The sequence below is a fragment of the Xyrauchen texanus genome, chromosome 24 (genome assembly GCF_025860055.1).
Source record: "Xyrauchen texanus isolate HMW12.3.18 chromosome 24, RBS_HiC_50CHRs, whole genome shotgun sequence".
Classification (NCBI taxonomy): domain Eukaryota; kingdom Metazoa; phylum Chordata; class Actinopteri; order Cypriniformes; family Catostomidae; genus Xyrauchen; species Xyrauchen texanus.
In genome coordinates, this window is record NC_068299.1 from 13,744,743 (window position 1) to 13,816,831 (window position 72,089).

A 72,089-nucleotide genomic window follows, 5' to 3' on the forward strand; every position below is an offset into this window, starting at 1 on the left:
AATGATGGAAAGCTTAGGTGGAAAGCACTCATGTCCCCCTCTAGGAAATGCTGAATTAATTGAAATGTGTTCATTCTGCATTAGGGATCACTGATTTTGGACCAAAAATGAATGGCCATTATTCCATGGTGTGCTTAATAACATTGAGTGCTTGGCAAGGAAGGAGGAGGCATTGCTTCTGCTTAAAGGTGGTGGTAACAGCGGTGATGTGGGAAATGGTCAAAAAAACCTTGCTATGTTATTCTGTTTCAACTCAACCAGGTTACTGGTTCAAAATGTAATTATTGATACTACTGAAAGAAACACTTAAATGATTATCAAAGCTAAAATATGAAATGCCATGGATTAATATTTACTAAGTTATTCATTATTTTGTATAGAGGGTCAAAATGACAATTTTTCTATGATTTTGGAGCAAAACTACAGGTCGACAATAATAACCCTAAAGAGGTGGCATCGCCATAATGTTTGTCTATTACTAAAATCATGAAATGCCTAGTATTAAAGATATCATTCTATTACATTAAGAGCTGAAGCCCATTGCCGCTCTTGAGCGTCTCCGCTTTGGACAGCATGCCAAATACACTCACCGAGCACTTTATTTGGAACACCTGTACACCTGCTTATTCACTCGATTATCTAATCAGCCAATCATGTGGCAGCAGTGCAATGCATAAACTCATGCAGATATGGGTCTATAGCTTCAGTAAATGTTCACATCAACCATCAAAATGGGGAAAAATTTGATCTCAGTGATTTCGACCACGGCTCAAATGTTGGTGCAGAAGCGCTGGTTTGAGTAATTCTGTAACTGCTGATCTCCTGGGATTTTCATGCACAACAGTCTCTAGAGTTTTCTCAGAATGGTGCCAAAAACTAAAAAACATCCAGTGAGCGACAATTCTGTGGATGGAAACGCCTTGTTGATAAGAGAGGTCATCGAAGAATGGCCAAACTAGTCGAGCTGACAGAAAGGCTACAATAACTCAGATAACCCCTCTGTACAATTGTAGTGAGCAGAGTAGCATCTCAAAATGAACAAAATGTCAAACCTTGAGGCAGATCAGGTACAACCGTAAAATACCACGTCGGGTTCCACTTATGTCAGCCAAGAACAGAAAGCTGAGGCTGCAGTGGGCACAGGATCAAAAATATTAGACATTTGAAGACTGGAAAAACATAGCTTGGTCTGATGAATCACAATTTCTGCTTAGGTGCGCAGATGGTAGGCCCACTACAGCCTCAGCTTTCTGTTCTTGGCTGACAGAAGTGGAACCGGACATGGTCTTTTACTGTTGTAGCCCATCTGCCTCAAGGTTCGACATCTTGTACATTTTGAGATGTTATTCTGCTCACTACAACTGTACAGAGTGGTTTGTGTGTCGCACATGCATCAGTTCTCGCGTGCCTCACATGCCAACGTGATTACATCACATGGGCATACCACTGCTGACCAGAGGCGATTGTTGATAGTTAAAAGGTACATACATATTTATCTTTTTCGCAGAAGACATTCATATAACTGCTGGAGTCATATGGATGACGTTTATATTGACTGTCTGTGATTTTTGGAGCTTCAAATGTCTGATCACCATCCACTTACGCTTAAAGTACATTGTAAGGACCTATTGAGCTAAGATATTTTTCTGTTTTTCTTCAAATGTGTTCTGCTGAAGAAAGAGAGTTATACACACGTGCGATATCATGAGGGTGAGTAAATGATGAGAGAATTTTCTTTTTTTTTTCAAGTTTTGTAAAGAAATCCATACATCGGATCAATTTATATTTATCTACAAACTAATTTTAAGCATTTAAGCAGATCCCTTTCGACCGAAAGATTTTTAAGATCATGAGAAACAAAGTAAATACAGTCAATTGTCTCCCAACTTTTAACTGGTAATGTACAGTATATAACAAACTCATAAGGTCAATTTTCATCTTTTTGTGGGTACTGTGGCAGAAGCACAAGTCAAAACAGTTGTTCTCCACAAATCAATGGAATGATTGCGCGTGTAACCAGAGCAGGAAAGCTGTTCTCCCAGCAGAGGGGAGAGGACTGTGAATTCAAGCAAAATCATAAGCAGGCCCACATGGAATCTACACCCACAGAACTCTGCAGAAAGCTCTCTGCAGATTCGGAACGCCCTTCATTCCTAAGGTTGTACACATCCCCTGCTCCTTGCTTGTACCTTTTATAAAACTCAGCAAATTTGCCCCCAAAATCAGTGCTGACAATTCGCTAAAAAGTCTGCAGATTCCATGTGTGTCAAGCTATAAACTTAAGATAAGATAACATCTGGCCAGTCACATACAGTATATCCAGTATCTGTATCAATTCATTCTGTTATTTGTCTCATGAACGTCCACTAGATGACAGTACAGCACTGTGAAACATGGTCAGGCTGTAGGGCCACTGCCAGATTTATTACAGAGAAGACACTTTAGTGCTTCTTATGAGTAGCTTAAGGATGCCATCAATAAGAAAAACATGTACCGCTGTAGACTCTTCATCTCTATCTCTCTCTCTCTCTTCCTCATTGCCCTTCCTGACTGATCACTTTAACTGTTACATACAGGCTCATTCCTCAGTCTTGCAGGAATAGAGACAGGAAGGAAATGTGCTAAGTTTATAGCATCTGCACTGCCGATCAAAAATAGAAAATAACTGCAAAGTGATACAAAACCCATTTCTTCCTGCTGTTCTGCCTTTGTCTGATAATTCAGACATTCCCTCTAATATTACAAGCATTGTGCTGTATTACACCACTCTGTCTGATAATGCATCTTTCAGGCAGACTTAGCATTTTATCTGAAAAATATGAAATCATAAAATCGGTAACAGTGGACAAATCTTCCTGGCAGTAAAGATTTTACATTCTTTTTTCTAAATACGTGTGTGTTCATGGTTGAATATGTATGTGTATGTGTGTACAGTAAGGGGAAGGGTCCTATTTAGCAACATATGTTGTGAGTTTAAATGTTTGGCAGTAGTAGAGTGTAACAACCGATGGCCCTGATTTTCTGCTTGTGAAAACAGAAAATAAATCAGACACGGAAAGGGAGAGAGAAAGATGGAGACTGATAGACAGTCAGTGGTGTGAAACCATTTTTTCAGGGCGATAACACAATAAAACACACGCAGCATTGTGTTGACAGGGAACTACTCAAAAGCTCATAAATGTGTCACTGGTATTGGCATGAATTGGGACAGTGCAGCTAGCGCTGATAGGTATATTGTAGTGCATTTGTGTGGATGTGCGTTGACCAATTTTGTAAGAAAAACAACACAACACCAGCTAGAACATACCAGACCTTGAGTGTTCCAAAGACATGGCAGGGTTTTTTGCAGGTTTAGTGTGTTTAATTATATGTAAGTGTTTGTGTGTCTCTATATGTTTATGTACACTTTTGCAGGTGCACTGGCCCAAATCCAGGCCATTAGACTAGCATGTCCTTTTACAGGCACTTTAATGCTAATTCTATTGGCCTGGAGCCCCATTCTAACCTGTTATGTGCGAGACATCATGCTTATACTGGTCTAGGACCAGTTCCATTTGCTGAAATGTGAATATTTACCATAACATCAGAGACAGTTAAAATAGTGTCAGACCAGCAGACATTGCATTACAGCCAAATTCAAATTCAGAGTCTTTCTGTTCTTTATTAGACCACATATTTACTCGACAACATGCCAAGTTGCCGAGTCTTGTTCTTGTTCTTGTCATAAACAAATAATCAAAATTCTCTGGCATGTCTCGGAGTGATGATTTCATGGAAAAAATTAGGTGTTTCTTTCCATCTGCACGATCCGATTTACATTCCTCAGGCAGAAGAGAGTTTTTTTTTCTTTAAATCCCTCAAGGTCTGGTTAAAGGGATAGTTCACCCAAAATGAAAATTCTCTCATGATTTACTCACCCTCGGCTTCCCACATGTGTATGAGTTTCTTTCTTCTGCAGAACACAAATTGTGATTTTTAGAAGAATATTTCAGCTCTGTAGGTCCATACAAGGAATGAGTGCCAAAATTTAGAAGCTCCAAAATCCACATAAAGGCATCATGAAAGTAATCCATACAACTCCAGTGGTTAAATCCATGTGTTCATACACGATATTATAGGTGTGGGTGAGAAACATGTCAATATTCCATTCATTTGTTTTGTCATACATTCTCCTCCCTGCCCAGTAGGGGGCGATATGCACAAAGAATGATAATCACCAAAATCAGAAGGAGGTAGTGAAAGTAAAGGAAAAAGGACTTAAATATTGATCTGTTTCTCACTGTTACCTACAGTATCATATTGCTTCAGAAGATTTGGATTTAATCACCATAGGTGTCTGGAGTACTTTTATGTATTTTGGAGCATCAACATTTTGGCACCTATTCACTTGCATTGTATGGAACTACAGAGCTGAAATATTCTTCTAAAAATCTTCATTTGTGTTCTGCAGAAGAAAGTCAATCATATCTGGGATGACATGAGGGTTAGTAAATGATGAGAGAATTTTCATTTTTGGATGATCTAACCCTTTACGGGGTGACATGTTCTCTGCATTTACTGTCAGTTGTGCATGTGAACAGTATTATCTGTTAAAACAAGTCTATACTCAGTCTCCTTTTCGGTCTCAGTCTCAGTTTTTTTGGTCATAAACAGGCCAACATTTTTTTTGTGCAGGTTTTGTGCGATTTTGTTGGTAAAATCTGCGGTATTTTGTGGATTTATACATTAAATGGATGTTCAATGGAGATGAGACTACTTCACAATTTTTTTTTGTATTGAACACACCAGGCATTTTCCTTGTTTCTCTTTGTCTCTTTTATTTCTCACCATTTGAGATACAATACAACTGCAGTCATTTGATTGCAAGGAGGTCAATAGCTATCTTTTAGATTAAAGCACTTGAAGCAGCAGACGGGGGGGGAAAGTCTGTTTCATGCTTGTAAGAGCCTTCCCAAAACTTTTGGTGGTGGTGTAGTGGGCTAAAGCACATAACTGTTATTCAGAAGGATGTTGGTTCGATCCCCACAGCCACCACCATTGTGTCCTTGAGCAAGGCTCTTAACTCCAGGTTGCTCTGGGGGAATTATCCCTGTAATAAGTGCACTGTAAGTTGCTTTGGATAAAAGTGTCTGCCAAATGCATAAATGTAATCATCTGCCATAAAATAATGTTTTTTTTTTTTTCAATTAAAAATGTTACTTGCATAATAATAATAATATGATTAATAAATAATAATAATAATAAAAACAATTTTTTTTTTTTTTTAATGAAATATTTTAATGGCCTTTAGTGTAGAAATATACTTTTTGGTTCCAAATAGTGTAGTTATGACATCTACCAGCTGGTCTGACTGGACCACTGCTAACCAGCCAAATCCTGACCACTTGTTTGATTGTGCACATTCATTTGTTCTCTATAATCCTTTTTTTCAAATTCATTCACTGATTAATTGAAATGCTATACCATGAACAATACATCCATCATCTCCCCCATAGTGTGCCTTTTAGTGTTCATTTCTGTACCCTGCAGAGGGAGCCACATGCTTGGATTTAAACAGAAAAGAAGAGTAAGTGTGTGTGTGTGTGTGTACAGTAAATGTGTTCTCAAAGATCAAATAGACTCCAGTTGCTCCCTCCAGCTTCTACAGTAATCATGACGTCACTGCCTGTCATGCTGCTCGCACAGGTCTGGTCATCAGATGTTCTGGCTCGCTTTGAGAGCTGCGAAGGGCAAAGATCAGAGCTGCAGGTGGGAGGTCAGCCTGCTGCCCGACACTGTGCCCACCCTCTGTTCCGTAAACTGGAAACATCTGCAGGAGTCAATGGAGAAGTGTTACAGGCAGAGTACAAAAGAACACAGCATAAATCTTCAAAGATAAGCAAGATGAGAGGAGAGGTAACTCTCCTCTCCATGCCTCCCTACTCGTTTTGTAAGTGGTTAGTGACCTCATTTACTCAAGCTGCAGTCTGGATCTGTTTTTAAAAGAAAGGTGGTTGCCTTCAACTGCGGTATCTGTGATTTAGGATACACAGTTGTCAATAAGAGTGATTTGAAGGATTAAAAGTGGTGATTACAGGTGAAAAATGACTTTGATAGCTAGCAATATATATATTCAGGTCTTGACAACCTGTGTCAGTAAATTAACCTTGGTGTGAGTTAAGTTCTAGACTAAAACATCAATCAGATTCTCAAGATAATCAAGGTTAGGTGCAGCTTAAATTATGCAAGCCTTTAACTGGTGTATATTTTATGTTTCTATGATGTTATTTCAGTAACATGACTGTTATGTCTATTTAGAATGTTTTCTCCACAGCTTCGCGTGTGTAAAAAGAGTCAGTGAATTAAGGGTTTGTGGACGGATTCTCTGCTTTTGACGTCAAAATGTAAATGGGCATAACACCTGCACACATTGGATAAACTGAAAAGAAAGTCAATAAAGGTGTTAACATGCAGCAGAAATTAAATTTGTTATGACCTTACCCTTACAAAGGAAAGTTGTTTAAGATGTTTACGTGACCACACACACGTCCGCTTATTAAGCATAATTGTGTAAGATCATGCATCTATACATGCTCAATGTGATACTCTCTGTGCCACTTAAATGCCATTTGGCATTTCATTTGATATTTTGTAATCTACTGCAATGACATTCTTACATCATTATATGTAGCCTAAGTGTCCAAATACTTTTTGAGGCAACTGTATAGGTAGAATAAAGGTAGAAATACCAAAAAATACAAATGCACATTTACTATTAGTTAAATGGATAGTTAATGAAAATTCTCAAAATTTACTCACCCTAATGCCATCCAAGATGTGTATGATTTTCTTTCTTCTGCAGAGAACAAATGAAGGTTTACAAGAGTATATCATCTCTGTAGGTATGTACAAAGCAAGTGAATGGTGGGCCAGAACTTCTAAAAATCACAAAGGGAGCATAAAAGTAATCCATAAGACTCCAGTGGATAAATCCATGTCTTCTGAAGTGATATAATAGGTGTGGTTGAGAAACAGATCAATATATGTCCTTTTTTACTATACATGTAATGGCTTAAATTAATTGTGTGTGTCATGTTTGAATATATTTATTTCATACTGCATGTGTTTTTAAATTTTGTATATGCTCTCATGTTTGATTATTTCATGCTGCACTTGCAATACTGTATTCTTCGTACTGTAGCTGGAGTGAAGTATGTGCAAAATGTTGTGTGTATGATTAGACCAAAGACTAATTTTTAGCCATGGCTGAACATTAAATTAAACTCCAACTAAAATTTTAATCTCCACTTTCACATCCAAATTCTTCTACTTTTATTTTTTGGTGATTTATTAATTGGCTCTATCACTCCACTCTCTCCTCTCCACCAATAGCTGGTGAGTGGTGAGTGTCCTGGCACACTATGGCTGCCGTTGCATCTTCCAGGTGGATGCTGCACACTGGTGGTTGTTGAGGAGAGTCCCCTTATCACTGTGTAAATTGCTTTGAGTGTAGTGTCAGAAAAGTGCTATTTAAATGTAGCATTCATTCATTCACTTGCATTCTTTGTGCATATCACCACCTACTGGTCGGGCCTGGTCAAAGGTGGACATATATAGTAAATTGACTTGAGACGTATAGGTTAATTTTATGCTGCCTTTTTGGAGATTCAAAGTTCTGATCACCATTCACTTGCATTGTGAGGACCTACAAAGCTGAGATATTCTTCTAAAAATCTTTGTTTGTGTTCTGCAGAAGAAACAAAGTCGTATACATACAGGACGGCATGAGTGTGAGTAAATGATGAAAGAACTTTCATTTTTGGGTGAACTATGCCTTTAAACTTTTAAAGCGAGCACCCCTCCCTACACTCTTGTCTGACTCCTGTGATGTATGGAGTTCTGGATCCTCTGTGCAGTGTTCTGGGGCCAGAGACACTAAACAGGCTGCTGTGGTTTAGTAAAGTCAGGCCCCCTGACAGACTGAAACTGATGGCGAATAATAATAAATACTGTTTCAGTGATGCTCAGTGTGACAGAGAGGATGAAGCTGCAGTATTATTGATAAATAAGCAGTGAGTGCAGCTCAGTTTGAAACAGTGAGACCTGCAGCTAACAGCTGTGTCCTGCTCCATAAGGGGCAAAAGAACCTGTTTATCCTGTGGCTTCAGTGTACACACACAGAGAGAGAGAGAGAGATAGACAGAGAGAGACACATGGATAATGCATTGACCAAGTGCTTGTTGCTGCTGATGTGTTGGATCAAAGGCTTAGTTCAGTCAGGCAGCAAAAATCCACATTTTGTGGCGTATCTGATAGTTTAATAGTTTGAAGTCTGAACAGTCTGAACAGCAAAAAAGCTAATAATATCTGATTTTGCTACGTTAATGCTAGTCATTCATACTGGAACAGCATTTTCCTCTACTAAAAATTGAGACTTTCGAACAGACTGTCCATATCTGTATACTTAGAAAGCGATGACGTCATATTGGATTTCAAGTAGTTTTATTTTCATCAAATGGGGTGTTCAATGGGTATGTAAGTTAAAACAAAGTGCGCAATATTGCCTGTAGCTGTGTGGGAATTCGCAAATTTTTGCTCACTCTTTTCTCATAGAGCGAACTACTGTATGTAGTGAAAGAATTTGTGAATGAATCAACAGTTAAGAACTGCATGAATGCATAAAAATGCCACTCTCGCTTAAATGTTCTTGCATGCTCAGAGAAAAGGCAAAACATCCAGTTTTCAATCCTTTTCTTTCCCTAATGACAGCGCTGTCTGAACAAATGGAGCAATTTCATCACTTTCCAAATGGCATTCAATAATTTACATGCACCTTTAAAAGTTTGATTTCAGTCAGACTTAAATAATAATCTGCATATTTACAACATCATTAAAACGCTTTAGTCGACAGAAATCGTACTAAAAGCACAAATTTTGGCGATTTTGGATGAAATCGGCACAAAATCGGCACAGCACGAAATCGGACTAACAGACCTAGATAATGTGATTGTAGCTCAGCTTCATCCAGCTTGTATACATCAATTGAGCCACAAATGGCCTCTGCGTTTGCTCATGGGTACTCTGAAAGACAGGTGACTAGTGACTTGTATTTAATCCGCCATATTTGTCGTCCTTGCCTCAAATATTCGTGTCATATTTGAACAGACTAACAAAGACTGTAGCTTGACAAAGCAAAAACGTGCTGTAGCATGAACTGTGCATGGAAACAAACTGAGAGTGAATAGTCAGTCCTAAAGATCAGATTTGAAAAACAAATTGGATTTATGTGCAGTGTGAACGAGTCCAAAGATTGCCCCCTCTTTCCAAACACACATTCTCCCATCCTGCTGTTCTCAGAACCTCTAAGTCCCATCATAAGTGTCTCTGATGGCATCTGGTTTGTTGTTGTGTTCCCAGAGGGCTCTCTGTGTTTTCTGCTTTTTGTTTCCTTGAGATGATTAATTCCAGTGATCAGGGAATGTGACATGGTCTCTCCTCTGTTCTCCTTTAAACATTAGCCTTGCACATTGCTTCAGTGCATCAGGATGGTAAGGAGACCTTACAGCAGGAAGATGAAGATTAAGGCATATGTGCGTTTCTGTACAAACGACACATCAATATAATATATTATAAGTGTAAGTGTGTGTTTCAGGATAAATGCATGCACATACAGTATATCAGTGGCTCCAAAAATACAAAAATGTCTGCTCCATGTGGGCTACAATGAGCCTGTGGGCACCGTGTTACACACCACTGATTTAGATACTTAAGCTACACTTAAAGACATACAAATGTTCATGCATTTTTCATGCAAAACATTTCACAAAAAGAAGTCTGTTAGATTTCAAATGTTAAAACAATAGATATATTGATTAAAAATCAAGACAAAAATGTATTTGGACATCATACTGTACATCCACAAATAAATTGTAGTAGAAAAGATTTTGCATCATTTGTTTGCACATGCCATTTAGTTTGATATTTTGTCTTCATGCAATGCAATAACATTCAGAGATTTTTAAATATGAGTGTGATTTTCTAAATATTCATAAGTGTCCAAATACTTTTTTTTGTCCACAATACAGTATGTATTTATGTAAAGAGAGAAATAAAGTGAAGGGATGTAAAGTGAAAACCCCAACAGTATATCCACTTTCCCCCCATGTTTCAAAACAATAAAAATATCTAAAAGTGAAGAGCAAACATGAAGTAAAAATGCACATGCATTTTGGCATAAAATTACTTATACCCTGCATTCCAAATGGCCTAAATGATGCCTTAGGAGGACACTTGGAAGGGAGAACAGTCATTACTGATATGCTATAAGGTAATTCCAAATGACTTTAAAAGTGCATTCCAAATTACCGTTATTTTTAAGCCCCACTGTTTTTAGCACTCTGATACTCTCACAGTGGATGGAAAGGTTTTCGAATGGAATAGGGTTTAGGGATGATCAGTTCTGAATGGAATGGGCCCATATTGTTATATATGCTGCCTATCTGCTGTACTTGGAGTAATTTAAGTGTTTTGAACAGAATCAGAGACAGTAAATTGAAGAGGAGACAGAGACCACTTGTAGAAACTCCAGGCAGACCATTGCCTGGAGTGGCAGTGGCGTAGTGGGCTAAAACACTAAACTGTTAAGCAGAAGGTTGTCGGTTCAATCCCCACAGCCACCACCATTGTGTCCTTAAGGCACTTAACTCCAGGTTGCTCCAGGGGGATTGTCCCTGTAATAAGGGCTCTGTAAGTCGCTTTGGATAAAATTGTCTGCCAAATGCATAAATGTAAATGTAGAAAGATGTATAGGAGAAATTGCAATGCTCAATATAGTGGCTGTAGGTAAGATCTGCCTTTTGGCTAAAAGAACCAATAGCCTATTTAACTGGCATTCCTGTGACACGTTTGATGTCTCTGAAATCATTGCTCTTGAGCGCATCTCTATGCATCTGTGTAAATGAGTGTGTGTTTATGATACAATGTATGGGTGGGTCCACGTGCCTCTGTAAGATGTGGACTACTCCTCCTCAAGCTGATCTGGGCTTTAGTGCTTCTATCACTCAGCAAGAAGGCCACTTTAACCTTATTTTTATTAATGACCAACCAACACAGAGCTGCAATAAGCACATGAGGAACGGCAGAACGGGGTAATTTGTCGTGAACATGGCCAAGGGTCGAGGAGTTTAGACTGGAGAATCTTCTGGGTGCTCCGGAGAGAGATGGTGGACAAGAAGGATGACAGGAGGCCAAACCAAACATGCTCGACTGACTCTCTTTTGCTCTGCTCATGGTGGATCTGGCATACGGCCAGGAAACATTAAGAGAGATGATGACAGACAGAGATAAATAACCAGCACATTAATCATAGAAAGAGAGAGAGAGAGAGAGAAAGAGTCCAAAGAAGTCAGTAGATAAACAGTGGGAAGTTAGAAAAGGTGTGAATGAAGAAGATGTGAGAGATTCTTCTGTAGAATGATGGAGATCTGGTCCATTGAAGACAACAGAAGCAACAACAGCAACAAGTTTTGAACAGCACAATACTAAACAGTTTGCACAACACTAAGAATTTGAGGTAGTACAGTGCAACTCAACAGAGAAACACATGGCCACCCACAGTTGAACAATTGCTGGTATTTGGGAATGTTTCCTTAAACCTGCTACCAATTTTGCTTCTAATCTGCCGCTATGACCACCTCTGATTTCTCTGATGGTGTTATTCACGATTTCAGTGGAATGCGGATTCTGTCTGGCAGTATGTAGGCGCTCGCAGTATGATAAGCCACACACATTAAGCTGTTCTTAGATATTAGTTCTTTTCAGAGACTCTGTGGTTTTCAGAGGAGTCTGTTGGTCTATGAGCCTATTTCATGCAGTTATTTTGAGATACTGAACTGCAATGTTGTTTCATTACTGGTTCCAACTGTTTTTCACAAAAGGGGAAATCCAGACCCTGATGACTATAAATCGGCAAATCCTCAAACTTCCCTGGACAATATTATAAGTTTGCCATTCTTGGTTGGTTGGGCCTTAGAATGAAACATGAACCCGTCCGACCATGTGACCGGACCATACCCAGCTGAATGGTACTGTCAGATATTTAAGTCCGAACCCAACCAAAATTGCTCAATCTTCGTATAATTACTTCTCCAAGAAAGTATTGTTGCAATATGCTTTATTTTTTGGAAGCATTACAGGCAACATTCATAACAGTATAGTAAACCTACACAGCTTTAAAAAGCTAGAGCAGAATAAAAAGTACAACTTTGGCCTACCATTTATCAAGCAGGACACTGTGAATAATGTGAAACAATGCACTGTATCAGCCACCTCTTTGCAGCCTGAACTTGTTCAGAATCTTTGTGACACCTGCACTAAAAACAAGTGAGATGCAACGCAACGAATGAAACAGAACACAGGTGTCCTGACATGTGTTTTTGAATCATGAAGTTCTTTTTAATTTGTCTCGGTGTAAAAAAAAATGGGATGCGAGATGCTGAAGAAACAGCAAGTCCCTATAAAGCAACAGTCAAAGATGCCTGTACAGTATGTGTCTAAAGAGGAATACAATGGAAAAACAGAGCAGATGCATGCAAGTAAAAACAGTGAAAAATATACATACACTTAAGAGAATAATACCATACTATGGTCTTTCCTGTCAGTGTGACAGAATGTTTTTTTGTTTGTTTTGTCTTAATTGTACATTGTGAAGTACCATTAAGCTTAAGGGTTCCAACACACTAAAGTTTACATTGCGTCAAATAATATTGCGAATTCATTGATATGAATTTCAAAGGCAAGGTCCATTGTAATGACCGCAAGCGTTTTCGAAAGTGATCATCCTTCATATGATCAAAAGTTGGGAACATTTTGCTACAACCTACTCTGATGAAGTCATACATTGACCAATGAGAATTAGAGAGGGGTGTGTCCAATTGTGCTTTCAGAAATCCAATTTGCTGTACGTCATGACGATAAATACCAAGACACGATTGGAACCAATAAGGTTTGATATTATTGTCGTAGCTATATTTAAGTGCTTTACTTTGATTTCGTTTTTTTTTTTTTACTGTTTTATGTGAGCACAAAGTGATTGCATTGCTTCAGAAGAGTTGGAATATATTGCGTAATCATATTGACTACTTTTTCAGTGGTTTTATGGTGTTTTTTCCCTTTTTTAAGCTTGACAGACAGCAATCACAATTCACTTATGGCGAATAAACTGTCAACACTTTTGTGTTCCACAGAAGAAATGGTTGCACTTTATTTTAGGCAAGGCAAGGCAAGTTTATTTATATAGCACATTTCATACACAATGGTAATTCAAAGTGCTTTACATAGAAGAGATTAAAATAATAATTTAAAAAATAAGAATAATTGAAACAGTTTAGAATATAAAATAAAATAAAATACAGTACAAACAGTCGGACACACAGTGGCACAGTGCTCATTCAGTAAATGCACAGCTAAACAGATTTGAATGTGACTACTGTAGGAGCACATCTGATCTCTTCTGGAAGCTGGTTCCAGCTGCGGCTGGCATTACTTTATTATACTTACAGTGTACTTACCCACGAAAGTACTGAGTAATATTAGTTAACTACATTTACTTAATATGGGTTAAGTTTAGGGTTAGGTTTAGGGTTAGGGTTAGTAACCTATCATAATTATATAGTAAGTTAATGTAGAACAGTACTGTAAAAAATGAAAAGAAAAGAAATGAAGGAACTTTTCATTTTTGGGTGAATTATTTCTTTAAAATGAACATTTTGCATTCTTATCTGTCAAATGCTCTATCAGGGCTTGGACCTGTGCATAGGTGCTCTAAAACATCCTTGGCACTTTGTGCTAGAACATTCAAATTAATCCCAGTTTGTTCTAAAATGTCCCTTTCCCTGTGAAGTGCACTTGGGATTCTTCTCAGGCCTGCTTTCATGAGTTGTGCTTTAAATCTTTGCAATAAGCAGCACTCCATTAGGCTTTTCATCACCGTTTGTAATTATCACATGTCAGGCCTCATTCCCAAAGCAACTGCGGTCATGTCCAGGATCATGCCTGGGATTTGATGTGTCTCTGTTTTGTGTCCTGTTGAGAGATGTGTGCATTGCCATTCTTAGGATGCGTAGCGTTCGTTACAGCCAGAGTGAATGCCTGCTGAAGCATGTCATCTGCTACTTTGACCCAAAATGTCACAGTCACTATAGTAGTCAGCCTGGGAAGTTATGTGGTAGGAGCCGTGTTTTGTTACAGTACCCCAAAGGGATGATGGGAGTAGGTTGTCAAATGTCAAACTGAAAGGCGAAAAAACTGCAGTCCATTGATGTGATGGAAAAATACTGTAGGTTGTAATAGTGTTTAGAGTTTTATAGTTTTATAGTCTGATTAATTTATCTCTTTTACCACTAATAATGTTATTACACTGGATTAGCCGTGCATGAATACAGTATTTAGTAATTATACATAGTTGTTAGAAAGGTCTTCATTCACAGAATGCGACATCCACAATGGGCAATTAGGCAAAGAAATGTATGATGCAGCAGTTTCCTTCTGGATCAAAGCTCATGTTTAATTTTTTTTCGGGCAACATGAAGTGGTGCAGTTCCAAAAATGTACTGTGATAAACCCTTATTAGCATTTAAAAATAAAATTTTCACTCTTAAACAATTGAAAATCGCTTTGTTCCCGTTTTCGGTGATATTCTGCAAAAAATTCCCATCTTGAATAATGGGATACAATGTGGTCCTAACTTGGGGCCATGCTTTCAGATCAAATAATCAGCAGAAGCCACTTACAAATCATCAAATGATGCTTGTCAGATTATTGTTATTAGATCATGTCAAAATGTGCAAAGCCAAAGGGGTTTGGTGTCATAGCTGGGGGCTTTTATCTGCAGTCCAATCTTATTTGTAGCACTCAATATCTGAATACAGAGCCCAAAAATATTCTTTTCATTCTCATGGTCTGCTTGAGCCATTCTCACACTGAGATTTAAAGCCTAAATTATGCTTGTGTTGGAGGCTAATATGTTTTTACTCTCAGACAAGCATTAGGACAAAACCCACCTCTCCTGCCTTCTACATTTCTATCTGCAACAATGTTTAGGATTTGTAAATCATGACAGAATGATGCCCCAGAGGTCACATTAACTGCTCAGGTCTAACTTAAAAAGCACTTGATCGTCCAATATTAAGAGTTTCCTGTAAAATGTTTGCAAAACGTCTATTTTTTCCCTTTCAGACATTCTTAGCTTAGAGGTCTGCTTCTATAGCAGTTCTTTACACGTCTTTGCACTTATATGTCCACAATTCTGAATTATAATCATCCCAGTTGAGTGGGATCCCAGCATCCAAGTGGTTTGGATGCTAATGAGTGTTCATGTAGAACATAATCAAGCTGAGAGGTCTCTGCTGTTGTGATGCCTTGGTTGTCTCTCATAAGTTCATAAAAACTATAATTATTCATGATTTGCTCCATTTTATTAGATACAAGTTCTACAAATACAGTCATTGGTGACTTCCACTAGGTTTTATCTCTTTGATGCATTATTAAATAACAGAGGACAACAACATTTTTATTTTTATTTTAACTTCAAAGCAAGATTATAATGATTCCAAATCATTTTTAAACTAAGGGAGAATCAGAACTCTGATTTTCAGGGTGACCTGTCAAGGTAACAAATCTGCAATTAACATTAGTGTCATGCATGGCACCCCAATATATCAGTAAGCTGAAGTCAAACAGGTGACCTTTTTCAGGAGCTGCATTTAAAATAATGTTGTTTAATGTCAGTCGCCCCCCTAAGGGAGAGTTTGAACCTTACATTGTTCTTGTGTCAAGAGACTCTTGGATTTATCAGTCTGGTTTGCATGTAGATAAATACACACTCACACACTAGGAAACTGTCCAAAACGTACTGCTAGTGCAATCTGTGATTTGTCTACGAAACAAGTTATCAGCTTAACTTTGGCAACGCTGAATTTTCATACTTCAGGAAATCTACACATTTCCCATGAAGAGATTTACACCTCAGGAATCATTTCCATGTGTGAATAATGTGATCGAATAATGCTGAAAAATGCTGAAATGTTTTCCTTATAGTGCTAAAGACCAAAATATTTCCCCAAACCCAGAGAAAAACTCTTTTTGTTTTGAAGATTGTGTCAAAACATAGAGCTCCACCTCAGGGGAAAGACTTTACCATGCCTCTGTACACACAGAACCCATGGCCAGGTCACTGCTTCAGAAGACCAAGCAATCAATCAAATGTCCTGCTAAAATAAAGAATAATAAATAAATTGAAAAGATGTTTTCATTCATGGCTCACTCAGCTTCTGTGCCAGCAGATCTGTATTTGTTCTCTAGAAAGCGTTTTTGCTCAAGTTTTGAAAGCACTTGTAAAATCAATCTGAGGAATGCTTCAGGCTGGGCTGAAAACACAAAGGTCACAGAGTCAATCTTAGGTTGGGGTGAACCTAAAAGATGGAAACAACCTGAATCACAAGCCTTCTGTTATCATTGTGCCCTTGAGCTAGGCATGTAATCCTACATTACCAATCGGTCATTGCTGTTATGTGTTGGGGAACTTAGCCTAGAAGAGAAAAGACCATGGACATTAAGAATGAATGGTATCCGGTAAAAGAGCAGTTTATTTGCACACGTCTGCGCTGGTACACATCTCTTTTGAATTAAATTCAGTTTTCTGCCTGTAATGTTACTGTAATTGTGCCATGCAGATGGCACAGCTTTTGCGAATAAAACAGGATCTATACTGAGCCCAATTTACATAGAAAGGAGGCGTGTTTGTGTGGAATAAAGTACAATGACTTGACTTAAATACTCAAGATGCAGCGCTTTTTCAGTGATGATTGCACCAACTAGATTGTGTCACAGTCCTGTCAATCTGAAATTCTGGGTTTTTGTTTGGCAGGATCGTGACATCATTGTTCTGTGTCTTGTGTTCTGTCTTCTATCTGTATGAGAGCATTGCTTCGGTTGTAGTTTCCCTGTTTCCCACTTCGGTTGGTCTTGTTTCATGTCGGGAGCATGGTGTCTGGATCCTGACTTCCCTGTCTAGTTCGGTTTCAGTCTGTGTTGGTATCCAGACATTATTGGTGTGGTTCCATTGCGCTTATGTCATCTTTGCGGCATGCACTCACGTCAGTCGTTTATGTCTGTATCTCCTCACCATGGACGCGCTACGTGTTGTGCTGTGTCCCCGGGTCAGGAGCTGTCTTCACATTGTGCTGAGGTTAAATCACTTTGGTCTGAGGTGTCGGGATTGTGTGTGACCGAACTCTCGCACAGGTGTGCTGTCACATTTTGTCGCCTGTTGCGTGCATTGTGCGTGGCATTTGCCTTGCGATGTACGCTCGGGCTTTGTCTAGTGTGGTTGTTGCTCATCTTGTCTGTCGGTTCTCACAAGACGCAAACACCCGAATGGCATGAGTGCACATCACCAAGACAATAAGGCAATATACACTCATGCCATTCAGGTGTTTGTGTGTCGTGAGAACACGTGGCTTTATTTTGTTTCTGTGTCGCCAGTCTTGCGTCATACCCCTCCTCCTGGTTTGCCCATTATTAGTTCATTTGTTATACCTGCCCTGCCCATTAACCTGTTTGATTTCCTTCCCTATTTTAGTCTCCTTTTGTGTGCTGTCCAGTGCCAGTTCGTCTTGTGCTTGTTTCGCGTTCATGTCAGTGTTTTTTGTGTCCCTCTTCCTATTCGGTTCTGGTGGATCCTGCACAAAGTTCATCTGCCCAGCCTGTCACCTAGTTTGTTGACCTGGACTGTGTTTTTTTCCCCTATGGGGTAGTTTTGTTTTGTTTATTTTGTATAAATAAATCCTTTTGATTTTTAACTCTGCATTAGGGTCCTGCCTCTGATTGTGGAAAGTGAATAAGATGCATTTTATTTGCACTGAAATATCACGCACACAAATGGTGCAACTGTTTAGTGAATTCGCCCCAAAGCATTCTCCAGAAGTCAGCAATAGCAAATAGCAAAATAGGTTGCAAAAATTTAAGGGGTCATCTATCTCAGACTACAGAAACCATAGTAACATAAGCATATTCAAAATCAATAGACAATTTCTAAGACCACGTCTACACTAATACATTTATTGCATGAAAAAGCACTGATTTTGCAAGGTTTATGTCTCTATCTAAGCCGGGATGACCACAATCAACACTAAACAGTTTTCAAAATTCAGTTTTAAGTTTCATAACAGTGTTTTCAGTGGAAGAAAATGTGATTCCAGTGTGTATGAGAGGCATACATGTTGCGAAATTAATGCGTTTTGAAAAGAAAATTTATTAGTGTGTAGATGTGGCCTAGGATTCTGATTTAAAAAATTGTTCTTCTATTTATAAATATATTTGGGATGGTTCTCCTCATCTGGACTTCTCTGATCTCCTCAAGGCAGCAGTTGAATCTCCTTTGACTTGGTCTCAAAAATCCCCTCCCTTTACATGTATGGTGTTTCTCAGGACACCTTTAATTTGATAGCCATGCAGTGTTCATTTATCCATTATAGTAGATTTTTGCTCGGAATAGATTTAAAATATCACACAAATGATTGTATTTGGTTGGTCTGCCAGGTGAAAGAAATCCATGGAGATGAAGGGGACTTTTTCAGATAACTGTAAGTGTAACTGTAGTTTGATTCCATTGCGGAGAACATCTCTTATGGAACAGACAAGTTACACTTTATCATCTGGATTATATTTTATCATTGATAGAGTTCAGTTAAACTCTATGATGGAAACTCTCTTTACTGTGAATAATAACCAGTGTTCATATCTCCCTTCCATTCCCCTCTCATGGAAAACAAAAGCGCAGGATAAGAAACGAGAGGGGAGTTCTGTTTAAGTTGGATGGAATGTCTAGCAAAATCAGTGGGAAATGATTCTGGCTGCAGGTCTGCACTCAGAGCTGAAGTGAGCAAACCTACACAACCGGAGAAATGTGTTACCTGATGCCAAACCACTAGATAAGATACAATGGCTTTACCATGAATTCCTAAACACCTTTGGGGTTCCTTGAGTGATATTTTGTCTGCTTGAAGAAGGAAAACACAAGACGAAATGAAAAACAAAATATGGAGACAAAATAGCTTCATGTGATTATAATCAATTATATGTCATTATAATCACTCTGTTTAGCAGCTTGACATTATGTCGCTGATGTGGCACCATTTCTAAACATGTCATTAAAGCTATTAACTTCGGTAATTTCCCCAATTTTCTTTATTTAAAAACAAACAGTCTCCAGGTTCCACAGCCAAATGCCCAGAGACCTCCTGTTTCACAGCGAGCTAGATCAGATGAATATTGGGATGTCTTAGGGGCTCTTTGGCTGATCAGAACATTCACCTAATGATCCTGAAAAAGCTTTAATGGCAAACACAGGTGGGAAAAGCATTAGGGGCCCATCGGGACTACTACCATTCTCACAAAGCTCTTTTCCACCAACATGGTTTGGGTACGGGTTCGTGATCCGGTTCAAATTTTTGAACTGTTCTGCGCATTTCCACTGCAAAAAAGGCAATTCTGGGACCGAAAATGTGGTCCGGCCCCAAAAGTTTGCTGGTCTCTACACAGGAACCGATTACGTCAGGGGATGGAGGGCGGATAATGTTTTGTCACCATGGTAAAGTTGAAGCTACCATCTGCAGCAAGGAGTAATTCTTCCCTCTATAACAACAAAATGATCAGACATCAAAACCGTTCAGGTAACATGGACGAAACGTGTGCTCTACATGCGATATGTTATTTACAAAGATCCAATATAAACTAGAGTTCGCAAAGGAAATAAATACTCTGAAGATACAGCACGAAATGATGCACGCCACATTCAATTGGACAATTGACCAAATCATAACCAAATTGAAAAACACTTAAGGGAGTACAGGGACCATAAGAAGAACATAAGCAAATGCGACAGTAGACGGAGCAACCATGTTTTGGACTCGGACAATGACCAGTCTGCTAACTAACTGGGGCATTCAACTCAGCCAGTAATGCTCGCAATAAACAGTGAATCGCCGGTGTTCTCTGTTGTTGATTTCAGTAAGTTGTTATATTTGCCAACTTTGTTAGCTTTTCTTACACTGTTGTCATCTTATTTTGTGTAATGTTTTGTTCTGTAAGGGGATTTTGACAAACTACTCATTAAGTTTGGAAGATCACAGCTATCTGTTAAGTAAAATGGTGGGATTCTCAATCAATAATATTATATGCTATGGAAAAAATCCAAATACAACCATTCGATACACAAATGTTAATAATTATTCCACTGTAACAGTTTATAGAACTTAGCAAGTTAAGCCATAGTTCATACAATATAATGTAATTACATTACCTGTCGTCTTTAGCGTAGATGTTGTCTCTGACCATCTTGTTGAGAAATGCAATAATGATGGATTGCATTAAACCGTATGTTTAAATATGTCCTCAAAACAAGTGTGAAAGCTGTATACAAACACACTGTGACATGCCATGTTTGATTATGTTTGAGGTAGTCACGTGAAACTACCACGTAGACAGTAACCTGTTACGTCACCATTCAGCTCAGCAGAAAAGCGCGGCCGGTTTACGATAGGCTCCAGATTGCCCCAGCCGTGAACCAGCGGAGCACAGGCTCGGCACGAGAACCATCGCAATATCGGTGAAAAAGAGCTAACAGAGACAGCAAACGCTAAGAGAAAATATTAAATCATGACAGCTATGATGTAGAGGAAGCGAGATGCAGTTAGAGGAGTGTGCAATTTTTGTATGTGAGTCTGCGTGAAGTCAAGCAGTTGAATTGTACTGTAACAGCTCCTATAATGGGTAATTAGAATGCAAGTGAACTCTGAAAGCAGAGCGACTTAATGCTCTAATTCCAAAATTGTTCTGCTAATGAACCCCTCAAAAACAACCATCAGACTATTTTTCCATTATATGAACCTTGTGCTGTAGCTAAAATCTTAACTATGTAATTTGTACAGTAATAATTATTAGACTAAGTAGGTCCCCCAAAGCATTTCCTTTTTTAAAAAAAAAAACCACCCAGAATTAAGAATGATTAAAGGTTCTATATGTAATATTTTTACTGTACTAAATCATAAAATGACCATAATGTCATTAGAGAATTATTAAACATGCAACACTTTTCAAGATGAGATACTGGCTTCTCCGATAACAATGCTACAGCCAGTATATTCTACTTTGAAGTTTCCATTCAGGGCTGGAATTGTTGTTTATGTTTTGGTCAGTGTGATCACGCCCACTGCCCACTCACCAATAGTATTTCGACACCGCCAGGTTGCCAGATTTGAACAAGTTTGCAGGCAAACAACACTGCGTGCTGCAGCCATGAAAGCCAGCAAATGAACTGGATCAGAGATAACAGATTCCACATGACCTAAAAAGCCTTGCCATCTGTCTAAAAACCACCATGACCAGAGGCGTAGTAAAATAAGGATAAATATTGGAGATGCTTTTGGAATATGGTGAGAGCTTAAAGCCCAAAAATCCTTTAAAACGGATGCTGAGTTGGCTAATTTGTGTGAAAACATTCTGGCAACACGCATGAACTTCGAGTCTGGGGCGGGACAGACAACTCTCCAATATGTTGAATTTGGACTGCAGTGACCATTTCAAATGCTTGTTGTCATTCTTACATATAGCACATTTAACAGGAAGATAATTTATAATTGAAAGTATTAGTTTAACACCTACCATTAGACAACTCAGAAATAATAATTTACTGTATTAAAAAAAAAAATATTCCCCATGGATAAAATACACAACTGCTTTAACTGTGCATGCATCAACTAAACAGTTTACCTGAAGTTACAAACCTTTTTTTGCATAGTTACACTTTAAAAGATAAGAAGATAAGTACGTTGCTATTCATGAGATGTGATCAGCATCTCGCCAAAAAAGCAAAATTAGCCATTTTCACACTGTCATCATGAATGCATAGAAAATAAGTTTGAAGCATATATTTAATAAATCAAAAGAGATCTGTAATTTTAATATAGTGCTTTAATTCATTTTTATTGTGTACCTCTGAGATTTATTTTCTCCTGATCTTCGGTAAATGCAAATTAAATGCAGTGTGTAATGTCACATTGCTAGCAGCAAACACATTTAACAATCTCTGAAGCAGGAATTTGACATAATATCACAACCATTACCAAGTGCCCAGTCACAGAAGATATTAGACCTACACTAAACTATTTGTGACAAATCTCCATTTAAATCCATCTAGTCTCAATCACATTGTCAGTGGTGATTCCCCGCTGAAAATGCATAAAAAAAGTGTAGCTGTTGAAATTGTGGCGAGTTGGAAAATGCATTGATGCTGCCACCATAACGGCTTTTCACACAATGCTTCACCCTGGATTAACTTCTTTGAAAAACCATGTTCCAGAGGGTTTGCCATGCTTATAGATAACCAATCACTACTCATTCATGCACTTTGTATAATCATAAATAAAATGCACTTTGTTTCAGGGTCTGGTCTGATGAAGACAAACAATTAAAAATGTTTTAAATTGGAGAGATGAAATTACAATAGTAATTTTTGACTTGAGGCAACCAGAGTGGATTTACTTTACATTTATATTACGTTTCCACAGATGGACTTATTCAGATGTATAAACAGTCATGACACAATATAACCCAGTTTTATGCTAATCCAGGGTTAAAATGACCCTCTGGTTAACATTTTTTAAGTGGGAAAAGCCCAACAGAAATACACATTGCTAATGCATACAGCAAGTGTATAAGTATGGCAAAAAACAGCTCTCTCCTCAGGTAAAGAAGAGTACACTTTGCTCAAGTTTAATAACATGTTTGTCTTTCAAGATTAAGTCAACCCCCAAGTCCAGGTATCAGGAAGAGTGTTATGCTTCACATAAAGAGTAACTATTTGCATCACTTGCATTTAACAATTTTTAAAAAACCATGGACATTGTGATAAGGTCTTTTTTTCTGTCTTTCCTTCCTTCCTACAGGTTGTGATGCCTACCAACACTTCACTGGTGTCCCACAGTTTATTGGCTACCTCTTCATATGTGGCCTTCCCTAACATTTGCTACTCCTGGCAGTTAACAAAGTACTTCCCCTGAACACCCTCCAAATCTGGGGAGCAGGCCAGGTGGATGGATGTCTCTACTCCCTCCTTGGGGGACTTGAAGAAAGTTCGGGAAGCTAGGGTAAACAGCGGCTTCACCAGCAGCGGAATGTGGGCATGTCTTCCCAGGTAAGTCCTAACGATCCCTGAGGTAAGAGCGTTTGCTGTTACTCCTGTATCCTCTAGTTTGTGGGAGAGCTCCAGTGTGAAAAGAAGATTGGCTAATTTGCTCCGTGCATAAGCAAAAGCTTTGTCATATCTCTGCTCACTGCTCAAGTCATCAAAGTTAATGTCACCATACTTGTAGAGGCTGGTGGACACTACAATGATGCAGCTAGGGGAGAGCGCTCGAGGAGGTCCTACAGGAGGTTAGTGAGCAAGAAGTGGCCCAGATGATTGACAGCGAATTGCATCTCAAATCCGTCTTCTGTTTTTGTGAAAGGATACTGGTAGATGCCAGCATTGTTGATCAGGACATCAATCCTTGGCACTTCCTGTTTGAGATACAACAGATTTGACAAATTGTAAATGTTTGGGTATGTTTTCGCATTCAAATGCAGCAATATTTAAAGGAATATTCCAGGTGCAATACAAGTGAAGTTAAATTGACAGCATTTGTGGCATTATGTTGATTATTTATATATAAAAACAATTTTAAACTTTTTTTTAAAACAGAGAACAAAAAAAAAACAATATCTAGTTTCCAGTGATTCACTTACAATGGAAGTGAATGAGGCCAATCCATAAATGTCAAAATACTCACTGTTTCAAAGGAATAGCCATAAGATTGTCAACAATGAGTGTTATCATTATTTTAGTGTGATAAAATCACTTACTAACATTTCTGTGTAACGTTTTATCCAATTTCACACAGTTTTATCCATCTTTGTTTCCATGACAACATAATGCTATGTAAATGTTGTAATCCAGCAAAAATGACAATGAAATCAACTTAGCCCAAATAATGTTTTAACAGAAAAATATCAATATCAAAAATGCCAATGAAATCAACTTAGCCCAAATAAAGTTTTAACAGAAAAATATCAATGTACAGTACTGTGCAAAAGTTTTAGGCACTTGTAAAAACAAATTGCATAGTGAGGATGTCTTCAAAAAATATTCACAGAAATAGTTTACATTTATCAATTAACATCATACAAAGTCCAGTAAACATAAAAAAGCTAAATCAATAAACAGTGTGACCACCTTTGCCTTTAAAACAGCCCCAATTATCCTAGGTATAAGGTTTGGTTATCCTTGGTTGTTGGCAGATAGGATGTTCCAAGATTCTTGGAAAATTCAACACAGTTCTTCTATCTATTTCGGCTGTCTCAATTGCTTCTGTCTCTTTATGTAATCTCAGACTGACTCAATATTCAGTGGGGGGCTCTGTGGGGGCCATGACATTTGTTGTTGGACGCCCTGTTCTTCTATTCTATTCTATATGCAAAAGTAATGTTTGGGAGCCTAACATTTATATTTCCTATTGACACACTAAAGCTCAAGATATAAATAACCATCTTAAGACAAATGCTTTTGTGAAACATCTTATGTGCCTAAGACTTTTGCACAGTACTGTAAGTACTTTTATAAAATTATAAGCTTTACATTTTTGCCATTAAACCCTCAAAAAATGGACTGCACTAATTTAAAGGCAAAGTGCACAAGTACAGTAGAATCACTAAACGTAATAGCAAAAATGAAAGACTGTTTTCAAATACAGCGAAACAGTACCCACCTTTCTGGCCTTCTGGGTTCCGGAAGTATTTTCACATTCATTTTTCCATACTCTTTTCATAAATTACTACATAAAAGAGAGTCGACTACGTTTTGCTTCCAAAACACTCCCCCGTCTTCCATTGGTAGACCAATCAATTAGCCCAGCCCCAAACTCATGGCATTGGTTGAGCTGATGTTGCTTTGCTGGTCTGGATTTTCAAACAAAGTTTAAACTTTTCAGGGAATTAACTTACAAATGGTATACTTCTCGTAGTCTCTGCATAACATCGAAAAAGTGCATAGATAACGTTTACATATCATCATCTCTTTTTTTTTCTTATTCTTCTTTCATTTAAACACATTACTTTAAAGAGTATGGGAAATGGAGTGTAGATGTAACTTTAGAAACATCAATTATGCACAATGACATTTTTAATTTGCACACATATTCTGACATGGGTCATTAATTAGAGGAACAACATTACACTAATTAAGTTAACGCCAGTGGATTGTTTAGCTGCCAAAATAAATATACAGTATTAAATAATAATAATTTGATACACAATTCTGTTTCAGGCTGATGATCAGTTCTGATCATTTTATGATGATGATGTTGTAGTAGTAGTAGCAAAAAACAAACAAGCAGGATTAACTGGTGTTGAAGTTGTGCACTTACTGTAAACCAATGTGTTTGAAATAGAGATGTACAGAGTTAGGTCTTCAGTCCTAACCTTGATGTTTTCTTGTTGTTGTTGTTTTTGCAATCAAAAATAAATCTACTCATATCTCATCACATACTGTTTATTCACAAGAATAATCATAGCGCCTTTAAAGCTCTTATCTCTGCAGGACAATCATTTCCGCTCCAATTTGAGGAGCTGTCAAGTTCACATCCACTTCTCAAACTTCTCGAGCGTGCATTCATTGATAGCAGCGCGTAACACTCGCCTACCTTTTGTCGGTATTGTTCACCCACACTTTTAAACAATTAGGTAATTTGATAGTATTAGTGGCCTGTATTTAGCAGGGAAAATAAGGCACTGACCTGGTGCAGCCCCCTCCCAAAATAAATATGATCGCACCTTCTCTTCGCAAAAGCTACGGATACATTTAAGCGATGCCAGGTGCAAAAGTTTGATCTCTCCTGGCTCCTAGCTGTTGGATCTTCTGGGCTGCTCTCTTTGCCCGCTCTCAGTCCCTACATGCTATGATCACCCGGCCCTGACGCCAGAGCAACTCCACTGTCGTGGCTTTTCCAACGCCACAGTTTGCCCCCGTCACGATAATGGTTTTGCCCCACAGCATGTCGACGGGTTCATCAAAATGTTTATATCTGCTTCACTTCTGAACTGTCTGGGGCCATCAACAATGTCCATTTTGCAAGCAGGTTTGTAGATGTAAATAATCATGTGTGTGAATTCACTGGAATGTTATTGAACTGCATTACCCATAAGTCACCAGTTTAAAACATGTGCATTTGTCTTGTATTGTTAACTAGACCGAGAAGGGCTTTGTTGCTAAACATGATGTACTGAAATTAATCATGCAATCTTTAGACGTGAACGATAAACCATATACTAAATAAGATTAAAAAAAGAATGTATCAAAGTAACAAAATGGGGAACACTTCATGCAAAACTTAGAATAGGGTCTAATACATAATACATGGTTTCTTCACACCCTTATCTTCCAGCAATTATTCAGGGCACAGTTTATTAATTATTACTGTGGTAAAGTCTGCCAGGAAACATTGGTATCCAATATACATCAGTGAACTAGATGGAACAAAACAAATTTGCAAAATATACATAATAAAATCTGACACTATAAATAAACACCACTGACACGTGCAATGTATATTCCCTGAGATAAAATTCAATAGATATTCTGATTAAATATGATAAACATTAGTGAACAAGGTGCAAAGGCAGATAGACTTGTCTTATTGAACTTTCAAATTTTTTAAAAGAAAGAAGAAAGAAGTGTTGTTTGTTTTGTTTTCTGATGGATTAGGTCTGTACATAACATACAAGGTAACACTTCCTGTGTGCATTTTTTAACACAGTGGGCTCTTTGAGTTTATAATTCGTCTGACTGAAAGTCATCCAGCAACCATCTGAAGAGATGAAAAATAAATTATCTCTTGAACTTGTTGTGCCCTTTATTCATTACTTTCACTTTTGCATCAATCCCAACTCATTATTAATGTAAGTAAACTTCTATATTTGAGGTATTGTTTAGATTAAACATAATTAAGACACTGTATGGATGTTGAGGTATCTAAACAGATGGGACTCGGACATTTGCATTTGATACTTATAAAATGATTTCCTTATTTTTCTGCATTATTTGTTCAATGCGTTTCCCCTTATTGTACGTCTGTTCATTCCCATAAGGCACATGAGTGGCGATGGTACCCTTCTCCTGGGCTCCTTCAATATGATACATCTTATCATCGAAGAAGATGTGAGGCCTAATCTTCGGTTGAAGTGGCCCCTTAGGAGCCCCAGCCAGAAAGAAGGCTTTGTCTACCTCCAGTCCCCAGCTTCGAAGGGTCTTCAGGACACAGGCAGCACTTCGAGCTGTTCCCAGGTATGTGCGAATAGGCCAGTTGATATGCTGGTTCTTTGCAACTTGTGCTGGAGATTACCAAGTACTTCCAGAAAGCATATCAGAGGGCCCTAGGGGTGAATGGTGCAACTGTTTAATAAGCAACATAAAAAGTATGCAAACAGTATGTAATAAGATTAAAGGATGTAAACATCATATGCTCTGAAAAGGATACGATGGAGAAACATCAGCATTATTAGTGAACCTTAGTAGCTGTTTTTAGTCAGACTTAGTCTACCTGAGCAAGAGGCTTGTTCTCAAACTCTTGGTCATGCCTGAAAAAGGTGACCAATCCATGTTCCTTTACAATTATTTCGGACTTGTCGGAAAACAGAACAGCATATCTGTCGAAGGCTACACGCCTTTGGATGTCACTGAGCTCATTCTCACTGTCACAGCTGCTTTTCCTGTGGAAATGGTTATAATCAGTTATAATCAGTTAAGCTTCACATTCACAAAGCTCTGAATTTAAATGTTGCTTTTCTGCATAAAATATACAGTTAGATCTGAATGCATTCAAGTTTTTTTTTTTTTTAAATACCTTCTTCGATAGCTTCTTGTACCTTCTTCAAATCTTTGGACAGGTAAAGGTTGATCATGCAGGCCTTTAAATAACCAACTGCACTTTCCCCACCAGTCATGCGATATCTCTCAATTGTTAGATCTACAGAGAGATCATTTATTTCACACAATATAACATATAAGTATGCATTAAATGTGTTCTTGTATCTCAAAAAATGTATATACTAAATACAATTGACAAAGTCGCTGGATACTTATTGTAGACTGGTCTTTTTAGACAAGTCCTAGTCCATGATTCCCTCCAGGAATCAAATGCCCTGGCGAAGTTCACTCTAGTTTTCGATCGATCACTATCACGTTTCTGCTTAGCCAGATGGGATTCAGTAGATACTTGTTTTTTTCATATAGTCAGGGCTCGACAATAAGGAGTGCCTGATGGCTCGGGGCCAGTGTGAGAAAGATTCGGGCCAATTCCTAGAACTGTCACTTGCCCGATCGGACCAGTGCTGCATTTATAACATTAGTGCAAGCAAACAACAAGCGAGAGAGCACAAAAATTACACAAAGTGAACAAAGTCTTCTAACCGAGGAGCGAACGCGAGTATATTTATCTTGCAAAGATGTGCAAATGCATAATATACTGGACGCACCAAGGCACAGTCGCTTGGATGCACAAGATCATGCAGACACCGAGCATACTCTTCAAGTGCTGGCCTCGCTCTTTTCCAAATAGCAGCAGCTATTACCAATGTGTAGAAAATAGCAGGAAAAAATCCCACTCAATGAATTTTGTAGTGGGATTCAACATGTTTTCCAACATTTTAAGTATCCTTGCACATTCCGTGTTCACAGCGCGTGAAATCCCCACATTTTTAGTTTTTGCATGTTGGTGAAAATTAATAATCCACACATTGGAACACAAGAAATCAACAGTTTCTTTCTATAGGACTGAAAATCCATGTCACTCCGTGCATGTCTCATCATCATCTATCTCCATGCAGCGTAGACTGTTTAACATGCATATGCTCTCGTAAAGGGGCAGAGCGCTAGTTTTATTCCCACTGTGTAAAAAAATTCGCCTTTAGAGATGAAGCGCCGAATGAGACATAATACATTTAGTTAAACCCCAGGTATACACGTGTCTGGAAATCACGAGCTGCTCAATATCCAAATTGTAAATATACATTTATACTGAAAACACATCATCTGCACAACAGAACTCTTGGCATAAAAACACATGTGTAAATGGCAGGATGGCTGAGGTTAATATTATGCATTTATGAATTTATATCTGTAAAGCACATATATGGGATTACGTAAGGCATAAATCATATCTTGCAAATTATGAATGTGACTCAATTTTGGGGGACATTGTATTTAAAAAAAACATTTTCCCCTTTTTCTCTCCAATTTGGAATGCCCAATTCCCAATGCACTCTAAATCCTCGTGGAAGCATAGTGACTCGCCTCAATCTGGGTGGCCGAGGACGAATCTCAGTTGCCTCATCATCTGAGACCGTCAATCTGCGCATCTTATCACGTGGTTTTTGTAGCACATTACGTGGTGACATAGCTCATGTGGAGGCTTCACGCTATTCTCCGCGGCTTCCACGCACAACTCGCCACACGCCCCACCGAGAGCGAACCACATTATGGTGACCACAAGGAGGTTACCCCATGTGACTCTCCCCTCCCTAGCAACCAGGCCAATTTGGTTACTTAGAAGACCTGGCTGGAGTCAGCATGCCCTGGTTTGAGTGTATGGACCAACATTATGGTTGTGATCTCTGATTTGTAAGAAACAAACAATTAGATGGACTTCCTTAATCTTAAATGCATAATAACGGTCTGCGTTTGAGTCGTGCCCGGCAGTGGAATGTGTGTGTACAATAAAATCAAGGAAAAGGTCTGCCCTTGAACATAAATAATAGCACCTTTATTTTCTAGCATATTGCTGGCAGATTTCTCATTATATTTGCATCAGTGTAGTTTTAATGAAATGAGTGCCATTTCTAAAGAAACATCTAAAGATGCATCTCATCTATTGACCCAGTTCTACTAATGCACAAACTGTCTTCCTTCTTTCACCACTGTCTCTAACATTCATCCATGCTTGTACCTCTCTGAGCAAATTTAAAACTTTATATTCCAGCACTTCTAATATTATTGCCGCTGTAACCGTGGCAACCCTTTGCCACACTAGTCCCGACTACGCCACCGGGGTTATATACCCACGGAAATAACAGCAACCCAAGTTCAACAAACAGTAATTGGTAAAAGAACGAAGACGTGACCTTCAAGTTCAATAATTTTTATTGGCAATGGGTTATAAATCTCTGAATAAATAATCACTTTTAGTTGTGTTTATTATAATAGTAGCAATAAAACTAGGTCAACATAGGCATTAGGTTGATTATTAAATGTCACAATCCACCAGTCTTACAATAGAAGTAACCAAGCCTGTGTGAAAATAGAGAAGAGTCGTTGGCCACGGACCCTCCGCCCTAGGGGCACACACACCACACGTGTACGATTCTCAAGATGATAAAATCACTTCTAAAAGCAAATCCAGTGCATAATACAAACCACTCTACACTCCCAGATCAATATGCATGCAGTGCAGGAAATCTCACACCAGCTGCAGTGAAGGAAAGGCCCAAACGACCCCAGAGGAAGTACTCCCACACAGGCTGGCTCTAAGACACAAAGGAATATGAATTAACACTCCACTTTACATGTCATATTCAAACACAGCGGTTGGTCTAAACCAAACTCAAATAATACAATCAGTACACAAAAATAATAAACCACAGATTAAATAAAACCATATATATATATATATATATATATATATATATATATATATATATATATATATATATATATATATATATATAACCAAAACTTTAAGGTTATTATAATGAAAATAAATCATAAACAAAACAGCAGGGCCTAGATGTCAGAAGACCACGTGCATAGGACTCCACAAAGGAGGATCTGCCAAATAAACACAAAACAAACCATAAATATCTAAAATACAGATCCAAATAGACCTCTGCCACAAATTCCATGCAACGTCATTACACCTTCACTTACAGAATTGTTAGATAATTCAATGATTATACATGAAATGTTTAACACCAAACCAAACCTAACAATCTAACACACACATACCTCTATCGTAATCCAAGAGCAAAACATAGACTGGTTGAATGATTCGTGGCTATGGATTAAACACGGCATCCAGCGCTCGGCACTAGCCCCATTAAACCACCCACGCGCTCACACTCTTGCATCAAGGACTTCCGCCCTGCGTTTAACATAAAATCAATAAATAAAAACACACCAACGTCTTTGTATTAGAACAACAATGCCACACTCACAGCTCGCTATGGTGCTTCGGGGTCACAACACCGGAAGGAGACGGAAAAAGTCAAAGCGTCAGGAAGTTATCCCATCTACTCGCTGTCGTGCTATTTATAGCGTGAAATAACTACACGCCCCACCCCATACAGAATCCTTACTCACCCGGTCACAATCCATCCCCACATTCTGTGTCGACGCCCCGTCGGCAATGTATATAAAACATTTAAAAAAAAAATAAAACACAAAACCAAATGAAAACTCACTCAATACTTAAATGACCTAAATCTAGGGTCTAGCAACACTTGTCCCCCCCTCACTATGGCCAAAGAAGGGAGTCGCAGCCCCATTAGCACTAGTCCCCACAGCCCTAGGCAAGCGATGGAGGTTGGAATGTGTCCCTGCGGTTTCTCTTGCAGACCTGTGTGGGAAATTTACTCCACTGCTCGATGCCTCTTGCCAGTCATCAGAATGTAATGGACCCGTTATAGGCTCTGCACAGCCAGGAGAAGACACAGCTGGATCTGGCATGGAATTTACTCCACTGCCTGATGCCTCTTGCGAGCCATCAGAATGTAATGGACCCGTTATAGGCTTTGCACGGCCAGGGAACGACACAGCTGGAACGGGCAGGGTAGCGAGTGGAGTCTCTTCTGGCAGTGGAACACAAATCCATTGTCCATCCTCCATTTCTTCTTCACTTCCCATATTCTCAGGCTGCAAAGACACAGGACCCGTACATGAGGGATAAAGAGTCAAAACGTCAGACACCGGTTTCAACATAGTACGATGTACCCTTTTTACCAGTGTACGTCTATCTGAAGGGGCTATGGAATAAACGACTCCTCCTTCCATGGGTGCTTGAATTATTGTGTAATTTGTCGGACTCCAGACATCTTGTATTTTATTTCTACCTCGATTACTGAAGTCTCTTCGATAAACCAACTGACCTTCTTTCAAATGGCAACTGTAACCCTTCCGATCATGCCTCTCCTTCCTCCGCTGTGCTGCCGCTCGAATTCTCTCCTGTGCACCATCAAAAGCCACTTGCAACCGCTCCCGATGTTCCTCCATCCAGTCCATTACGGTCCCTGCCGTCGGCTGTGGAACTTTTCCAAGGAGAAAATCAACTGGCAAATTAGGTTCCTGGCCAAACATTACAAAATGTGGGCACTCGCCTGTGGTCTGATGCATGGTGGTATTGTAAGAGAAGCTGGGGACTGGAGGTAGACAAAGCCTTCTTTCTGGCTGGGGCTCCAGTCGACTTTAGCAGACTTGGGAAGTGTACAAAGAAGGCTATGCAGTGTTCGGTTAAACCTTTCACATTGCCTTGAGGATGGTAAGGTGTTGTGCGGGTCTTCTGTATCCCATACAGGTCATAAAGTTGATGTATCAATGCCCCTTCAAAACTCCAACCCTGGTCGGAGTGAATGCGAGCTGGAACCCCAAACCGGCAAAACCATTCCTTCACCAGAACATTTGCTACCGTGGAAGCCCTTTGGTCATATGTTGGAACTGCCTGCGTAAATTTGGAGAACATTATAAATGTTCCGTGTCCCTGATGTAACTGCTGTAACACTTCCTCCTGTAGAGTTTCTGGCAATACTAGTTGCAGCACCTCTTCTCCGCCATCAGGACGAAAAGTCCTACGGTACAGTACCTCCTCTTTCTCCACCAACCGTTCCCATTGTCGCATCAACTCCAATACAGACTTACTCAATGCTTGTCGTTCCCAGTGATCTGGCCTTTGTTTGTTTTGCCAAAATTGAAAAAAGGTACCAGCAGGATCATCTTGTTGAAGTTTAGCAATATCATTCATGGCATAAGCTGGTAAGACAGATATCTCTGACTGGCAAGCAATGACTGGTGTCTGACCTACTACCTGCTCCAACCGTACTGGAATCGAAGTTCCTGGAAGAACCTGGTCCACCAGAGATCCCACATCAGGGGAGTGTTGTCTTGACAAGGAATCTGCATTCCGATTGGCCCGTCCTGGACGATACCGGATGGTGTAGTCAAACGCTTCCAACTCTGCTGCCCACCGTAACTCTGTAGCTCCAAGTTTTGCGGTGTTTAAATGACTCAGGGGGTTGTTATCGGTCCAAACTATGCACTTATGGCCCAGCAAATATTCTCGAAATTTCCCCACCATTGCCCATTTCAGAGCAAGAAACTCGAGCTTCATGGAACTACAGTTTGGCATCCTCTTCTCAGTTCGACTCAATGTTCTACTTGCCTATGCAAGAGGCCTCACTTTCCCTTCCTGCTCCTGTGACAACACTTCTCCCAGTCCATTCTGGCAAGCATCCACTTCCAGGATAAAAGGCAATGAAAAATTAGCATAGGCCAACACAGGAGTAGTAGTCAGACGTACCTTCAGTTCTTGAAAACTCTTCTCACAAGCCTCAGTCCAAGCACCGTTCACGGGTCCCCGTGCACCCTTTTTGTTCTTACTTCCACCTAGTTCTCCTACCAGATGATACAAGGGAGCCGCCGTCACTGAGAAATCTTTGACAAATCGTCTGTAATAACTCGAGAACCCCAAAAAGGATCTTAGCGCTGCTACATCTGTTGGTCGGGGCCAATTGGCTACAACGGCAATCTTCTCAGGGTCGGTCGAAACTCCCTTATTAGATATCACATGTCCCAGATATTTGACCTCAGTCTGGAAGAAACAACACTTCTCCAACTTTACCTTAAGACCCTCTTGGTGCAGCCGGCTCAAAACCTTATCCAGACGTTCCAAATGTTGATCTATAGAACTGGAAAATACGATCACATCATCAAGGTAAAGCAACAGAGTTTGAAAGTGCTGGGACCCAAACATGCGCTCCATGAGTCGCTGAAATGTACTTGGTGCGTTACATAACCCAAAGGGCATACGATTAAATTCGAAGAGCCCAAAAGGGGTACAGAAAGCGGTCTTTTATCCCTCTCTTCAACAGGCACTTGATTGTAGCCGCTTGCCAGATCTAAGGTTGAAAACCAGCGGGCACCTGAAAGAGCATCAAGGGACTCCTCGATGCGAGGGAGGGGAAAAGCATCTCTCCGAGTCCTGCGGTTAAGCTGGCGATGCTCCACACATAACCGCAGGGTACCATCTTTTTTCTTCACTAGGACTATTGGCGACGCATAGGGGCTGCAACTCTCCCTTATCACCTGACTTTCCAAAAGTTGATTTATATGTGCCTTCACAAAATCATCAATGTCTTTTACCACAAGGATCCCCTTCTTTGGTATACATTTTCCAAAAACCTCAACATTCACTTCTGCATAACCAACATAGGGTATATCAAGCCCATTGGCGGCTTTGAGTTGTAACCAATTACAAGAATGAAGCTGTTCATTAAAATGTTGGGAAAAAAAATGTTCTGTTACTGTGGACACCATTGATCCAGTATCCAAATGGCATGGTACCCTGACCCCCCCCCCCCATTAATACCATAACTGACGGGCATGGTCCTACTAATTTTGGTAAATTGAGGCAACTTACCTCATTGGGATTACTTGAGTCAAAGTTATCCCCTCCTGAACCGTGACTCAACGACTCGGAGGGAGTTAGTTTTCTGACGGCTGCTGCTGGGATCCTACCCCCTGTCTGAAATGAGACTGTGATCGAGGTTGAACACGTTCATTGTCGCAATGGCTAGCAAAATGACCAGGCTGTTGACAACGCCTACACACGACTTGATTACGATGCATAGGGGGCCATTTGGGAGAATGGTGTAACCGGGAAAGCTGTTCCCCAAGCTGGTTTAACTGTGCTTGTTGTTGTTTTAACAGTTCTTTTATTTCAACAATTTCAGCCGAATAATTACTGGTACTAGAGGTATATGATGTAGTAGATACCTGCGTAGCACACAATGAAGGCACCGAATAACTCCGTGCCTGCCCCTCTAAAGACATACCTTCCCGCTCCCAACGAATAGCCTCTTTACGAATATCTAAAAGTGTATGGCTTGGATGGGCTCGGACAATTTGTTTCAGTGCCCTTCGAAGGGCTGGATCAGTCACATGTTCAAAAAACTGGTCTCTCAACAATATGGCAGAATTAGGCATTGTATCTGGGGCAGTTTCCAACACCTCATTTATAAGCCCAAACAGAGCATGAGAATACTCCTGTAATGATTCACCCTCAAGTTGTTTATGGGAAAATAATTTCTCTTGCAATGCAACATAAGACTGAGAACACCCATACATTTCTTGGAGGGTAGAAAGAATCTTTTCTGGATCCTCTCTCTCTTCTCTAGACCTATATTTAATTTCATTTTTGGCTTCTCCCTCCAAATGGTCATACACAAATACACCTCAACTGGAATATTTTGCAATGATGTTAGCGATCATTGTGCAATTGCTTGTGTTAGGAATACAAAAATTCCCAAGGTAAAACCCCGGTTCATTTTTAAAAGATATTTTAAAGGTTTTCAAGAGCAGGCTTTCATGCATGATTTATATCATAGTGATCTTAACAGAGTAACTCTGATTCCGGATGTTGAATTGGCATGGGAATATTTTCACTAAATTTTTCTGTCTATCTCTAATAACCATGTTCCCATTAAAAAGTTTAGGATCAGTGGTAGGGAAAATCCTTGGTTCTCAGATAGTCTCTCAGAGCTAACTCATTTAAGAAATAAATCGTGGGCCCAAGCTAGATTTTCAAACTCTGCTGCTGATTGGACTGCGTTTAGAACCCTAAGGAATAAGTGCACCTTGATGATAAACATTCCAAATCAGAGTTTTATTTGAAGACAGTTACAGAGAATCTAAATAACCCCTCAAAATTCTGGAAAGTAATTAAATCTATGTCAGGTACACATGTTGCCTCAAGCCTCCCTGAACACATTCTGGTTGGATCAGATGAAATAAAGGATAAAGCTGATATGGTCAGTCAGTTAAACAAACACTTTATCTGTGGTGGGTCTGCATTTGACAGCTCAAATGTAAATGCACCTGTCCGATATTCTGCAACCATTGCAACTGATAGAAATCTGGATTTGTTTGATTTTAAAACTATTTCAGTTGCGCAAGTTTGTAAAGCTCTGAAAGACATTGACCACAAAAAATCTGCAGGTCCTGACAATCTGGATCCTTATCTCTTAAAGGTGGCGGCAGATGTTATTGCTGAGTCTATTACTCACATTTTTAATTTGAGTCTTATGTCCAATTCAATACCCCAAATCTGGAAAGCTGCTTATGTTCTCCCCTTATTTAAAGGTGGGGACCCCTCAGAGCTAAACAATTACCGTCCGATCTCCAAACTCTCAATCCTGGCTAAGATCCTTGAATCCCAGGTAAATTTACAGGTAAAACAGTTTTTATTTGATAATAATATTTTAAACAATTTTCAATCTGGGTTTAGAACTGGCCACAGTACTATTACTGCTGCTATGGTGGTAATAAATGATCTTATCTGTGCCTTGGACAGAAAACAGCATTGCGCTGCTTTATTTGTAGATCTAGCCAAGGCGTTTGATTCTGTAGATCATGAATTGTTGCTGAACAAACTTAGGAATGCTGGTTTCTGTCCTAATGCTGTTAAATGGTTTAGAAACTATTTTGTAGATCGGACTCAGTGTGTCCATGCAGAGGGCCACAAATCTGAGTTTCTTGAGATATCGAACGGGGTCCCCCAGGGGTCTATTTTGGGACCTATTCTGTTCTCTATTTTTATAAATGATTTAGGTAAGGATGTTCAAGCAAAAGTACACTTTTATGCTGATGACACTGTCCTTTATACACATGCTCCTTCCATAGCACAGGCTGTGCAAGAGCTTCAGACTGCATTTCTGTCATTACAAACTGCTCTGCTCAATTTAAAATTGATTTTAAATCCTCAGAAAACAAATTTCATGGTCTTTTCAAAAGCTCGCCTACAGTTGCTTGATGATATTAGCATTTTTACCTTTGATGGTAAATCCATTGAAATCCCACGTACAAGTACAAGTACAAGTACTTGGGTATATGGATAGACGACAAACTTTTATTTAATGTACATATTGCTAATCTAGTTAGGAAGCTCAAAGTGAAGATTGGCTTTTATTTTAGAAATAAATCTAGTTTTACTTTCAATGCCAAAAAAAAACTTGTGGAAGCTACTTTTATGTCTGTGATTGATTATGGTGACATATTATATATGCACACAGCCTCCTCCATCTTACGGAGCCTTGATTCAGTATATCATGTGTCTCTACGCTTTATTACAAATGCAAAGTCCCTCACTCACCATTGCATTCTTTATGATATGGTGGGTTGGACAGCACTGACTACCCGTAGAAAACAACACTGGTATATTTTTATATATAAAGCCATGCTAGGTAAACTTCCAGCTTACCTCTGTTCTCTCCTCTGTCTCAGTTCTGCTAGTTATCAGCTACGTTCCTCCAAGTGGTTACTTTTTAATGTTCCCAGGGTTTTGACAGATCTGGGAAAAACTGCATTTTCATACTATGCACCCTGGGCATGGAATAATTTGCAAAAAGATCTTAAACTAGAAACGTGTATATCAATTGATAAATTTAAGAGCATCATAAAGAATGTGGTAAAGGAGACATGTGCTTGTTTTTCTTGAGAGGCCATTGTGTTTGAATGATTTCTTATTTTTTGTTTTACATGATTGTAGGTATGTATAACATTTTGTTACTATGTTGTGTTTATGTATGGCTGCTACCTTGGCCAGGTCTCTCTTGTAAAAGAGATTTTCATCTCAATGAGACTTCCTGGTAAAATAAAGGTAAAATAAAAAAAAAAAAAAATATATATATATATATATATATATATATATATATATATATATATAACCAAAAATTTAAGGTTATTATAATGAAAATAAATCATAAACAAAACAGCAGGGCCTAGACGTCAGAAGTCCACGTGCATAGGACTCCACAAAGGAGGATCTGCCAAATAAACACAAAACAAACCATAAATATCTAAAATACAGATCCAAATAGACCTCTGCCACAAATTCCATGCAACATCATTACACCTTCACTTACAGAATTGTTAGATAATTCAATGATTATGCATGAAATGTTTAACACCAAACCAAACCTAACAATCTAACACACACATACCTCTATCGTAATCCAAGAGCAAAACATAGACTGGTTGAATGATTCGTGGCTATGGATTAAACACGGCATCCAGCGCTCGGCACTAGCCCCATTAAACCACCCACGCCCTCACACTCTTGCATCAAGGACTTCCGCCCTGCGTTTAACATAAAATCAATAAATAAAAACATACCAACGTCTTTGTATTAGAACAACAATGCCACACTCACAGCTCGCTATGGCGCTTCGGGGTCACAACACCGGAAGGAGACGGACTTTAAAAGTCAAAGCGTCAGTAAGTTATCCCGTCTACTCGCTGTCGTGCTATTTATAGCGTGAAATAACTACACGCCCCGCCCCATACAGAATCCTTACTCTCTGGTTACATCTGGTGACACAGACAATATTCAACAAATAGCCTAAATGTATTTTTATTGAATATTGGTGGAGCAACATAACATGTGTTAAAAGAAATAACAGCAGAAAGACGTTTTGAAAAATATGATAAAAAGGGATGCCTTTTACCCCACACCTGGTGTAAAAGGCCCCCAGGGGGGTTATATTGATATAGTGTACATACCGGAGCAATAGCTATTGGGCACAATTTGTCAACTTATGCAAATCATTTTGAGACTGCAAGATACTTCTTTGAGTAACAAACTAATACGATGCTTATTCAAAATAACCACTTCAGAAAAGGGTGCATAATTGCTTGTTAATTCCAATCACATTTGACATTTCATAACATCTCCAAGTATTCTCTAAACAAATTATACTCCATTGTGATTGGACCAGTCAATGTGTTATGAATCAGACGAGGGCAGACGAGGAGTGAGGATCTAAATGCAGCATTTATTAGTGAAGGAGCAAAAGGTGAATAAGATAACTAAACAACACAGGGAACAAACAAAACATCCTCGAGGGGATAACAAAATATAAACATGAGAAACATAGACGAAGGGCACGGCAGGAACACAGTCAAGGACAACCATAACATTCAATGACCAACGAATGAACAAAAAACAGGGCTTAAATACACAGGGATGATGATTAAATTACAAACAGGTGAGATCAATGACACTGGCAGTGATGAGGGCAGGGGATTATGGGAAGTGTATTTCGGGACAGGTGACAGGGGAGAAACACTGAGCAGACAACGGGGAATCGTGACACAATGTGAGCCCACTTTGAACATTCTTCATCACAAATCTATCCACCCCACTTGAAGGGATATTTCACCCAATTCTATCATTATTTACATGATATCCCAGGTGTGTATTACTTTTTCTTCACCTGAACACATTTGAAGAAGAATATAAAACTATCTTAGCCTAGTAATTCCTTAAAATGCAAGTGAATGGAGATTTCTCTTTTGAAGCTTCAAATATTATAGTCAGTTTAAGCATAATCCATACGACACCAGCTGTTAAATTAATGTCTTCTAAAGTGAACATGATCGGTGCAAAAAAAGATAAATATTTAAGTACTTTTTAACTATTAACCATTGCTTCCGTTAGGCTTCACTAGAGGGTGGATTCCAAGCAGTCTCTCGTGTGATGTATTCACGTTGCCATTATACGGTTTATTGGGAAATAAACAAGCACGAGCCGGACAGGATAAGGTCCACAGATAATAACGGCCTCAGAAAGCGTAGGCTAGGTCCATAGAACGGAAAGTCCCAGCCAAGAGCAGTCCGCAAAAGAGGTCAATGATGGTGGCGAATGAGACGGGGGAAGCAACGGGCAGTGTTGGCAGGTGAGGCGCGGCAAAGGGGAAGGGAGATGACTGCTGGTAGGCCGGAGGTGGCGGGGGAATAAGCTCTGTCCAGCAGCCTGGAAGACGGGAAGACTGGAGAGAAAAAAAAAAGATAAAAGGGAAAAGACTAAACTGCTCGGAATGCAAGCCACAGGGGATGAGGAAAAATAATGCAAAAACCTATAAACTATGCCAAGTTAATGTATAGGAAATATAAAAAGAAATCATCAATAAAGATAAAAAATTATAAATCAAATCAGGGTTGAACAAGCTGGGATCAAGACACAGCAAAAGAAAAGAAAAAATAGGAAAAACCTAGGAATCCAAAGCAAATCAAAATTGAAGAAAAATAAAACTTGACTAGATAACTAGACTACCACAAACAGCAGGAAAAAGCAAGATTAGCAAGACGTGAATAACAACATGCAAAAACACGATCTGGCAAGGGATAAAAAACACAAGGGGAATATAAAGAGAGGCTAATGAGGAGTAACACGTAAGTCAAGTCAATTTTATATAGCGCCTTTCACAACACACATCGTTTCAAAGCAGCTTTACAGAATATCAGCATTAACAGACGATAAAACTGTAATGTCTATAAAGTCGATTAATCATTTTAATAGTGTTTAAAAATAATTAAATGATAATTGTATTAATAACCCCTGTGAGCAAGCTGTAGGCGACTGGAAGTGTAATGTTGAACTAACAAGGTAACAAGAGGGAGGGGCGACAGCTGACAGTTGATCACACAGAAAACAACATGTGCAGACACACATGGTGAACGAACACAAACACCACACACCGAAGCGCACGGGCGGACAAACAAGACAGCCAATCGCTACGGACGAACAATGACACAGACACAAACACAACGAGGCTGATCAAACAGGCATCCTGACAGAATCAGGAAAATTTTGCAGTGTATAGTGACAAGGACATTGTTTAGGAAAGTTTTGTGGTTGTTTTGATGCTATTTAGTGTTTTGGGAGAAAATAAAATCAAAGGAGCTTTTTACCCCATGGAGCCTTTAGCCCCATGGTACCCTACTAATTAATGTGAAGATAATGGCTGCATCTGGAAACTGGAATATGCTGCCTTCAGAGGCATTGGTAAGATGAAAATAAGGTGCTTATCAAGCTGTACTGAAACCAGTTTCCTTAAAGGGATAGTTCATCCAAAAATGACATTTCTCCCATGATTTACACTCTTTCCTGGCATCCCAGATATGTATGACTTTCTTTCTTCTGCAGAACACAAATTAAGATTTTTAGTAGAATATTTCAGCTCTGTAGGTCGCCACCAACATTTTGAAGCTAAATCCAGATAAAGGGAGCATAAAAGTAATCCATATGACTCCAGTGGTTAAATCCATGTGTTCAGACATGACATGATAGGTGTGGGTGAAAAACAGGTCAATATTTAAGTAATTTTTATCATAAATTCTCCTCCCTTCTCATTAGGGGGCGAAATGCATAAATAATGTGAATCACGAAAAATGTGAAAGTGAAGTGGAGATTGACTGAGCAGGGGAGGAGGGTCATTATACGAAAACGTGCCATTTTGTGTCCCTCAGAAAAAAAAGCTCTGTAAATCTTAATAAACCATAAAACAAATAAAATATTTTATAATTTAGTTTCCATAATATGTCTCATAATATAAGAATAAATTAATTTCTGTATCTTTTGTTTTTAAAGGATTTTAATTACATTTTTGTGCAAAGCATCTTGCAGAAATGTTGAAAATGGCCTGTCCCTCAGTATGATTTTTCTACTTCTACTTGCTATCGAGGCCAAAAAAGTCAAACTATCATAAAAAACATATACTTGTATAAAGCCTTAAGTGTCAGTTCATTAGTCATGAATGGATTTTATTCTTAACATGTCAAATTGTGAAAAAAAAACCACAATTTAGTCGGGTCCCTAGGTTCTCGTCAACCCTGTTACTTTTTATGAAAACACCTCTTTAAAGATAATGGACTGTTCCAAAAGTTGCATCAGTTTCAGGAAGTGACATCTTCTGCCTTTCATGAAGTTGATGGTAGAAGACAAGTAAGTGTTCTCTTCTTTTTATGAATTTTATTTGAGTTTATGTAATGTCTGAAAGACGGGGACACGCTCATTGTGTCAGCCCTGTTACCAGAAAAGCATACGTTAAAAAGTTATTTGTACATATTTAAAAATTTACATAATATAACAACATTTAAGCCTCTCATTAAGGCACATAATGTGGTGTCATTACCTATACCTCATGGCTAGTAATGGCCGCCAATAACATTTTTCGTCAACCCTGTTACCGTCAACCCTGTTACCATTCCAGGGTAACAGGGTTGACGAAAGTATGATTTTGTGTGTCTTACCCATGTTGTATACCCAAGAAGGGTTAAATCAAGGGCAACTGGACTTGGTACTTCCATATTTGAAGATGTTTTGCCTCTCATCCAAGAGGTTTCTTCAGTTCTAAATGACTGATGGGGAGTGCCAAGTGTACCTATTAAGCCCACCAAAATCTAAGTCTAGGTTTTTTTCATAGATATTGACATAGTTTATAAGAAAAATAATTTGTTAAAATGCAAGATTTATCTCTCATTTGAAAATGTATTAATTAGTTAATGTACAATTTAGAATATAACGTTAAGATAATTTAGGACTAAAGTCAGAAGTCTGGCATGGGCTTAATTGGTACTTTGGCGCCATTTAAGCCTGCATGTGTTCCAAATAAGCCCACATCCTCATTGATTCACAAAATGTAAAAATTAATTGATTTAGTACTTTTTATTGTGCCCACATTGAGAAATGTTAAGTTTTTTCATTCAAGCTTATTGGCTATAGTTTTCATGCGTTTTGTGGCACTGTACCATTTAAGCCCATCTTTAAAAAAAAAAGTTAATTTATGAAAATAATCTTCTCTACAAAACAAGTTATGATGTATTTATTTGTAAATGAATGTAAAATGAATCACAAAACATTTAGTGTTTGCAGTTCACATGCTTAATTCTTTGGCAATCCATCTTTCTGTAAGGCTAATGGTTTGACCTAGAGATTAGTATTATTTGTTCATACACAAAAAACAATACATTTAACTCTTATTTGACATAATATCAATGTAGTTACCAAAGAAATGGCTGAAAATTGCAGAAATGTGTTGATTTCTGAAGGGTCCTGAAACACCAAAGTTTTGAGGTGACTTTGTGTGAGGTCCCCTGATACAGCATGCACATGGGTGGGGCTAACTCAGCATTGCCAAACATGTTCAATTGATCATTTAATTGCAATGTAATTGTTTTAATAAAACAATTGGTTTACATTTACATCCGCAGAATCATCATCATTTTTCATAATTTTTATGCTAAAATATCTCAAAAGAGCTGTCTCAAAAATATGCTGATTAGTCATGTTGAATTAAAGGTTTATGAATGTCCAATTAAGACTCCATTACACCCATAACTGTTACTCAAACAAGCAGTATAACCAATACGGTAACTGTTGTCAACCCTGTTACTGATGTGTCAACCCTGTTACTTGTATAATATTCTAATATCATTTAAAAAATGAAATTAAAAAAGTAATGAACTAATTGTATATGTTTAGTAAGAGAGGCTAATAATCCACTCAAAGTTGAATTTAGGTGTTTTATTTTTGTTTCCATACATTTTTCTTAAAACAGAAGATGCTGGGAGAGTGTCATTTGCAAATGAACGTATTCATCCACTAAAAAAAATCTAACTTTCAATCTTCTCAATTCACAAACACTCTTAATGTAACGGGGGTATTTTTCACAGTATATCATATTTGAACTATACATGTATTTAAAACCTTTTCAAAAAGTAAATAATATGTCAGTAACAGGGTTGACCAAACACACACATTTACGTTGGTTGTATGAAAAAAGTAAAAACAATAAGATAGCCTGAGATGGCACGGCACATTTTCCTGAGAGGTAAGGATCTACTTCATCCAAAAAGGGGCTTAAAGATTTTCAAAACAGTACTTTGAAAATCACACATTAAAAGTGGGAAATGGCACGTTTTCGTATAATGACCCAGGAAAATGTATATTCAAAAAGGATATGTATCTTTTTCTCACCCACACCTATCATATCACTTCTGAAGATTCTAGATTTAACAACCAGAGTCATCTATATTACTTTTATGTTGCCTTTATGTGGATTTTGTAGCTTCAAAATTTTGGACAAAAGTAATGTAAATGATGAGAGAATTTGATGAGAGCTGCACATACCAGTCTGGAACTAAATAAAGACATTCTTAATCACTGGTATATGATAGGATTTAGTTTAAATTGATTGTAGGTAAGTATTCTACTTCATCCAGCGCTCTGCTTGTTTTCTCTGTATTAAGTATCATGTTACCATTTTACTGAGTGAGAATTTACTCCAAACAATTCAGTGCATGAGTGAGCAGTTTAATGATTCAGACTGAATCGTAAACCAATTAATGGAATAGTACCATTAATAAAATGAGTCTATCATTATTTATCATCCCAAATTTCATTTCAAATCCTTGTGACTGACTTTCTTGAAACATCAAATCAGTGCACACATTAAATGTGGGTAGTATTGTGCCATTATTTGTTAGGTCATTTTTGGTAATGAAATATAAAAAATAGTCAGTTGTACCAATACCATGGTACAGTATGTGGATTCCATCAATTCCTCATGTGCTGTTTACAGCTATATATCATTTTCTTTTGCTGTTCCTATTAGAAACATTTTCCAATCTTAAACAAAATGGACTCAGATGGTATTCAGACCTTGCCTCACAGAAATTACCATGTGAATAATTTTTTTTAATACATATTCAGAGATTTTTATATTCATCACCACTACCAAGATACCCCTTAATGAATTCAACCAGGTCAACAAAAAACATGAAGTCAAGCTGTATCTTGCCAATGCTCTGCTGTATTAAAATTAAACTTTGTAGGGGTCTTTAGCATCATGTTCTTAGGGTGACCTAGTGTTTACTAATCACAGTGAAATCGGAAACAGTAGTGTAAAGGTTTCCCCAAGGATGACACGTAGAACAGAGCTTCTTGGCTTCAAGGTAATATTCTTTAATGTACACACTTTCTAAACATACAATTGTACAGCAGACTTTCTAACTAGTAGGTGGTTTGGGTGTAGGCACTCTCTCTCTCCTGAGGCTCTGTGGCTGCTGCTTTTTATGCCGCTCTCCCCATGCTTACTGAAATTAGACACAGGTGTTAGACATAATTTAGCTCAGGTGTAAGCGCCCTTACCATTTTCTCTCCCGGACGGGCGCTTGACCACGCCCCCGCTGCCACAAGTAGGTTGACTTTTTGTTAGCTGAAATTTGTCTGTGCTTAACGATATGTGAAACTCATCCCCCAGTGATCGAAGCGGTAACTGTTGGGAACGTGTGTGCTCCATTTTCCGGGTGAAATGTCCATGGAGGTGTGCCAAAAACGAGTTGGGAAGCAAGTTGTTTTCAGCTATGCAGGCTGTAATACAGTGAAGAGAAATGCTTATTTTATAAATTCTACTCCAAACCCAACCCCCAAACTAAACTTAACCATCAATGGAGTAAAAATATAATGTTAGAAATAAAAATGCAACTTCAAAATCGCGCTCGTTACTGATTATATGAATACGATAACATCATGGTTTCAACACGGGATCTGAACCAGGTCCCCCACGCTGCTGAAGCAACACGCCTCTGGTCGCGCCATAGGGGATGGTTTACATGTTGGAGCTGATTCAAAATGATCTGATAGGAGATGGTGCTTGCTGGTGAGATGGCATTATGTGGCTGATCCTAAGGTACTGGAACTCCAAGTAAATTGTTTTTTTTTGCTTAAATTTTATCTAATTCTCTCCAAATTAGGCTCAGATGATCTAAAAACTGACCTGACAAAACAAATCAAATAATTTTTTTGTTTTTGTTTTTAAACAATGCTGTAGCAGTAACAACATATGCTTGACAGTGTTGACTCTTTGCTTGGCATGTGTCTTTAGCGACTGACAAAGTTGTTGCTGTGTAGAACAGTGAATTGTGCACTTGACTGGGAATCAGAAGATTACTGGTTTAAACCCTAATTGGGCAACTCATGAACTGTTCCATATTTTATATTTTTTAAGTGTACTATATGTCATATCTCCTCCGCACATTCATTGGGTTGTTCTCAGTGTGGTGTTGTGCTTTTATTGTACAGTTATTATTGTTATTATTATAATTATTGGTGAAATAATTTTTTAAACAATGTGGAACCATTGGTTCCCTATCTGTCAATCACTCGACATTGTGTCGATGTAGTAACACTAGGGGTCACTCTTGGGAGCCCCAAATACCTCTGATGTTTTAAGAAAAGGCCAATGAAAACATCCCCCGCACATACGAGTATAAAAGGAGCTGGTGTGCAACTACTTATTCAGATTTTTTCTTCGGAGCCGAGCGGTGTTGATGCATTCCACTGCCAATCCATTCTCTTCTGCAAAAAAGCAAAGCGCGATCTCTGCGGCTGCTGGATTTTACTGCTCATCACAGCGGTTTCTCTCCTAAGTGCAGAGAATGCCCCTGGGTGCTTCGGCAGCGCCTGTTGAGTGCTTCAGTCCAATGCAGAGGACTTGGCTGGGCTGCCCAGTCTTTGAGTGTGGCCGCCCAGTCTGAGGCTGATGCCGAGCTGACTGCCATGCTTGACCGGGCTGCAGTGAGCGTCGGGCTAGAGTGGAAGTAGAGGGTTTAGAGCTCTAAAGGGTAGAGCTCCCTGCAGGAAGTTGACGCCCCCCCTCTCATGGTCATGGTTGTGGCAGGATACTAGGACACTCAACCTCCTCCCCCATCACCGACCAGTCCTGCGTGGGGTATACGGAGCAAGGTATGTGCTTTAACGTCTCTCCCTATACAGCGAGATCTGGACACGAGGCTCCCTGATGCAGCCCCGCTCCACCACGAGACCCATTCCACGGGTACGTCAGGAGCGGTTTTCCCACCCCGCTCCACCGCGAGACCCATTCCACGGGTATGTCAGGAGAGCGGTTTTCCCCTTAATGCCCCTCGCCCGGAGTTTGGAGGCGTGGTTAAGCTCTCCAACCCATTGCGATCTGACTCGGCTACGCTATCAGTTTAGTAGGTGGTGAGGACGCCGCTGCCCTATGTGCGGAATTTGCAGTCCTTCTGCAGAAGGGCGCGATAGGCCGCGATAGAGCCTGTCCCTCCAGCCGATGTGAAGAGCGGCTTATACAGCCCCTTCATCGTGCCTAAGGAAGGCGGTGGGTTGCGACCGATCTTGGACCTCCGGGCACTGAATCGGGCCCTGTACAGGCTTCTGTTCAGAATGCTCATGCAGAGTTACATTCTATTGTACGTCCGGCACTAAGATTGGTTCGCGGCGGTAGACCTGAAAGACACATACTTTCATGTCTCAATCCTGCCACGTCACAGATCGTTCCTTCGGTTTTCCTTCGAGGGTCGGGCATACCAATACAAGGTCCTGCACTTCAGGCTGTCCCTGTCGCCTCGCGTCTTCAGGAAGGTCACAGAAGCAGCCCTTGCCCCACTAAGGGAAGTGGGTGTCCTTATCCTCAACTATCTCAACAACTGGCTGATCCTAGCTCACTCTCAATATCTGTTGTGTGCACACAGGGACCTGGTGTTCACCCGCATCTGCCGATTGGGGCTTTAGGTCAACTGGGAAAAGAGCAAGCTCGCCTGACAGAGAGCATCTCTTTTCTCGGGATGGAGTTGGACTCACGAACGAGCTTGCTCAGTCGGTGCTGGATTGCCTGAAGGCTTTAAGGGAGAGAACAGCTGTCCCACTGAAACAATTTCAGAATCTCCTAGTGCATATGGCATCCTCGGCGATGCCCCTCATGATGCATATGAGACCGCTTCAGCACTGGCTTCAGACTCGGGTACCAAGATGGGCATGGCACTGCAGCATGCATCGTGTGACTATTATGCTGATCAGCCACCACTTGTTCAGCCCTTGGACAACCTGACATTTCTACAGGCAGGGGTTCCCCTAGAGCAGGGCACCAGGCAAGTCATCGTCAGGACAGACATTTCCAAGTCCAGCTGGGGTGACGCCATCTCCTCCTCTGGAGCCAGCAGCTGCTCAAGTACCCAGCCACTCACATCCCCAGCGAACTCAATCGCACTGCGGACATGCTGTCATGGCAGGTGATGCTCAGGGGAGAGTGGAGGCTCCACCTCCAGGTGGTCCGGCTGATTTGGAGGCGATTCGGTGAGGCACATTTAGACCGGTTTGCCTCCCGAGAATCCTCAAACTGCCCGCTGTGGTATTCCCTGTCTGAGCCCCCCTCAGCACGGACACACTGGTGCACAGCTGGCCCCAGGGTCTGCGCATGAACGCATTTCCCCCAGTGAGCCAACTTGCATAGACGTTGTGCAATTAAATAATATTTGTATTAATAACCCCACTGAGCAAGCTGAAGGCGACAGTGGCAAGGAACACAAAACTCCATAAGATGTTGATTAATGGAGAACAATAACCTCACTGTGGGGCCAGTTCCCCTCTGGCTAACATCATGAATATAATGTAAATATTACTTATGTATAGTTTAAGTCATGGTTTCAAATGATTAAACTAAGTAAGTGTAAACTAAGAAGGGGATCACTGTCTCCAAAGAGATGATTGCCCACTGGATTGTGGATGCCATCGCATTGGCATACCATGCCCAGGGTGTGCCATCCCCTTTGGGACTACAAGCGCACTCTACCAGCAGCGTAGCCTCCTCCTGGGCCATGGCCAATGGCACCTCTCTAACAAACATCTGTAGAGTAGTAGGCTGGGCAACACCCAGTACCTTTGCACCAGTTTTGTCTCATGTGTTGGTAGGTAAGGATGCGGGCAGCTGGCTGGGTGTACCGCTGGCACATAAGCGCCTTTCCCCTTCCAAGGGGAAGACCTGCGCTCTCTCATCCACGTGAGTCCCTGGGATCGGTTAACCCTGGATTCCTCCACCAGCACATGCGGCAAGCAAATTTCAACACCAGGCCCAGTACTTGTGTCAGTATGCCCTGTTCAGTTAGGCCCCTGTACTGGGATAGGTGCTTCATATGTGTTGGTTCCCTGTTGGTAACCCCATATGATGTAATCTTCCATGACACTGTCTCCCTGATGGTAGACCCAGGTCTCCCCTTGGGCAGAGTTGGCGTGTTTGTAGAGCTCCGTCCCCTCTGGGTAGGACCTACCATGGGGACTTCTCCACATGCGACACTGCCGACAAGACTTAGTAAGACCATGTGACGTATTTCCACACAATTGCCTCCCCTTTGAGCAGGGTGTGGTCTCTGTGTTGTCTTTTTCCAAGGACACCTACCCTGATGCAAATACGTTTGGCCCCAGCTGGAATCAAGCGAGTTCTTTCTCCGGGAGAAGAAAAGGCAGAACCAACAGGTGCAGCCTGTTCCCATTGTGGACATATCTGACCCCCCTTTTATGCTTTCGGGGGTGAGGGTCCATGCAACTTGTTCGAGGAACGTAACACAGTTCAGCTGGTTGTGGCGTTTCATATAGGGAACACTAGTGTCACTACATCGACACAACAGTGTGTAAGTGACGGATAAGGGAACATCTAGGTTACTCTCATAACCCAGAACTGTTCCCTGATGGAGGGAATGAGACATTGTGTCCCTCCTGCCACAACACTAAATTACCCGCTGTAATAGAGAATGAGTGGTTGCACATCAGCTGCTTTTATACCCATATGTCCAGAGAGTGGCATACAAATTCCACTCACCAATATTCATTGGCCTTTTCTTAAAACATCAAAGGTGTTTGGGGCTCCAAAGAGTGACCCCTAGTGTCACAACATCGACACGTCTCGTTCCCTCCAACGGGGAATGGGGGTTACGACATTAACCTAGAGGTTCTCCTGCTATTGAGTTTGAAGTTTCTCTCTAGGCGAGGTGTGTTATCAGAAATACACTATGGATTGGGGTTAGAAACAGATGTGCAGAGAATATGTGGTGTGTAATACATTACTGTTAACCCTCTGCGCCGGCGCATCCTGCTGGATATTTTCATAAATACAGCGGAAAAAACTTAAAATACTTGGGTACAGATAAGTTTAAGACATCATTAGAAACTATAAAGGGTCTACTTTTATTTGTGTACACTCACAATAACAACAAAATCTTGTGCTTTTGTAAAATAAAAAGGGTGAGCTTTCAGCAGTCTCTGTGTTCACGAGCATATTTCTGAAACACGTCACAAAAATGAACTGAAACTCTGTGAATACTGTTCACACAAACATGAAACATATGTCTAAAGAAAGCTTAAAATGTCTACTATTAAATAAAACAATTCAAATTTAAAACAAATATTCTCCTGCAATGTAATCTGTATGAAACAAAGCGATGTACATTTTCTTCTGACTCAACTCATTATCTGTAATGTGATCACACCCACCAGCAAAGCGCGTCATTCATACACTAATGTGCTGAGACGATCAATGCAAATGGTGTACGCCCTGACGGTGTTCAGAGGTTTAATGTCAACACAACACAGCTCAACTTTTCTGCGTGTTTGTAACGATACACATGCGATCAAACTCCTGGATATTAAGAAAGAGTTAACATTTTCCTCAGAAGAAGAGTGGTACTCCGATGAACGTTTGTTTGTATTTTGAAGAGAGACTTGATCCAGCCGAGGATACAATTTCAGATGAGTAAGTCCTTTAGTTCTCATTAGCTGACATGCTATTTTATATAAACATGTTCATATTTTACTAGTGGGACTGTTTCCAGACTTGCCAGCCAGGATTCAGAGTATTGACATTTGAAATATGTCCTAATAGGCAAGTTTTAGTTACATTTAAATGCTGTTTTGGCTAAAGCAGATATTTAAATTGTATGCTGTATGAAATAAATATGATATGATATAAAAATAATATGAATGTTTAATTATATTTTACCAGTGTTTATGCTGCCTCATTATCATCAACAAAGCTTGTGCTTACAAATATGTGTTCAGGTGTAAATGAGTAAAATGCACTTTAAATATGCCCATATTAGAAAATCAGCATATTATAATGATTTCTGAAGTATCATGTGACACTGAAGACTGCAGTAATGATGCTGAAAAGTTGATCACAAATTACATTTTAAAATATATTCAAATAGAAAACTGTTCTTTTAAATTTTAAAAAGAGTTCACACAATGTTTTTACTGTAAAAACTGTTTTACTTTTACTGTATCAAATAAATGCAGCCTTGGTGAGCAGAAGAGACTTCTTTTAATGGTAGTGTAGGTCTAAAATTAAGTAAAGTCTTTATGTAAAGAAAATGTATAGTCAGATTACTTCTTTTAACTTTAAACTTGATTTTGATCATTAATTCTCCTCACATTCATTCTCTATCCCTCATTGATAGGCCCAGGGGAGGTGTCTTTTGTCTCTTCAGGTGTAAATTACCTTAATATTCATGATCGTTCATGCCTCCTCGCATATTACCTTTCAACACTAAAATTGTATTACAAAAGTTCAATTACTACATTGTTTTGTATGAATGAGTGATCAGGATGACGTCATTTTCACGTCATTTTGTAGCAAAAACCCTAGGCTACAAGATCTAGTTCTCAAAAAGCTTGTGGACAAATATTTATTATGTGTTATATGGCCTTCTTTCAATGACTTAAAACAATTTTTTTTTCAAAAACCATGCATAAATGTTATTTTCCTTTACATACATGTTGCTCACATATTATTGTAATCCAGTTTGTGCTGAATACAGTGTTATCAGACTTTAGCCATTAATATGCTTTTAAGCAACTGAAAAAAGCACAAATGTCAAGGGATGTCAAACCTTCTCCAGGGCTGAAAACACCCTCAGACCCCAGAGGGTTAACAACAGTTAAACTGGAACAAAGAAACATTTTCAGACATTTGGTTGATAATATATTAATTTGTTTAATTTCACCATTTAATTATAATCAACAATACCTAAAAATCAAAATTTTCTTTTTGATTCATTATTCATTCCTTCTTTTAACCCTTTAAAAACATGAGCAGAAATTATCACCAAAATTGGAGCTTCCCTATTAAGAATCATAGAAGAGGATATGTGGCTGGATCACTTACAGGACAGGCCATATCAGATCTTTTCAAACCAGAATATTCTTACTCATTTCTCACACCAAATGGTACATGAGCACCAATGACCCCATTTTCAAGGGCTCCCTTTACATGTAGCATCTGGTCATCAAAGAAGATGTGAGGTTTGATTGCCTTCAGCACAGGCCCTTTTGGACTACCACAGAGAAAGACGGCCTCATTGATTTCTAACTTCTTATTCTGAAGAGTCTTTAGGGCTCTGATTCCAGGACTGTTGGTGTCACGTGATGTTATGAGGTAGGTACGGATTGGACAATCTTGCTGGAGTAACTGGAGGTGTACTAATGCTTGAACAAAATCACTTAGAGGGCCCTGCAAAATAAATAAACACTCAGATGTTATTGGAATCCAGCACTTTTTAGAGAGTTAAAGAAATATTCCGGGTTCAATACAAGTTGAGCTTAATCGGCAGTGGAAGTGAATGTGGCAAATAAGTAAATGTTAAAACACTCAAGTATAGCCACAAGACATAATTATTATGTTAATATGATTTTAGTGCTATAAAATCACTAACTAACCTTTACTGTGTAAAAGTTATATCCAAATTTGCAACTTGGTTGCCGTAACAATGTAACATTGTGAACACTAAAACCTAAAAACCTTAAACGGCTGAAAACAAAGATGATTTATACAACCTTTCAAATGATGCACAAATCTTAACAGAAGAATTAATGTACGTGCTTTAGTAAAATAATAAGCTTCACATTTCTGCCTGTAAACCCTCCAGAAATTGGCCTCGTTTACTTCCTTTGAAATTGCCACACTGTAATTCAATTTTTTTTTAAAGAAAGAAGGGACAAGACTAAGTTGTTGTGGTAATCAACAATATGCCAGAAATGCTGTTGATTGAGCTTAACTTGTTTTGAACCTGGAGTATTACATAATTGTTGAATTTGTTGAATCAAAAACTAAATGTTTGGTCCAAACCCTTTAAAGGAATGTTCTTGTTTATTTTCAACCTAATGTCTATAGAGCATTTGTGGAATTGATTACTTACCACAGACAATAATGTAAACTTTCAATTTATATTTAACCATTATTTTATAGACTGTAAACCTATTATAACAACACGTTCTTAGTTCTAATTAATTAATTACTAGAAAGCAGTTTTAACTTTAACATTGCCCTCTAAGATTCAGCTATACTAGCAAGTTTAGACCAATATCTCACCAGTCCCAGCAATGTGTCCTCCAAGTTGTGCTCATTTTGAATGAAACCTTCTAGACCTTGCTCTTTGAAGACTCTCTCTGATTCATCTGAAAACAGGACTCCATCTCCATCAAAGGCCACACGTAACATTTCTTTACTTGGCACAAGGTAATCTCCCTGGAACATGGTGGCTGCTCCATATCCTGAAAACATTTGAAAAGTGAAGACAGATTTCATTCTCCAGTACTAACATGTACTTGATGTCCTCTCTCTCAGTGCAGTAATGGAATTTATGTAATGACGAGGTTTTTTTTGCCTCATCCCCCCAGCCCCATCATTTGCACAGAGAGTGACATTTCCCTTGTGTCCATGTCACCAGTCTTACTCAGGGGCGTCACTAGACTTGTGTGTCATCCGGAGGCTTATCCCAAAGCTTATTATATCAAAATAAGAAGAATCTTTCCTTCCATGACTTAAAAAAATTACCACCCTACCTGTCAAATAATAATTATATTAAGCGCAGGTTCAGACCTGTATGAGCAAACTTCAGTCGCACAATAAATGGATCAAACCCGTTTTTAATTTAAAGTGTGGATCAAAGCAAGAACTTGTCGGCTCACTGTTCATTGTGCAGAAAATAGTGCAAAGTATTTAACAATTTTAATTTGCAATTGTCATATCATAATATTTTGATAATAAAGTAAAAATTACGAGAATAAAGTTGAAAACGGACTTCATACATTTGTTATGAAAACGCGATCGCCAGATGAATCCAGTTCACCACACTTGGGTCAATTGTCCATGTCAAGTGTTCATTGAAATACATCCAATAGCACTTTTTGTCAATAAAAGTGATCAATCTGGGAAATATTGATATATATATTCTCCATTGTTTACATGAGATCTCGCCTGGAAGAATCCCCCTCATCATTGTTCTTCAAAAAACTATGCAATCTGAGCAGCATTCATGTAAAACTGCATATGATCTTATATATTGGAGTCTCATAAACAAAATGAGCCTGTCTCCAAAGTCTATTTTTAAAAATACGGCGTAGTTTTATTCATAATAGCCAAGCAGTGCAGTCAGATTTTGTGTCATCTTGAAAGGCGGAGCATTTAATTTGACTCTGTATACTGGCAGCGATTTTACAGAGAACATTGTTTTGTTAGATCATCTTCAAATTTGAAACATAAACTTTTTAGATTATAAAAACATGTTCAGAACAAAATATTTCCATTACTATAAACTTCAGCTTCTCTAACTTTAAAAAATTACAACATATATTAATTATATTAATTGGGAAATAAAGCTTAAAACAGTGGTGGACAGTAACGAAGTAAATGTAATTCGTTACTGTACTTAAGTAGCTTTTTTGCGTATCTGTACTTTACTGAAGTATTTAAATTTGGGGAGACTTTTACTTTAACTCCACTACATTTCAAAGTCAAATATCTTACTTTTTACTATACTACATTTTCAAAATCAGTCGTTCCTTTTTATTTATGAGTGGATAAAAACGTAACTGGTCAAACGAGCCACCAATCACAGTACAGCGCGCGTTTTGAACTTGCCTTGGCGGCATCTACTAAGCGCGAACCAGGGGTGCGTTTCCCAAAAGCATCGTTAGCCAACTATGGTCGCAAGTTCCGTCGTTATCATCATAGTTCAGCGAGTCGGTGTTTCCCGAAACCATCGTTCCAACGAACATTCGCAAACAGCATCGCAGAGTTGTGTGGTTGGAACGACAGCTCTCGACCTGTGGTTAGAAGCAGAGTTACTTGTTATTATAACATGTGGGCTTAATAAATTATTATCTTGAGCCAAATAAGCAAGATGACATTCAGTACAATCAGTATCTTTTATTTAGAAGACACACAAATGTCCTTTATATCTTTTAGTTTGTCAATAGATTTAAAGCACCGTTTTTGAAGAGTGCGCATGTGTGAACGTGCTCTAGTGCGTAAGAACGAGCCTATGATTGAATCTGGAAATAAAGCAAATAACTGAGAAAAATATGAGATAGTCCTCAGATGACATGTCCGTAATTTATAGCAAAACATCTAGCATTAATTTGATCGCAAACAGATTCATTAAAAGTAGTTTTTACTTCACCACATGTGTGACATCATTAACCAACGTGGTTGAACAACCAATTTGCGACAATACGGTTTCGGGAAACAGTCATGACTAGCAAGTTGATTTCTTCAACAGTGCATCGTACTACGGTAGTGGAGCAGCAAGTTACGTCGTTGTACGGGAAACGCACCCCAGAGCCGTTAAATATGAGAGTTGCGAACATAGACGGTTGCAACATTGATCTCGCCGCCGCGCGGTCACGTGATTCGTGTAGCTCTCAATAGTTCCAAACAAACTGCGTTGCCAATGATTTTAAGCGGGGCAGAGAGCAGCAGCTATTATTGCAGCAATTATCGGTAAATATTGACGCATAATGTACATTGCTTATTATGTTGACACTAAAATGACTTGCATATAATAGCATTTTTTTCTGGGGAGTAGCAGAAACACTGCATTAATACGTTTTTGTGTTTAATTTTGGAGGGAAATTGGCTGCTCCCATAACATATATATATATATATATATATATATATATATATATATATATATATATATATATATATATATATATATATATTCTATGTATGTGTGTGCGTGTGTGTGTATATATATGTGTGTGTGTGTGTGTATATATATATGTGTGTGTGTGTATATATATATATATATATATATATATATATATATATATATATATATATATATATATATTTAATGGCGTTGTGCAGGTTTATGTGAATGTATCATAACATTAGGATGTTAATAATTATGACCATAGACACTCGAGAAAAATATATACAGTAAATACTGTAAATGTATTTTACCTTATGGGAACAGTCCCCTTCCCTCCAAAATTAAACACACAAAACATTTATTCAATTCAAATATATATATATATAGATATACATCTGACTAATTAATGTCATTTTATTAATAGATTGGTGTGCCAAGAGTTACATTAGTCTTCATGTAGACTGAGTTAAGCAAGAGTCTTGTGACAAATTATAATAGGACATTATGGCCATAAAAAATCATAGTACTTGGATACTTAAGTACATTTGAAGGCAAATACTTTTGTACTTTTACTCAAGTGAATGTTTAAAGGCAGCACTTCTACTTTTACTTGAGAAATATTTTACCTTGAGTATCTTTACTTTAACTCAAGTACATGGTATGTGTACTTCGTCCACCACTGGCTTAAAATATACTACACCTGTGTCCATACTCCAAAGGGTCCAGTAAACACAACCATTTAAGTTCAGGTATGTCATTTTCATGGTTTGTGCTCAAAAAAGGGGTGCGTATCAACAGGTTAAACTTGATTCCAGGTTATTTTTAACAAAGCAAAGATCCAATTTAATGGCAAGATAGTGTTTTTGTTCCATTTGCTCTGGTGTGCAGACTTAAATACAATAATTAGATGAGTTCAATGCCATCTGATTTTAAACTATTTAAAAATCAAGGCACTCCAAAAAGGCTATTTAAATGCAGCTGTGTAAATCCACACACATGACATTGAAATGTAAACTAGTTTTTGGATAATTTCGGTTTGACTTTATAGTGAGATTTTATAATTTTAAGACCTATGTATTTTATTTAGGTTCATAGCTCACTGTGCTGATATTCTGAGTTAGGTTTGAGGAAATTCCACTGCAATAAAAAAAATTTATTCCCACATTCCGCCTCCCAACAAAACTTGAATAACTGTTTGTGAAACCTTGTGATAACCAAATGGCAAAAAAGGTAACCGTGCACATCCCTACTACAAATTATCAACGGATAATGATGAATCCAGATATTTGGTCAGCTCATCTGTAACTTAAACAGTTAGCCACTGTTAGTTCGTTAATGTGGCTACCTGGCAACTGGCATAAGAATCGTACATCATACAAATCTTATCCTTGTTAAAGTTTTGTTGAATTGAAGGCATTGTTATTGACATACCTTCTTCATTCTGATAGATAAATGCAAAATAAAGTCTAGTTGGTTCACTGTTCAGTGAACTTGCTGCTAATTTGATTATGGATGGTAATTCTTAAAGGAGTCCATCTTTGGGAGTGAGAATGTATCCTCCGAACAAGTTGACTGGATTGTACTTTTTAGGGCTACTGTATCATATGTTTAGATTTTTTGGGGGTTTAATGAGCACAATGTCTTCAACAGTCTACCTTATGCGAAACACTGTTTTGAAATATGTACTCTCCTAATTCAATTGGCTTAATTAATGTAATTTAGTTCTATTTGAAATCACATTGCATTTCAAGTAGTAATGCTCTGATAATAATTAATTCATAATGCAGTAATATTGGAAACATGGTGCTGTCAGGAAATGGTAAGCAGGACCAAAGCAGTCGTGTGTTTATAAGGCTAAAGGTAAGTCAGCGGAACAGCTCTGTGGCATAAATGTAGACATAATGTTCTGTATGCTTAAAGAAAATGTAATATACTTGAACCTTCACCTGCATTAATGGCCTCTTTCACATGCTCTTGGTTCGTGGACAGGAAGAGAATAGGCTTGATGTCTTTAAGATGATCAAGAACAGTTTTTTCTTTAGTAACCTCACAGATCTGGGCAGTGTTGAAATCTGCACAGACTACATCACATCATTAACTTGTTTAGTATAATATTTTTGGAATCATGGCTTAAATTTTATTTTGTATATTAAAATGAGATGCTTCAGGTTCTGTATTGGCTTAAATGAATAATTCACCCTCAAATCACACATTTTAACACAAAAGAAAGAACATTCATGCTGCTCTTTTCCATACAATAGCAGACAGTGACCATGGGCTGTCAAGCTCCAGAAAGGTTCAGTACCATTAAAATAAGTACCATAAAAGTTATCCAAATGACTCTTAAGCAGCTTTGTGATATCTTTGTGTGGGGAATAGACCCAAATTTAACTGAAAATCATTCCTTTTGCCTTAACTCTCAATTCTCTGTCAGAGAATTAAAGTCTGTTCCTTACATAAATTATAGGTAGGCGAAAGCTTCAGTAAACTTAAAACAAATGAGTCATATGGACTAGTTAATGGTGCTTTTTGGAGTTTGATTTCCCCTGGTCACTGTTTGCTTGCAGTGTATGTGATAGAGCAGCATGAACATTATTCAAAATTTAAGCTTTTGTCAATTTTCATGTTTTATTGATCTAGTCCTTTAATTAAAATAGAAAATTAAACCAGCATTCCTTTACTTACTGTACTTACTTTCTTTTAGCCAAGCCACGTCCTGACAATTGGTAGTTATCAACACAATTTTAAACCGATTCTCAGGGGCTTGGCTCCGGTCTTCCAAACGTTGGTTCACCTTTTTTAGAGCCTAGTGCAGAGTCACCAAAACATACTGTCAGTGCCAGATTGATGACACCAATCTTACATACACACCTATGCTTTTATTTCTTGGTTAATGGTAATTACCCTCTGAGCAAGAAAATACTGTAAAAAATATTTCAGACAAAATCCATAAATAAAGGTAAAAGATAAAATATTCAGACAGATTGCATACAATATGCACATTTCACTTCAAATAGCTAACACAAAGAAACAAAAATGATTCAAAAAAGCATTTTTCTCTCTTCTAAATTCTTTAATAATAGCACTATTGAATTACAAATTACTACTTTTAATTTCCAATCTGGATCTACGGGTGACATGTTTAGGCATTATTGATTAAATATAGAAAATATGCGGTTTATATAGAGTAAATCACATCGCTGGATTTCTGGTACCTGGACAAATGGATAAGCAACTCCTTTATCTCTGTATCCTTCTGTATCCCCATTCTTCGGTTTGAATAATGCACATGATGACACAGCAATGGTGAATGATGACATCTGAAAAACAAAGATACAGTGTTAAAGAAAGGAAACTGGAACACACAACATACTTCTATGTTCTCAGAAGAGATTGCTGTTTTCCTATTTTTTTTCATTCCTACTCTTGGTTTTTGACTGATGTGTTCTCTGTTTGTGGGCAGCAAAACAATTGCTAAAGGTTTTTATATGGTAGTTGTACTGGTAGGTGTACACCCTGTACATCCCAACTCTGTTACGTAAACATTGCAATCATGCTCTGTGGTTTACTCTGCCCTGCTAAGGAATGTTTGCACAATAAAAACTCCCTTTTGAGATAGTGAACTCATATGACATTATAATCACAAAATAGTGCTTTTACCTTCAACCAGCTCATTTCACGTACATTAGGAGCAGGTGTGGACAGGCTGGTCAAAGACTCTCAAACTCTCCCACAGGTGTCCTGTCTTGTTTTTGTCGCCTGTTGCTTTCATTCTATTCAGGTGTTTTATTGTCTTGTGAGACCCCCCTCCCTCCTCCCCAACCCAAATGACATGAAAGCACATTGCCAAACAATAACGCATTATACGCCCTTGCCAACCAACAAACAGGATGACAGAATGCATAGAAATGCCAAACAAAGACAATGAAACAATGAACAAGACAGACATGGGATGATAATGTGACCAGGGATGTACTGGGAAGAGAAATCAGCCCAGGATTTTACATGGGGTGGGTGGGGGTTGTCACTGCCCTTTTCTGCATATCACTGCCCCCTTCTGCATATTGTGGCACTGTTTTATGGCCCATTCTGCATAACGCGACGGGCCAGTCCACCCCTGATCGTCCCCAAAGTGCATCGGCCCACTGGGAAAATGCCAGGTAAATGACCATGACACATTGACCAAGAGGCATTCTTTTAAATAAGTAAAAAGATAAATAAGATAATTGTTAAAGTAAGAAAAATAAAAAATAGCCCATAGAGCCACAGTAGTGGGGTCTGAGGGATCTTCTAATGTTCTACTAATTTTGAAGCTGAATGAGCAGCCCAGTATTTGTGTTTCAGTGCTTTTCAAAGAGCTTCAGATATTCAGATAACACAAATATTCTGCCACAATATTTTAAAATATAGAGATATGATTCAATGGGTATATGTTGTATGGGGGTCAAGGGGGAACTTGTGAAAGTAAATATAAAAGTCTGAATTTTGAAATCTTTACCTAATGTGAGGATCTACCAATAACAAACAAACACAAATTTGAATCAGAGTGACTATTTGCACCCCCGTGTAAATAGCATCAACCACACAGTGCAGCTATTTGCACCCCAACAGTATGTCTGGTGAAACCAGGAATATACAGCAAACTAGACAATAGATGTCGCTGCTGTGGTGTGGGGTGTTTCCTAGCGACTTCGGTTCGAATACACCTTGTGTCCCACTCTTTTCCCCATCTGATTTCCTGTTTCCACTCTTAATATTTACTTCAATACTAAACATAATAGATAAAAATGAATATTAATGTTGATTTCATCGCATTGATTTGGTCACAGTGAATGTCGATGAGTGCGGAGAAGGGTTTGATCCGGAGGTGGGGTCTGTTGATCGCACTCCCGAGTCTCGGCATCGCTTGTGTGTATATTGCATCACTGTATTACTGTAGTAATATTATAGCAACCATGTTTTTTGGCAGAAACCATAGTTTTAATGCAATTATCCGTGGTGTTACAACAATAATATGTTGTTAATATTGCATCCATGCTTAATTTTGAGGTTATTGCAAATTTACAACAAAATACCATGTTGAAACGGGTTACTGTAGAAAATATCCCCGAAATTCAAAATATGGGGTAAAAAAAATGCCCACGCAACGAGTTCATGTGTTTTATTAATAATATCTGATATAGGTAGAATTAATATTGTGTCAGGGTGGAGAGTGGGGCCGGATCGTGATGCTGCACACCTGGCCCCTAATCAGGCTAATCAAACCTAAGAGGGATAAAGGCCGACTGGAAGCTGCAGTGCACGAGAGAGAGAGAATTACGGACAGCTGCCCTGTATGTGTTTTTGTGTGTCTTTTTAAAATTTTTATTAAATATGATTTATATTGTCAAGCCGGTTCTTGCCGCCTCCTTTCCATTAATACCTTTACACTGGTGCCGAAATCCACGAACGCCGTAGTGGAGTTCTCGCCACTACATCCACCCCAAAGAAGTATCCATGGCAATCCGTCTGTAGGAAGGAGGAGCCTGGCCGCCTGGAAGCAGAGGGCCGCCTACCATGAGGGGAGGGGCTCCCAACCAACTGCCTGGAGTGGTTACCGGTGCCAGGGGCTGGGTAGACCCCTACCGTCCACCAAAAACACGGCGGGCCGTTCCGTCCACCAGGGGCCAGAGGACTACCTCTGATCCACCTGAAGAGGTGCGGTTGTCGTCCGCTATAGGGTGGAGGAGTGGCCGAGGATGAAACTATGGCGTATTAGTAAGTGTTTTTTTTTCTTCTCTCTCTCCTCTCTCTCTCCCACTGCCGCTACGCATTATATTATTTTTGTAGAGTGTGTTAACTGAATAGCCAAAATACTTGGACATACGTGAATGAGAATAATCCTGAAATAGGAATGTGTTTGCCACAATGAACATTATGTAGTTTAGTCATTTAGTCTTTTTAATTAAATGTTGTATTCTTAAAATTGTCTGTTTGTCCAGGAATCCTCTTGCAGCAATGCAGGTCTTTGGCATTTAGAAGCTGCTAGTTTAGGACCAGCGAGGAGCCTGTTTCTCAAACTAGAGACTGATTTACTTGTCTTTTTGTTTGTGCATCTGGCTGTCCACTTCCCTCTCTATCCTGGTTAGAGATATTTTTTTCAAAATAGTAATGCATGAAATAGCCTTCATCTCTCTAAAACAATAGACTTTAGGAGAATATACAATTTTGAGAGAAATGTGTTTCTTTTTGCCTATTTTTTAAACCAAAAGTGTAAAATAACTTAATAAGAAGAACTCTGAAGCACACTCCATTGTGATTTCCGCATGGTAGCACAGCCATTTTAAATTTTTATATATGTACATGTCCCGCGACCCTGTACACAGGATAAGCGGTTGACGATGGATGGATGGATGGATGGATATGTACATGTACATGAATTAGCACATAAGAATGCTTTTGTAAGGAATAGGTGACACAGTATATGTTTGCCATCATGTGTAAAGAAAAATAAATAAATAAATACCAATACAAACAATTATTTCAAACCATAATAATACTGCCAATTCATGATTTTGTCAGGAGTTTTGATCAATTTAATACATCCTTGGTGAAATGAAGCATCAATTTCTGTCATGAACAAAAATGTCTTTGTGTTCTAAAAATGGAAGCTTATATACTATATATAATATAAGAATTTTCAGAAAGTAACTTGTAATGTAATTACTGGAGTAGTTTTTTGGCAAACTACTTATATACTCTTACTTGAGTCATAATATTTCTTTGCACTTCTACTTGTATTTAAGTGGATTATTTATTTAGTAGCAGTACTTTTACTTAAGTAAAAAAAACTAAATCAATACTCTTTCCACCACTGTACATAGCAGAGGAGAACTCTATAGACATTTCAAAGTTTTTATTGTCTTTAAATGAATTAATTTCACATAAATGTAGTGTTCTGTAGTTATTCTAAAATGCTGATTACATGCTGCTTAATAAATCAAAATTTAGGAAATAGTAATTATAAAATAATAATAATACCCTAAATTTAAGTATAAAGCCTTAGTTAGTCTATAGATTCTGTGACCCAACGCCTGCTTGTCTTATCGCAAAACTATTTTGACTGGCTCAGTTGAACCAGTTAGACTGGAGTTGCCTGACACATGAAGAACCTGTAGTTTCACTTTGGTTCATTCTTTTTATCTGCATTGTGTTTTCAGTGAAAAAATGCTGGCATCCAACTTATTTCCAGAGCACAGTCACGTTTTTGGACTTGCTGGTGCCTAGCTTCAGGAACACACTTAGTGACCCACACATCATAAATACATTTGCACTAAATCTGGTAAAGTGTTCACAATCCCAGCCTGGCAGCACATTTTCCAGTTTGTATTTATTTTTTTTATTTTTTTATATAAATTTGATTTTGCACCCCTGGACTGTGTGATGTCACAGTAAAGACTGTATAAAAAAGCTGCAAAGAAGTCAAGAAAAGGTCATGATATATTCCATTTCTGTGTGACAGACAGATAGAGGGACATTACAGTTACTACAGTAAGAGTTCTGTGCCAAGTTGTATAGTATGTTTATATCATATGGCTTCTTTATTCACCACATGATAGGATGATAGAAATCAATGTCATGGCCAATAATGAGGCAAATTATGTCTCTCAGGGATACGTAGTTTATGGTGTCAAGGTGGTAATCCACTTTTAATTCTGCTGTTAAAACATTTAGCACCTCTCTCTCTCTTTCGCTCTCTTCTCTTCACAACTCTTTTTTTAAATTTTTTACATTACACTTTTTCCTACTTTAGCGGTGGCGGCCTGATCTTACTTAAAATAAACAGAACACTTTATTGGCATTTGATGTCCAACTAAAACATACCCAGGGTTTTACAAACACACTGGCCCCCAGTGCTGGTACTTTTCATGTCAAACCCATACTAGTGTGTGCCGGTTTGGAAAGTTTTTATACATAGTTTATGAACGTAAAGTACCAGTGTCCCCACATCTGGTTAATATCTTCAGAACATGTAAAGAACACACACACACACACACACACACACACACACACACACACACACACACACACACACACACACACACACACACACACACACACACACACATGTTGTGTTTCCATGTTTTATGGGGACTTTCCATAGACATAATGGTTTTTATACTGTACAAACTTTATATTCTATCCCCTAAACCTAACCCTACCCCTAAACCTAACCCTCACAGAAAACATTCTGCATTTTTACATTTTCAAAAACATAATTTAGTATGATTTATAAGCTGTTTTCCTCATGGGGACCGACAAAATGTCCCCACAAGGTCAAAGATTTCGGGTTTTACTATCCTTATGGGGACATTTGGTCCCCACAAAGTGATAAATACACGCTCACACACACACACACACACACACACACACACACACACACACACACACACACAAAGGATTATAAGCTTTCCTCTCTCCTAAAATGTGTAGTTCTCACCTCACTTCTTTCTCAGACTCAGAACAATGATGTAATAATTACACATAATCCTGGGGGGCATCTCACACACCTGGGGATCACTTACATATGAATGGGGGCAGATTTCTGTCATCAGTCCTGATTCTCTTTCCTGATACATAACATTCTCTGCGCCGTGGCCAGTAACCACCGTTTATTTAACTTGTGACTAAGGCCACAGAAATGATGATTTGCTGTGGATGCAAATAGAGAAGTGCTGTTCTTTAAGTTGACCTGAGAATGAGCCTGAGAATGGACTTAGATTTTATAAAACAAGATTGTCACAGAACATGGGATGTAGAGGTGGCATACCTTCAATATGTTCTTGGTAAGATCATGTTTCTCACAACACTGTTTATGAACCATAGAAGTATGGAACAAGTCTATCACTCTAACAATCAATAGATATTTGGATTTGAAACATCAGTAGGATGGTTGATAGAAGGTCAAGTTTTTGAGTGTGTGTGAGCGTGTGTAAGATGCTCAGGTTTCAAGACCAATCCAAGTCACAAGTGGCTGCTTTTTAGATATTTAGAGATGTTTGTGATATATTCAGTGAACGTAGTTGGGCTTCATAATAATTTGTAGAAAACCTGTGTTTTTTCACTTAATCATATTGTTAAACAAAATTTGTATACATTTTTAATTGAAACTAAATTGTGATCAGTAAAATTAACAGAACTGAAAATTCATGAAATCTAAAGAACCACTTGAAACCTGCACGGTTCCCACGATCTGCCTGATCTTCTCCCCTGAGGACTGAAAACGTAAAACAGTTAAAAGTCGGTTTGTCATGTAGCTAATAAAATGCAGCTTTAGCGGAGTTAATAAATGGGCTCCCTGACTGAAGCAGTCATGTACTGTCAGTGACTGGCCGGAGCTGAGCTGTGATTAATGACGCTGTTTGGTGGTTTGCTAACCCTCTCCTCACTTCTGCTCGGAGTTCTGTACTCCAATTAAACTTCGCAGGGTGAAGAGTTCTGGTCTGATATCAAGAGTTTTTCTGTTTGTGTCCTGACAAATATAATCATACAGACAACTGGGAGCTGATTTCAGATCCAGAGTGGACCCTTGACAGATATGAGCTCAGTCCTGATGAGGATCAACAGTGACCCTGTTAACACCCCATCCTCTGTTGTCTTTAAAGTCCACTGGAGACTGGAGGCCTCATGTTGAATTTTTTATTGAACTTGATGTTTGTGTGAACTGGTGAGATGCAGACTTATAAAGTGAACCTCAATAAGGCCTGAAGATTGCTGGCTAGCTTTAGACTATGTTTTGAACATTATCAGAGACAGTATATGGAGTTGGAGATGGACCACATACAGAAAAATATATGAAAGAAATTGCATCACTAGATAAAGCAGATGCAGGTTAAGAAGGACTGCCTTCTAGTTAAAATTACCTAACTGGTAAGAGCATTGCTTTAGTTCTCCAGAACATGTATGCACGTTCAAACTGTGTCTTGTTTAAAAAAAAAAAAAAAAAATCCACAGTAAATTGAAGCGACCAAATAAACACCGTCTTACAGACGTGATCCGGGACTTCGTTAAAATTAAACATCAGCCACTCTTTCCTAATGTCATAATAATTAGGAAGCAAATGCAAAGTGTCTGTTTTTCTACAACCTGGCACTGCACAACATTTGGAAAACTTTACAGGCATCTCGAACATCTTGTTGCTCCAAAAATCCCTGTGTTTACCCCTGCCATGCCGACTCTCATCGCCATTCTAATGGCGAACCTGTGGGCAGCAAAGAGGAGATGATGAAGAAGATCAGTACAAGTTTATGCAGAGTCAGGCTTGTGCTGATGTATTCATCTCTATTATGTAATACAGATGAAGTAGAAAAAAACATGTTTTTGTGTACTGGTTTCAATAAAGTCTTTTTTGGACTAACATATAAATTAGAGTTCTGAAATGTAAAAATGTTTTTATAGTACTATGACCTCTTCTATGTCAAAAGACCAAGGAAAATTTGATTTCTCAATGCATGACACCTATAAGGGTCAAAAAATGTCACCAAAATTGACAAGCAAATATGGCCATGTAATTTGTAAGTTTTTTATAACATCTTAAATACTTAATAATCGATTCTAAGCCTTGTTAATTACTGTAAATCATCTGCTAAAATAACATTTAACGTTGATTTAATTTTATGGGTAAGATAAAGATAAAGAGGTAAAATATTCTCATTCTAGTTTTCAGATTGAAAACTTATATTCAAATACTTCAATTTAATCAATTAATTTACATAAGTATTTTATTCAAGTATTTTATATTACAATACATTTTTTATATATTTAGAAAGAAAAAAACCCCTGAAAATCAAATCTAGGAGACAATTTTGCCCCTTTATGAAAAGGTTAATCTCTGACACTGGTCTGTGGTAAACATTAATAGAAAATAACAGGACGTTTTGTTCTACAACATAAATTACACACAGCTGCACCCAAAGCATGAATTTTGAAACAGTCATGTTTTTATATATATATATATATATATATATATATATATATATATATATATATATATGTTGCTAACAAGTTGCTAATAAGAACCCCAAGGGTCTTCCATTTCATCAGACGTAGCTTAAACTCACATGCTTGTGGTAGTTGTAGTCCTTATTTGGCAACTTATTAGCAACGTACATTTTTTAAAACATGGCGACTTCAAAAATCATGTTTTAGGTATGACTGCATGTCATTTATGTTATAGATCTTCTAGTAATGTTTACCACAGACCTTATTTTACTCATAAATTGAAAAAGATAAAGGTTGGAAATGCATCAAGAACAACTATGCCATGCCTGTGAAAGTCTGAAAAGAGTCTGAAAAATCACCACTCCTGTTCTAAATTGCTTGTTTTGAACAACATGTTTGTGGGTTGAATTGAACATACAAAATAAATGCATACCTTAAATGCACTGTAAGTTGCTTGGATAAAAGTATCTGCCAAATGTGTACATTATTTAAATGTAATCATTCGATACTGCATCATTCTGCACCCATCCAACCATCCATTACCTGTCAGTACGGAAGCTCATGAACCTGTAACACTAAGTCCATTTGTTAGTGTGTGTGTATGTGTGTTTGGCTCAGGAATCTAAGCTTAATGTTTCATGGTCTGTTCTGCTGATTGCCCCTTGGCTTTTGGACTGAGATGGTGCTGCCAGAAGCTCATCAGTTTTTGTGGGACTCAGAGGCCATAGCAAAAACCTACTGGAGTGTGTATATAAGTTTATGTGTGCATATTTACATCCTCTTGAGGCAATCAGATCTGCAGATGGAATACAAAGGTGATCGTGCAGAACCGTACACCTGGTTCCTGAGAGCAGGGAGGTCTATAGAAAAGAAGACGTGGAAAATGTTGTTTCCAGGGGTCTATGTTTCAGAGCCTATACAGTATGAGTGTGTGCTTCCCCTGCTTTAATTCATCCAATGAATAAACTATTATTTACAGCAAAAGCTCTAGACCTTATTCACACCAGACTGATTAGAGGAGAAACACGACTGCATCAGACTGAGCACTTGCCATTTTGTGTCGTAGACCCATATCTAATTTTCGCATTTGAAAACAAGGCTTTGAGGGATATTTGTACAGTCTGTTAAATTGAATTTACTATGTCAAAGGATGTATGGATTCAGTTGACTGTTTTCAATGTTTTGTCAGCTGAGAAACCAACACGAAGATATTAAACAGTCCAAGCCATTCAACAGACTACTTCTATCCCTCACAGCCTCATTGTCATTCCCTGCTAAAATTAAATATGACTCTACTCTGACTAAGGTCCAATGTACAAAATGACTCCAAGAACCAAAGTAAAGGTAAGCTAAGAAGACCATCATATGTTGTGTTTTGGATGTTCGTCCCCCAAGAAAGTATGCTGGTGTGCTGGTTTTCCCATAAGGCTTCATAACTAGAAGGCCTAACTTGGTTAACCAGCTTAAATGGCAAGATTTGGCTACTAAATGTTATGGCTACGTTCTATGAGCCATACCAGCACCAAACTAGCAAAAGTCAGCATAAACCAGCCTGGACAAGCAGAAAATTCTTAGTGGTCTAAGATGGTCTCTAGGGAAGACCCAAGTGCTCTTTTTAGAACATTCAAATTCAATGGGATTTTCTATAGTTCTCAGATACCAGAGGCAGTCAAAGTTCAGAGGGTCTTTAAAACATGTACTAAACTTTGCAAAGAGCTATGTCCTGGTGTTTTGTTTCAATACACTAGCTGATTGGTATGGTGGAGATAGACATACATGTTACTATTACACTTATTCATTTAGCAGACATTTTTATACAAGAGACTTAAAGATTTAATGCTCTGTCCTGAATGAGGGAAAAACTACTTGAATCCAATCTGATTGTTCAGACTTAAGCTGATTTTAATTAGAATGTAAACGTTATGTGGACGTGGGCGTGTAAAAAAAAATAAATGTTTTTTTGTTCAGACAACAAGCAACTAAACTGATTTTGAGTCATAGTTTTGGAACCTGTCTAAACAAAGCCTCAAAAAGTGAGTGCCTACAGTATATCTCAAACAACATGTACTCAGACATGCAACCAGTAGCAGGTTATGCTCTACAGTAAAAGGTACATGCATATGTCAAATGTGAAGAACGACTGTGTGTGTGTGTGTGTGTGTGTGTGTGTGTGTGTGTGTGTGTGTGAGCGTGTATTTATCACTTTGTGGGGACCAAATGTCCCCATAAGGATAGTAAAACCCTAAATTGTTGACCTTGTGGGGACATTTTGTCGGTCCCCATGAGGAAAACAGCTTATAAATCATACTAAATTATGTTTTTTGAAAAGGTAAAAATGCAGAACGTTTTCTGTGAGGGTTAGGTTTAGGGGTAGGGTTAGGTTTAGGGGATAGAATATAAAGTTTGTACAGTATAAAAACCATTATGTCAATGGAAAGTCCCCATAAAACATGTTTGTGTGTGTGTGTGTGTGTGTGTGTGTGTGTGTGTGTGTGTGTGTGTGTGTGTGTGTGTGTGTGTGTGTGTGTGTGTGTGTGTGTGTGTGTGTGTGTGTGTGTGTGTGTGTGTGTGTGTGTGTGTGTGGAATGGTGGTGGCATAGTGGGCTAAAGCACATAACTGCTAGTCAGAAGGTTGCTGGTTTGATCCCCACAGCCACCACCATTGTGTCGTTGAGCAAGGCACTTAATTCCAGGTTGCTCCGGGGGAATAGTCCCTGTAATAAGTGCACTGTAAGCCGATTTGGATAAAAGCATCGCCAAATGCATAAATGTAAATGTGTGTGTCTGTCTGTCTGTATGTAGGTTTGAGATGGAGACTTTGAGGATATATTAAGTCATTTTGATGGAAAAAATTTCATCTCAATCACATACCTCTGCTTTCAGCATTTGTTCTGTATTTCTGACATAATGCTACACCTGCACTCGGCTCTCTCTCTCCAACATCAACATCCCTCTATTTTTCCAGCTTTAGTAGGTTTGATAGATGATTCAAGCAGAGCAGTGGTAAGGTACTTTATGTAGCAGCACCAAATTTGATTCTCACTCATCTTATTTCAATACATACAGTCCCGATTTCTTCTGTTTATTTCCTCTCCCTGGTTGCAGGGCTGAAGGGAAGGAGTGTGGTGTGCCTTACTCTAATTGTTTATCCTCTAGAGAGAGAGAGAGAGAGAGAGAGAGAGAGAGAGAGATGAATTTAAGCAAGCATGATGCAGCCACAACCTCACGATCCCCTACTGTGCAAGCTACGGCCAAAACAGTGATGTAAGCAATCTGAGCAGCTATGTCAGTAAGAGAGGAAATATTCATGCCCCCGACAACCACTTTCCCTCCATCCTTCCTTGTGAAACAGAAGTCTATTACCAGATTTGATGGGTTTTCCCTAGATTTCCCTAGATTTTGTTTTTATACTCAAAGCATTGTCAATCTAAATATAATCAACTAGCAGGTCTCTCCTTATCAAAGGTTGTCAAATATGTAATTATTGTCTATACCAGTTGAACATAGAAGTTCTACTAAATTCAGTAAATCATGTCTTCAGCCAGAGGGGGGCGACAGACTCTTTATTTGTGTAAGTTTGAATAAAGCTGCATGAGGATTATTATTATTCTTTTTAATTTTTTTAGCTAAATCAAATATATATGTAGAGACACATGAACGACCCTGCTAAAAAGTATCTATTAAACCAGCTTGATATTTCATGATGGTCCAGGCTGGTCTTGGTTGTGGACCATCATAGCCATTTTGTTAACCACATAAGTGGTGAAGCTGTTCACTTAGCATGGTCTTTCTTGTAAAGCTGGTTGATCAAGGAAGTCTTGCTGGTTAAGCCAGTTAAGAAGCCTGGTGAGGTCACCACTACACCAGCACCACCTTCTGGGGACTTCTGGGGACTTGCATCCAAAACACAACAAACAGTGTCCACAATAAGTATCTGGACACTTAAGCCACACTTTAAAATGTATGGATGGATTGCATTGTATAACAAAATATCAGCCCACGTGGAATTTATTTTAAGAATTATAGCACAAATTAAGTCACTTTCCAAGCAAAACATTTCACAAAGATAAGTTTGTTAGGTTTGAATTATGAAAAAGCATTTTTCCAAATTAAGACTAAAACGAATGTGGTTGTCAAAATTTGTGGAACATGTCCATAGTTAATGTGATGAATTACACCTGTGGTTACTCTACTACAACACCTGTGTGAACTTGAGGGGAAATTACTTACATTCACAAAAACAAAACAAAAGAAAACAAATGAGAAAAGGTCTAACATAATTTGCTTGCAGATACCACTTGGTTTGATGTTTTGTATCAGTGGAGGCTGGTACTTTTAAAAAGAAGAGAAGCACAGATGTTGGTCAAAAAATGTGAACTCTTGTATATTATTATTGTTTATTTCATAATTCTTTTTTTTTCTTTTTTTTGCTGCCTGATTTCTGAACTAAATTAATCTTGGGAATTGGTCTGATGTCCTGTTTAATTTTGAGCTGCTTCTTATAGGAAAGTATCAAATGATTTCTACAAAATGATGATATATACGTATTATTGTGATATACTGTATATGTTTCCCTAAATGCAGCAGTTTAGCCAACTCACACACACACTTTGAAAATATTAACTTACTGAACGGAATCATGTTGATTAAACTGCAACCAAATTCTTCTGCATTGCCATCACTTTGCAGATACTGAATGACACCGAAAGTGTTTTAATTTGAAATGCTGCCAATCACATATCACATCACAGTTTCAATGACTAGCCAGTTGTTTCTGTTGTTCAGCCCGTTTGAGAGCTCGACTTATCATCATATAGAGAAGCTGGGCTTCCAAACAGCTCCCATAGACTCCCACAGATGCACGGCATCCGGGCATAACCCAAAATGATGCTTTTAGAGCATCTTATCCAATGAACATCAGTCTTTTGCTCCACTGAACCCAGTGGAACACTACCTTAGACTTCTACTGAAGCACAGTTGAATGCTGTGTGCTATGAGCCGTGCGTCCTTCATGCAGATAACATCAACGGAACGAACATTGTGAAAGTGTTACATAACAATAATTAACACAATAATTATGTGAATTATAGAGAGATTAAATGCAATTTGATAAACATGTCATTTTGCAGTTTAATGAAAT

At 38.6% G+C, this 72,089-nt stretch overlaps 1 protein-coding gene and 1 pseudogene across 1 annotated transcript; both read right to left on the reverse strand.

The window, feature by feature from the left end:
- Window positions 1-16,376: 16,376 nt before the first annotated feature.
- Window positions 16,377-26,125, reverse strand: LOC127617503 (retinol dehydrogenase 14-like; annotated as a pseudogene).
- A 25,201-nt stretch (window positions 26,126-51,326) lies between these two features.
- On the reverse strand, window positions 51,327-59,446 carry LOC127617424 (cytosolic 5'-nucleotidase 1A-like). The gene is made up of 6 exons (XM_052089385.1): window positions 59,394-59,446; window positions 59,185-59,289; window positions 58,655-58,775; window positions 57,916-58,050; window positions 53,404-53,585; window positions 51,327-52,545 (listed from the first exon to the last, which is right to left on the reverse strand). Exons 2-6 carry the CDS (start codon window positions 59,287-59,289, stop codon window positions 52,240-52,242), a joined length of 849 nt encoding a protein of 282 aa, XP_051945345.1. The 5' UTR covers window positions 59,394-59,446; the 3' UTR covers window positions 51,327-52,239.
- Window positions 59,447-72,089: the final 12,643 nt, after the last annotated feature.

What these genes read in the sequence shown, in the direction of transcription:
- LOC127617424 (XM_052089385.1), bottom strand. Translation starts at nt 59,289, where the DNA reads ATGTCATCATTCACCATTGCTGTGTCATCATGTGCATTATTCAAACCG. An exon ending in GCTAAAAGAAAGTAAGTACA is followed by an intron (nt 58,051 to 58,654) that starts GTAAGTAAAGGA and finishes GATGTGATGTAG; the next exon opens with TCTGTGCAGATTTCAACACT. An exon ending in AGGACACATTGCTGGGACTG is followed by an intron (nt 52,546 to 53,403) that starts GTGAGATATTGG and finishes TTTATTTTGCAG; the next exon opens with GGCCCTCTAAGTGATTTTGT.